Source organism: Triticum dicoccoides, chromosome 7B, assembly GCF_002162155.2.
Source record: "Triticum dicoccoides isolate Atlit2015 ecotype Zavitan chromosome 7B, WEW_v2.0, whole genome shotgun sequence".
Taxonomy (NCBI): Eukaryota; Viridiplantae; Streptophyta; class Magnoliopsida; order Poales; family Poaceae; genus Triticum; species Triticum dicoccoides.
In genome coordinates, this window is record NC_041393.1 from 168,441,325 (window position 1) to 168,513,180 (window position 71,856).

Below are 71,856 nucleotides of genomic sequence, written 5' to 3' on the forward strand. Positions count from 1 at the left end.
CGGCATCGCTCGAAAAGCACAAGGCCACAGGGGAACGCTCCGGACTTGCGAGATATATTGGAGGATAAGGCAAAACAATCAAGATCGATCTATGGATCGCGTGGGCGCCCCACGGTACGTGACGACAACCGTCGTGCCGGACACAGTAAGTCCGCCCGGGCCGAACAAAACAGACAAAGCTCTTTCGAGCTCCGTGGTGATATCACCCAGTACAGAGGCGCCGCACACCCACTATGCTTCACAGATGAAGTAATGGATCATCAAATCCCCGAAGGGTTTAAACCCGTGAATATCGAATCTTACGATGGCACAACAGACCCCGCGGTTTGGATCGAAGACTATCTTCTTCACATCCACATGGCCCGCGGTGACGATCTTCATGCCATCAAATATCTCCGCCTCAAGCTTAAAGGACTAGCCCGACATTGGCTTAACAGCTTGCCAGCAGAGTCAATTGGGAGTTGGAAGACCTGGAAGCCGCATTCCTCGATAACTTCCAAGGCACGTATGTGCGACCACCAGACGCTGATGACCTAAGCCACATAATTCAGCAGCCAGACGAATCGGCCAGACAATTCTGGACATGGTTCTTAACCAAGAAAAAACAAATCGTCGACTGTCCGGATGCGGAGGCCCTCGCAGCCTTCAAGCATAACATCTGCGACGAGTGGCTTGCCCGGCACCTGGGACAGGAAAAGCCGAAATCCATGGCAGCCCTCACATCACTCATGACCCGCTTCTGCGCGGGTGAGGACAGCTGGCTAGCACGCAGTAACAACCTCAGCAAAAATTCTGGCAGTCCGGACTTCAAGGACCGAAATGGCAGGTTGCGTCGTAACAAAAACAAGTGCCGCATCAATGGCGACAATAGTGAGGATACGGCAATCAATGCCGGATTCAGAGGCTCTAAACCCGGTCAGCGGAAAAGCCATTCAAAAGAACTACTCTGGGTCCGTCCAATTTGGACCGAATACTCGACCGCTCGTGCCAGATACACGGCACCCCCGAAAAACCAGCCAACCACACCAACAGGGATTGTTGGGTATTCAAGCAGGCGAGCAAGTTAATTGCCGAAAACAATGACAAGGGGATGCATAGCGATGACGAGGAAGAGACCCGACCGCCGAGCAATAGAGGACAGAAGGGTTTCCCCCCACAGGTGTGGACGGTGAACATGATATACGCAACGCACATACCCAAAAGTGAGCGGAAGCGTGCACTCAGGGACGTATACGCGATGGAGCCAGTTGCCATGAAGTTCAATCCATGGTCCTCCTGCCCGATCACTTTTGACCGAAGGGACCACCCCACCAGCATCCGTCACGGAGGATTTGCCGCATTGGTCCTAGACCCAATCGTCGATGGATTTCACCTCACCAGAGTCTTGATGGACGGCGGCAGCAGCCTGAACCTGCTTTATCAGGATACAGTGCGCAAAATGGGCATAGACCCCTCAAGGATTAAACCTACCAAGACGACCTTTAAAGGCGTCATACCAGGTGTATAAGCCAATTGTACAGGCTCAGTTACACTGGAAGTGATCTTCGGATCCCCGGATAACTTCTGGAGCGAGGAGTTAATCTTCGACATAGTTCCGTTCCACAGCGGCTATCACGCCCTGCTCGGACGTACCGCATTTGCAAAGTTCAACGCGGTGCCGCACTATGCATACCTCAAGCTCAAGATGCCAGGCCCTCGAGGAGTCATCACGGTCAACGGAAACACTGAACGTTCTCTCCAAACGGAGGAACATACAGCAGCTCTCGCGGCAGAAGTACAATGCAGCCTCTTAAGGTAATTCTCGAGTCTGGCCGTTAAGCGGCCGGACACAGCTAAGCGCGCCTGGAGTAACCTACAACAAGACCACCTGGCACGATCCGAGCACGCGTAGCAGTGCGGCCCCAACCCCAGCCCCTGTAAAACATCAAAATAGGTCCTTCACGTACACCATTACACCCTGAAGATACCATGGGCATGGGGAGAGGGGCATGACCACGATAAGCCCAGAATGCGTCTCAACCACACCAGGGGCTCTCAAGTGTGTCGTTCTTTTTTTTCTTTCTTCCTTTTATTTTTTACCCACAGGACTCCATTCGTCAGAGGCCCTGTCCGGTAGCAGACCTGCCGAATCACGATGCAACAGCCAGGGAAGGATAAAGGCTACAACGAATATACAGGTGGTCTCCATTACGAGCATTTTTTATACACCACTCCGCAGCCTACCCCTGGAGGGGGACATGTTTAACAGTCCCGTCCCTTGCTTATCGCACTATTTGTATCGTTCTGCATTCATAGCAGCACTTCTTGAATAAAACAATGCAGCACCTTTTTGCTTATAATTGCATTTCTTTTTTATACATATGTTCATTTACGACATGTTGCATCCGTACACTTTGGTACGGTTAAAACACACCAGGGGCTTATGTTTCCCGCATCATGGTGTGATAAGTCCGAACACTTTCACAAGTGCGGCACCCCGAACTTATAGCATTATATGCATCGGCTCCGAATCATGTCTTGGGTCAATAGTTGGGTCTGCCCGGCTCCCATGTTTTGGTACCTTACATTCCGTTGTATCGACTAAGGTAGCACTGGGAGAACCACTGCGATTGCGCCCCAGTTGAGCTGGGTTAACGCCTCAGTGGAGAAAGCTAAAACTGACCGTCATGATGAGGCGAGAGCCGGTCGCTGTTCGAGAGGTTTTTTGCGAGTCCTTAAAGACTTATGCCGCTTAGAGCGAGGAGCCGGATCTTGTCCGGCCCAGGCGTGGATAGCGCCCCAAATTCGGCCTTCCGAAGACTAGGGGCTTCGCCGAAATTTAAAATTATAGAATTCTATGGCTAAGTGAGAGTGTTCAAGCATTATAAGTCCGGTTGCCTTGTTCGCTGTGTTGAGCGCCTCCCTAGATGGACCCAAAAATGGGAACAAGAGTGCTCAAGTTTATCCCGAACACCCCAGCACTCGTGGCATGGGGGCTGAAGCCGACGACTTGCCATCTCTCAGATTTGATAAACAGCCACACAGAAGGTAATATTTTAAATTAACAAGCGTTGCTTAGCGCATATGAACTAAGTTTTCAGCGCACAGGATAAAAAATGCGAGTCTACTCAAATATTACATCTTTGGAGCACTCACCCGCAATAGTGCGGGCGCCCTTCAGCACACTCTTATAATACATCTCGGGCGTGCGATGCTCCTTGCCCTCTGGTGGCGGGTCCGTCACAAGTTTCTGGGCATCCATCTTGCCCTAGTGCACCTTTGCGTGGGCAAGGGCCCGACGGGCACCTTCAATACAGGCGGAGTGCTTGATGACTTCAACCCACGAGAACGCATCCACCAAACGCCGCACCAGGCCGAAGTAGCTCCCAGGCATGGCCTCCTTAGGCCACATCCGAACTATGAGGCCCTTCATGGCCTGTTCGGCCGCCTTGTGGAGCTCGACCAGCTGCTTCAGCTGGTCGCTAAGGGGCACCGGATGTCCGGCCTCAGCATACTGAGACCAGAAGACCTTCTCCATCGAGCTCCCCTCCTCGGCCCGGTAGAACGCGGCAGCATCGGACACGCTGCAAGGAAGATCTGTGAACGCTCCTGGAGAGCTCCGAATTCGGGTAAGCAACAGGTAATTAACACTCACATGCTTACTTTGCATGAAAAATGCCTTACCCGCTGCTATTTTCTTCACCGCCTCAATCTCCTGGAGGGCCTTGTAGGCTTCGGCCTTAGCGGCTTTGGCACTCTCAAGAGCCGTTGCAAGCTCAAACTCTTGAGTCTTTGAGTCACGCTCCAGGCTCTCATGTTTTTTCACGAGATCATGGAGCTCTTGTTGTACCTCCGCCACCCGCGCCTCCTGCTTCTCTCGCTCGGTGCGCTCCGCGGCCACATTGCGTTCGGCCGCGGCCACCGCCTCTTTCAGGGTCGCCACCTTGTTAGTGGCCCCTGCAATACCCATGTTAGCCTTGTCATTCTTTCTGCAACCAAAATCCTTTTCTGTAAGGTACAATTTTAGTAAGGTATTACTCGCCTTCCTCGTCCTCGAGCTGCTTCTTGGCACGGCCGAGCTTGTTCTCGGACCGCTCGAGGCTTTCCTTCAACGTATTGACCTTCGCAGTCAGTGCGGTAGAGGTCAGCAGCGCAGCCTACAATCCCATATTGACATATTTATTATGACTCCTGCGTATATCTTTTTAGATCCTTAGTCTGGCTTTTCTTTCCGAACACCGAACCGAGCATCAGGGGCTACTGTCTATGCGGTACCATTTTATACATATTGATATTCTTACCTCAAAGCCTGTTAGAAGGCTGCTGCAGGCTTCGGTCAGCCCACTTTTGGCGAGCTGAACCTTTTGAATCACCGCACTCATAACAGTGCGGTGTTCCTCTTCAATGGAGGCGTTGTTGAGCGCCTCCAGCAAATTATCCGGCGCCTCCGGTTGGACGGAGGCAGCCGGCGTCACGGTCTTGCCCTTCTTGCGAAGGGGTCGCCCGCCGGACTCCGGAGCCACTGTGGGTTCCGGGGCCGAGTCCGGTGCAAAGTCCGGGAGGTTGTCCTGTGACACCTCCGGGGCCTCCTCCTCCTGGTGGGTCCCTTCCTGGGATCCCACCTCGGCATCGTCCGTGGCACGGGGGGTGGAGGCAGTCGAAAGAGAATCCATATCCGACACACCTAAGGACCCGCTCGACGAAGCGAGAAGATCATCCTTGGGCGGACTGCAGAGTTGTATGTGGCATTAGAAAGACATTATGTGGCGCAAAGGAAAAACCTTGAAGTTATTCGGGATTCCGGATACTTACGATCTCGCCAGGGGCTTGGCCCTTGGAGGCCAGTCCTCGTCGTCGTCACTGGCGTTGGCAGAGCAGTCCGAGGGAAGAGTTTTTCCCTTCTTGGACCCTTCAGCCTCCCTTGTTGGGGAGGCCTTCCTTTTCTTCCCTCCCCCCGCTGGGGGAGAGGCTTTCTTCTTCTCCTCCTCGCCTTGGTGGGAGGAGTCGGCCTCGGATTCATCATATGATAGCACCTGAAAACGGGAACTCTTCCGAGTCCCCGTGGCCTTCTTCTTGGCCTCCTTCTCCGGCACCACGTGGGGTGCCGGAGCCAGCAGCCTCGTTAAGCGGGCGTCCGCTGGGTCCTCTGGCAATGGGGCCGGACAGATAGTCCGTTCGGCCTTCGCCAGCCAGTCCTGTCAAAGGTAAAGGGAGTTTAGATCCCGCATAGAGTCAAACTATGGAAAACAAGTGGCAAAATCACTTACCTCGTCAGCTGGACGCTGCGAGCGGAATCCGCGATCTTCGGTAGCGGATGTGAGAGCCTCGGCGCCCTTGAACAGCACCTTCCAGACATCTTCGTACGTAGTGTCGAAGAGCCCGCTCAGAGTCTGGTGCTGCGCCGGATCGAACTCCCACATGTTGAAGCCCCGTCGTTGGCACGGGAGAATCCGGCGGATGAGCATGACCTGGACTACGTTGACAAGCTTGAGCTTTTTGTCCACCAGCTTTTGGATGCAGGCTTGGAGTCCAGTCAGCTCCTCCGAATCACCCCAGATCCGGCCACTCTCTTTCCAGGAGGTGAGCCGTGTAGGGATGCCAGATCTGAATTCGGGGACCGCTGCCCAATCAGGGTCACGTGGCTCGGTGATGTAGAACCACCCTGATTGCCACCCCTTAATGGTTTCCACGAAAGTGCCCTCCAGCCAAGTAACATGGGACATCCTGCCCACCATGGCGCCTCTGCACTCTGCTTGGCTGCCCTTCACAACCTTCGGCTTGACACTGAAGGTCTTGAGCCACAAGCCGAAGTGGGGCTGGATGTAGAGGAAGGCCTCGCACACGACGATAAACACCAAGATGTTGAGGATAAAATTCGGGGCCAGATCATGGAAATCTAGGTCGTAGTAGAACATGAGCCCCCGGACAAAGGGATGAAGTGGGAAGCCCAGTCTGCGGAGGAAATGGGGAAGAAATACTACCCTCTCATGGGGCCTGGGGGTGGGAATGAGCTCTCCCTCGTCGGGGAGCCGGTGCGCGATGTCGCTGGACAAATATCCGGTGTCGCGCAGCTTCTGGATCTGCCCCTCCGTGACGGAGGAGGCCATCCACTTGCCTCCCGCTCCGGACATAGTTGGAGAAGCTTGAGGTGAGAAGAGCGGACTTGGGTGCTGGAGCTCGAGTTCGCGGAGATGGATAAGCCAAGGAGGAAGAAGGCGCAGGTAAAAGGGTTGGATCTTTATCCCCTTATATGGGCGGACAAAAACATGTGTCCCCACCGGCCTGGTAAAACTCGCTTATCTCCCAGGCGTCACAATCAATGGCGCGGTTGGGTTACCCACGTCCGTATTGATGGGAATCCCGGAATAAGGGGAACACGATCTCTGCTTCGACAAGACGTGCCAAGGAAACCGCTTCGCTAAATGCGCTGAGGTGATACAATAAAGACGATTTGAGTAAAGGCTTGGTAATGGTGTGCTGTCACGCCACAAAATACGTCAGCAGATTGAACTTGTGTAATATTATTCTCTCTACGGTGGTACGTGGAATTTATTTTTGCAGAGCCGGACACTATCCTGGTGTTCACAATCTTCTATAAATTATTCGGAGGAAGAACCCGCCTTGCAATGCCGAAGACAACATGCGCGCCGGACTCGTCGTCATTGAAGCCTGGTTCAGGGGCTACTGAGGGAGTTCCGGACTAGGGGGTGTCCGGATAGCCGAACTATCGTGATCGGCCGGACTCCAAGACTATGAAGATAAAAGATTGAAGACTTCATCCCGTGTCCGGATGGGACTTTCCTTGGCGTGGAAGGCAAGCTTGGCGATATGGATATGTAGATCTCCTACCATTGTAACCGACTCTGTGTAACCCTAGCCCTCTCCGGTGTCTATATAAACCGGATGGCTTTAGTCCATAGAACGAACAACAATCATACCATAGGCTAGCTTCTAGGGTTTAGCCTCCTTGATCTCGTGGTAGATCCACTCTTGTAACACACATCATCAATATTAATCGAGCAGGACGTAGGGTTTTACCTCCATCAAGAGGGCCCGAACCTGGGTAAAACATCGTGTCCCTTGTCTCCTGTTACCATCCGCCTAGACGCACAGTTCAGGACCCCCTACCCGAGATCCGCCAGTTTTGACACCGACACGCCCTATCCGAGATCCGCCGGTTTTGACACCGACACTCCTCGTCCCCAACCAGCGTCGCCACCTGCTTCCTCTGCAACGAGCAGGAGCTCACCTACTCGTCCTGCTCGAGCACCCTGTTGGCCACCAAGCAGTCGCCTTCCCCCGCGCCCTCCGGCGACCTCGCCGTAGGCGACCATGGCAAGGACCGGCCTCGTCCCACTCCTCTCCTCCCCTGTCACTCCCGTCCTTCCTATGCTTCCCTCTCTCACACATCTCTCTCTCTCGCATACAGGGAACGACCATGACCGCCGCCCATTCATCGCCCCGCTGCTGGATCCGGCTAGCTCTGGCCCGTGCCCGCCGGATCCGCGCCATCGTCTCCATTCAAGCCCTGCCGCACCAAGTTCCTTGCATCACCCTGCTTCCCCTGCATCGAACGAGGAAACGCGTTGTCGCACGTTGACCCCTCCTCTGCCTCAAGCGTTAACCGCGCCCACTCCACCTCCTAGTTCGATCGCGCCAAGGCCCAGCTCCTCTTCGCCAGATCCGCCGGCCTGCCAAGCCTCTCAACAAATGGGCCGAATCCCATGGGTGAGGCGCCCCTCTGATTTTTTTCTCCTCAGGTTGGGCCATCCAGATTCGGCCTGATTCATGTTTTTTTCGCAGAGCGATTGTCTAATTATCCAGAAAATTGCATATTTACAAAAAAAACTCGTTGTTCATGCTTTTAATAACTCATCAACCGTGCGTCGGATTAAAATGGTTTAACCATGGAAAATGCTTAGAATTGCATCTAGTTTCATAATATGCTATTTTCATCCATGTTTGAAATGTTTAAAATGTTGTTTGTTTAAATTTGCTTAAATGCCATGTTAAAATGATTTGTTTCATAACTAAATAATCGTAGCCCCAATTTTAATAAACTTTATATGTAAAAGGGGTGGGAAAAGCATAGTTTAAAATGGTGGCATTACTTTGCATGTTTAACAACTCTAAAATATGGTTTAGGGCAGAACAGTAGCTAATTCAAAATATGGACATGAGGATTTTCTGGAATTGTTGTTTGTTGTTTCCGGCCTCATTTAAACTTGCCTAAATAGTTAGTTTACTTATGTTTCACCTCTTCCCATGTTTAACAACATTTAATATTGAGGTGTACCTAAACGAGAGTGAACTAAATACTTGCATGTGGTGTTTCGTCAATATGCAACCCATTGCATATTGAGTTCGACATAACATGTAGTATTGTTTGTTGCACTTTGCCATGCCATGCCTCTTTAAACCGGACATGCATCATACTTGGTTGTGCATCGTGCCATGTTTATGTGATGGTTGTTTATCATGTTGTTTGCTTCTTTTCGGTTTGCTTCTCACGTTAGCTTTGGTTTCGTTCCGGAGTTGTGAGGATCCATTCGACTACGTTGTTCGACTACTTCATGGACTTGTTCCTCTTCCTTGCGGGATCTCAGGCAAGATGACCATTACCCGATATCACTTCTATCTTTGCTTGCTAGTTGCTTCATTCTATCGCTATGCTGCGCTATCTATCACTTGTTTACCATGCCTCCCATATTGCCATGTCAAGCCTCTAACCCACCTTCCTAGCAAACCATTGTTTGGCTAAGATACCGATTTTGCTCAGTCCCTCTTATAGTGTTGGTAGTTGCAGGTGAAGTTGAAGATTGCTCCATGTTGGAACATGATTATGTTGGGATATCACAATATCTCTTATTTTAATTAATGCATCTATATACTTGGTAAAGGGTGGAAGGCTTGGCCTTATGCCTGGTGTTTTGCTCCACTCTTGCCGCCCTAGTTTCTGTCATACCGGTGTTATGTTCCTTGATTTTGTGTTCCTCACGCGGTTGGGTTTATGGGAACCCCTTGACAGTTCGCTTTGAATAAAACTCCTCCGGAAAGGCCCAACCTTGGTTTTAAGATTTGCCTACCTACCACCTATACCTTTCCCTTGGGTTCTGCAGACCCAAGGGCCATCTTTATTTTTAACCCCCTGGGGCCAGTGCTCCTCTAAGTGTTGGCCCGAACCTGGCAACCTATGGGGCCACCTTGGGGAAACTTGAGGGCTGGTTTTACTCGTAGCTTGACCTATCTAGTGTGCCCTGAAAACGAGATATGTGCAGCTCCTATCGGGATTTGTCGGCACATTCGGGCGGACTTGCTGGTCTTATTTTACCATTGTCGAAATATCTTGTAACCGGGATTCCGACACTGATCGGGTCTTTTCGGGAGAAGGAATATCCTTTGTTGATCGTGAGAGCTTGTGATGGGCTAAGTTGGGACACCTCTGCAGGGTATAAACTTTCGAGAGTCGTGCCCACGGTTATGTGGCAGATGGGAATTTGTTAATATCCGATTGTAGAGAACTTGACACTTGACTTAATTAAAATGCATCAACCGCGTGTGCAGCCGTGATGGTCTCTTCTCGGGGAGTCCGGGAAGTGAACACGGTTTTGGGTTATGTTTGAACATAAGTAGTCTTCAGGATCACTTCTTGATCACTTCTAGATGACGACCGTTGCGTAGTTTCTCTTCTTACTCTTGTACTCGCCTTTTGCCACCATATTTTGCTTATCAATTGCTGCAACTCCACCTTATTACCACATCCTACCCATAAGCTTAAATAGTCTTGATCTCGCCCATTTTGAGATTGTTGAGTCCTCTGACTCACAAGATACTACAAATAATTGCAGGTGCCGATGATACCAGTGCAGGTGATGCTACTGAACTCAAGTGGGAGTTCGACGAGGTCCTTGGCCGTTACTACGTGTATTTTCCTCATGATCAGTAGTGGAGCCCAGTTGGGACGATCAGGGATCTAGCATTTGGGGTTGTGTTCTTTTCATTTGGATTTGTCCGTAGTTGGACTATGTGTGTACTCTGATTGATGTATGAATTATATGATCTTTGTGTGAAGTGGCGATTCTAAGCCAACTCTATTTATCCCTTTCTTGTTCATTACATGGCATTGTGTGAAGATGACCCTTCTAGTGACAAAACCACAATGCGGTTATGCCTCTAAGTCGTGCCCCGACATGTGGGAGATATAGCCGCATCGTGGGTGTTACATGCCCCCCCCCATATATAAAGGAGGGAGGGAGAGGAGGCCGGCCTAGGGCGCGCCCCAAGTGGGAAGGAGTCCCACTTGGACTCCTAGTTGGATTCGCCCCCCCCCCCCTTCCTTCTACTGGAGGGGAAAAGGGGGAAGGAGAGGGAGTAGGAGAAGGAAAGAGGGGTGGCGCCCCCTTCCCTAGTCCAATTCGGCCTCCTCCCTTGTGGGATGGTTAGCCTCCCTCCTATGGCCCATATCTTTCCCCGGTGGGTTCCAGCAACCCCTCCGGTACTCCGGTGTGTACTCGATACACTCCGGAGCCCTTCTGGTGTCTGAATACTACCTTCCAACATATCAATCTTTACCTCTCGCCATTTCGAGACTCATCATCATGTCCATGATCTCATCCGGGACTCCGGACAACCTTCGGTCACCAAAACACATAACTCATATAATACATATCGTCATCGAATGTTAAGCATGCGGACCCTACGGGTTCGAGAACTATGTAGACATGACCGAGACACCTCTTCGGTCAATAAACAATAGCGGAACCTGGATGCTCATATTGGTTCCCACATATTCTACGAAGATCTTTATCGGTCGAACCGCAATGTCAACATACGTTATTCCCTTTGTCATCGGTATGTTACTTGCCCGAGATTCAATCGTCGGTGTCTTTATACCTAGTTCAATCTCGTTACCGGCAAGTCTCTTTACTCGTTCCGTAATGCATCATCCCATAACTAACACATTAGTCACATTTCTTGCAAGGCCTCATATGAAGTTCATTACCGAGAGGGCCCAGAGATACCTCTCCGATACTCGGAGTGACAAATCCTAATCTCGATCTATGCCAACACAACAAACACCTTCGGAGATACCTGTAGAGCATCTTTATAATCACCCAGTTACGTTGTGACGTTTGATAGCACACAAGGCATTCCTCTGGTGTCCGGGAGTTGCATAATGTCATAGTCGGAGGAATATATATTTGACATGAAGAAAGTAGTTGCAATAAAACTGAACGGTCATTATGCTAAGAAAACGGATGGGTCTTGTCCATCACATCATTCCACTAATGATGTGATACTATTCATCAAATGAAAACACATGTCCATGGCTAGGAGACTTAACCATCTTTGATCAACGAGCAAGCCAAGTAGAGGCATACTAGGGACATGGTGTTTTGTCTATGTATTCACACATGTATCAAGTTTCCATTAATAAAATTCTAGTATGAATAATAAACTTTTACCATGATATAAGGAAATATAAAATAACAACTTTATTATTGCCTCTAGGCATATTTCCTTTAGTCTCCCACTTGTACTAGAGTCAATAATCTAGTTTACATCGCCATGTGATTTAACACCAATAGCTCACATCTGTATGTGATTAACATCCATAGTTCACATCGCCATCTGACAACAACCAAATGGTCTACTGGAGTCAATAATCTAGTTCACATCGCTATGTGATTAACACCCAAAGAGTACTATGGTGTGATCATGTTTTGCTTGTGAGAGAAGTTTAGTCAACGGGTCTGCCAGATTCAGAGCCGTATGTATTTTGCAAATTTTCTATTCTACAATGCTCTGCATGGAGCTACTCTAGCTAATTGCTCCCACTTTCAATATGTATCCACATTGAGACACAGAATCATCTGGATTCGTGTAAAGCTTGCATCGATGTACCTCTTTACGACGAACTCTTTATCACCTCCATAACCGAGAAATACTTCCTTAGTCCTCTTAGGTAACTAAGGATAACTTTGACCGCTATCCAGTGATCCACTCCCGGATCACTATCGTACCCTTTTGCCAAACTCATAGCAAGGCACACAACTGGTCTGGTACATAGCATGGCATACTTTATAGAACCTATGACTGAGGCATAGGGAATGACTTTCATTCTCTTTCTATCTTCTGCCGTGGTCAGGTTTTGAGTCTTACTCAACTTTACACCTTGTAATACAGGCAAGAACTCCTTCTTTGACTGATCTATTTTGAACTCTTTCAAAATCTTGTCAAGGTATGTACTCATTGAAAAATCTTATAAAGCGTCTTATCTATCTCTATAGATCTTGATGCCCAATATGTAAGTAGCTTCACCGAGGTCTTTCTTTGAAAAACTCCTTTCAAACTCTCCTTTATGCTTTCCAGAAAATTCTACGTCATTTCCGATCAACAATATGTCATTCACATATCCTTATCAGAAAGGTTGTAGTGATCCCACTCACTTTCTTGTAAATACAGGCTTCACCACAAGTATGTATAAACTATATGCTTTGATCAACTCATCAAAGTGTATATTCCAACTTTGAGATGCTTGCATCAGTCCATAGATGGATCGCTAGAGCTTGCGCACCTTGTTAGCACCTTTAGGATCGACAAATCCTTCTGGTTGCATCATATACAACTCTCCTTAGAGATATCCATTTAAGGAATGCAGTTTTGACATCCATTTGCCAGATTTCATAAAATATGGCAATTGCTAACATGATTCGGACAGACTTAAGCATTGCTACGGTTGATAAAATCTCATTGTAGTCAACACCTTGAACTTGTTGAAAACCTTTTTGCAACTAGTCGAGCTTTGTAGATAGTAACACTACCATTAGCGTTCGTCTTCCTCTTGAAGATCCATTTATTCTCAATGGCTTGCCGATCATCGAGCAAGTCCACCAAAGTCCACACTTTGTTCTCACACATGGATCCTATCTCAGATTTCATGGCCTCAAGCCATCTGTCGGAATCTGGGCTCATCATAGTTTCTTCATAGTTTGTAGGTTCATCATGGTCAAGTAACATGACTTACAGAACAGGATTACCGTACCACTCTGGTGCGGATCGTGCTTTGGTTGACCTACGAGGTTCTGTAGCAACTTGAGCTGAAGTTTAATGATCATTATCATTAGCTTCCTCTCCAGTTGGTGTAGACATCACCGGAACAGATTTCTCGGATGAGCTACTTTCCAAATTGAGAGAAGTTACAATTACCTCATCAAGTTCTACTTTCCTCCCACTCACTTCTTTCGGGAGAAACTCCTTCTCTAGAAAGGTTCCATTCTTGGCAACAAAAATATTGCCTTCGAATCTATGGTAGAAGGTGTACCAAATTGTTTCCTTAGGGTATCCTATAAAGACGCACTTCTCCAATTTGGGTTCGAGCTTATCAGGTTGAAGCCTTTTGACATAAGCATCACATCCCCAAACTTTAAAAACAACAGCTTAGGATTATTGCCAAACCACAGTTCACGGTGTCGTCTCAATGGATTTTGACGGTGCCCTGTTTAACGTGAATGCAGCTGTCTCTAATGCATAACCCCAAAACAACAGTGGTAAATCGATAAGGGACATCATAGATCGCACCATATCTAATAAAGTGCGGTTACGACGTTCGGACACACCATTACGCTGTGGTGTTCCAGGTGGCGTGAGCTGTGAAACTATTCCACATTGTTTTAAATGAAGGCCAAACTCGTAACTCAAATATTCACCTCCACGATCAGATCATAGAAACTTTATTTTTCTTGTTACGATGATTCTCCACTTCACTCTGAAATTCTTGAACTTTTCAAATGTTTCAGACTTGTGTTTCATTAAGTAGATATACCCATATCTGCTCAAATCATCTGTGAATGTCTGAAAATAACAATACCTGCCACGAGCTTCAACACTCATCGGACCGCATACATCGGTATATATTATTTCCAATAAGTCATTGCTCGTTCGATTGTTCCGGAGAACGGAGTTTAAGTCATCTTGCCCATGAGGCACGGTTCGCAAGTATCAAATGATTCATAATCAAGTGATTCCAAAAGTCCATCTGCATGGAGTTTCTTCATGTGCTTTACATCGATATGACCTAAACGGAAGTGCCACAAGTATGTTGCACTATCATTATCAACTTTACATCTTTGGCATCAATATTATGAATATGTGTATCACTACGATCGAGAATCAATAAACCATTAACATTGGGTGTATGACCATAGAAGATTTTATTCATGTAAATAGAATAACAATTATTCTCTATCTTAAATGAATAACTGTATTGCAATAAACATGATCTAATCATATTCATGCTCAATGCAAACACCAAGTAACATTTATTTAGGTTCAACACTAATCCCGAAAGTATAGGGAGTGTGCGATGATGATCATATCAATCTTAGAACCACTTCCAACACACATCGTCACTTCACCCTCAACTAGTCTCTATTTATCCTGCAACTCCTGTTTCGAGTTACTAATCTTAGCAAGCGAACTGGTATAAAATACCCAGGGGTTACTACGAGCAACAGTAAGGTACACATCAATAACATGTATATCAAATATACCTTTGTTCACTTTGCCATCCTTCTTATCCGCCAAATATTTGGGGTAGTTCTGCTTCCAGTGACCATTTTCTTTGCAGTAGAAGCACTCAGTTTCAGGCTTAGGTCCAGCTTTGGGCTTCTTCACGGGAGTGACAACTTGCTTGCCATTCTTCTTGAAGTTCCCTTTCTTTCCCTTTGCCCTTTTCTTGAAACTAGTGGTCTTGTTTAATCATCAAAACTTGATGCTTTTTTCTTGATTTCTACCTTCATCGATTTCAGTATCATGAAGAGCTCGGGAATTACTTTCGTCATCCCATGCATATTATAGTTCATCACGAAGTTCTAGTAACTTGGTGATGGTGACTAGAGAACTCTGTCAATCACCATCTTATCTGGAATATTAACTCCCACTTGATTCAAGCGATTATAGTACCCAGACATTCTGAGCACATGCTCACTAGCTGAGCTATTCTCCTCTATCTTTTCGGCGAAGTACTTGTCAGAGGTCTCATACCTCTCGGCATGGGCATGAGTCTGAAATATCAATTACAGCTCTTGGAACATCTCATATGCTCTATGGTGTTCAAAACGTTTTTAAAGTCCCGGTTCTAAGTCATAAAGCGTTGTGCACTAAACTATCAAGTAGTCATCATATTGAGCTAGCCAAATGTTCATAACGTCTGCATCTGCTCCTGTAGTAGGTCTGTCACCTAGCGGTGCATCAAGGACATAATTCTTCTGTGCAGCAATGAGGATAAACCTCAGATCACGGACCCATTTCGCATCATTTCTACTATCATCTTTCAACTTAGTTTTCTCTAGGAACATATCAAAAAACATAAGGAAGCTACAACGCGAGCTATCGATTTACAACATAATTTGCAAATACTATCAGGACTAAGTTCATGATAAATTAAGTTCAGTTAATCATATTACTTAAGAACTCCCACTTAGATAGACATCCTTCAAGTCATCTAAATGATACGTGATCCAAATCAACTAAACCATGTCCGATCATCACGTGAGATGGAGTAGTCATCAATAGTAAACATCTCTATGTTGATCATATCCACTATATGATTCACATTCGACCTTTTGGTCTCTAGTGTTCCGAGGCCATATCTGTATATGCTAGGCTCGTCAAGTTTAACCCGAGTATTCCGCATGTGCAAAACTGGCTTGCACCCGTTGTATTTGAACGTAGACCTTATCACACCCGATCGACATGTGGTGTCTCAACACGAAGAACTTTCGCAACGGTGCATACTCGGGGAGAACACTTATACCTTGAAATTTTCGTACGGATCATCTTATAATGCTACCACCATACTAAGCAAAATAAGATGCATAAAGATAAACATCACATGCAATCAAAATATGTGACATTATATGGCCATCATCATCTTGTGCTTTTGATCTCCATCATCAAAGCAACATCATGATCTCCATCGTCACCGACTTGACACCTTGATCTCTGTTGTAGCGTCGTGGTCGTCTCGCCAACTATTGCTTCTACGACTATCGCTACCGCTTAGTGATAAAGTAAAGCAATTACATGGCGTTTGTATTTCATACATTAAAGCAAAAACCATAAGACTCCTACCAGTTTTCGATAACTTTTACAAAACATGATCATCTCATACAACAACGTATATCACATCATGTCTTGACCATATCACATCACAACATGCCCTGCACTCTACTTTGTTGTTGCAAGATTTACGTGGCTGCTACGGGCTTCTAGCAAGAACCATACTTACCTACGGCACAAAAACCACAATGTTGATTTATCAAGTTTGTTGTTTTAACCTTCACAAGGACCGGCCGCAGTCAAATTCGATTCAACTAAAGTTGGAGAAACAGACACCCGTCAGCCACCTTTATGCAAAACTAGTTGCATGTATGTCGGTGGAACCGGTCTCATGAACGTGGTCATGTAAGGTTGGTTTGGGCCGCTTCATCCAACAATACCGCGGAATCAAAATAAGATATTGGTGGTAAGCAGTATGATGATCACCGCCCACAACTCTTTGTGTTCTACTCGTGCATATCATCTATGAATAGACCTGGCTCGGATGCAACTGTTGGGAAACGTAGCATGCAATTTTAAAAAAAGTCCTACTCTCACGCAAGATCTATCTAGGAGATGCATAGCAACGAGAGGGGGAGAGTGTGTCCACGTACCCTCGTAGACCGAAAACGGAAGCGTTTGCTCAACACGGTTGACGTAGTCGAACATCTTCCTGTTCCGACCGATCGAGTACCGAATGTATGGCACCTCTGAGTTCTACACACGTTCAATGTGATGACGTCCCTCAAGCTCTTGATCCAGCAGAGGGTTGAAGGAGTAGATGAGTTCCGTCAGCCCGACGGCGTGGTGACGGTGATGGTGATGTGATCCGCGCAGGGCTTCGCCTAAGCACCGCGAGAATATGACCGGAGGCGTAAACTGTGGAGAGGGGCGCCGCACACGGCTAAGAGCAATTATTGTGTCTCATAGCCCCCCTTGTATATAAAGGAGGGAGGGAGAGGAGGCCAGCCTAGGATGCGTCCCAAGTAGGAAGGAGTCCCACTTGGACTCCTAGTTGGATTCGCCCCCTCCTTCTTCCTTCTACCGTAGGGGAAAAGGGGGAAGGAGAGGGAGTAGGAGAAGGAAAGGGGGGTGGCGCCCACTTCCCTAGTCCAATTCGGCCTCCTCCCTTGTGGGGGCGCACCAGCCCCTTGTGGGCTGGTTAGCCTCCCTCCTATGGCCCATATGGCCCATATCTTTCCCCGATGGGTTCCGGTAACCCCTCCGGTATTCCGGTATGTACCCGATACACTCCGGAGCCCTTCTGGTATCCGAATACTACCTTCCAATATATCAATATTTACCTCTCGACCATTTATAGACTCCTCGTCATGTTCGTGATCTCATCCGGGACTCCGAACAACCTTCGGTCACCAAAACACATAACTCATATAATACATATCTTCATTGAACGTTAAGCGGTCAATAACCAATAGTTGAACTTGGATGCTCATATTGGTTCCCACATATTCTACGAAGATCTTTATCGGTCGAACCGCAATGTCAACATATGTTATTCCCTTTGTCATCGGTATGTTACTTGCCCGAGATTCGATCGTCGGTATCTTTATACCTAGTTCAATCTCGTTACCAGCAAGTCTCTTTACTCGTTCTGTAATGCATCTTCCCATAACTAACTCATTAATCACATTGCTTGCAAGGCTTCATATGATGTGCATTACCGAGAGGGCCCAGAGATACCTCTCTGATACTCAGAGTGACAAATCCTAATCTCGATCTATGCCGACCCAACAAACACCTTCAAAGATACCTGTAGAGCATCTTTATAATCATCCAGTTATGTTGTGACTTTTGATAGCAAACAAGGCGTTCCTCAAGTGTCTGGGAGTTGCATAATCTCGTAGTCAGACGAATATATATTTGACATGAAGAAAGCAGTAGCAATAAAACTGAATGATCATTATGCTAAGCTAACGGATGGGTCTTGTCCATCACATCATTCCACTAATGATGTGATCCCGTTCATCAAATGACAACACATGTCCATGGCTAGGAAACTTAACCATCTTTGATCAACGAGCTAGTCAAGTAGAGGCATACTAGGGACACGGTGTTTTGTCTATGTATTCACACATGTATCAAGTTTCCGATTAATACAATTCTAGCATGAATAATAAAAATTTATCATGATATAAGGAAATATAAAATAACAACTTTATTATTGCCTCTAGGGCATATTTCCTTCAGGGCTCACCTCGTGATCATTGGCGGTGGACCGAATCCATGGCAACGACCTTCGGCTCGTCGACGAACTTGTCGATCTCGGTGAAATCTTATGTTTCTCTACACGACATTGTGCCATCTCCTAGCGATTGGCCTCGACCTCCCATTCGTCCTTGATGGACTCGAGGAGAGCGTGGTTCTCATCAGAGAGCTATGGGTCCACCTGAAGTGATGACACGTAGTCCTCACTGGCACGCTCGGCCGCGAGCTGCACACGGGCCATATAGTCCTCTTCGTCCTCATCCGAGGAGTTCAACTCATCCAAAAGTCCAAACTGATGGAGGGAGGTGGGCAATATATTTCAACACTCTCCCTCACGTCTAGGCTAGTTTAGTCCTCAGACGTTGGATCGATGTAGGCCGCAGAATCGTTTTATTTAATACTGCATTGGCAGGGTCTTGAACCCAAGACCTTTTGGCTCGGATACCATATTGAACTGATGCGCCAACCAAGTTACTTAAAAGTACGAACTATGGGAGAGGGCCAGACATCATACTCCAACAGACCCTAAAGAGAGCATAGTCGTCTAATTTTAAAAATTATTGAGATCAGTTTCATTGAACTAATGAAAAGGTTAAAATATGTAGTTATGAAAAAGATGAATTAATTAACTAACTAAATTAGTTCATTAGAGTACCAAAAGAAAAGAGTATAAGCATTTTCACGTTAAAGCTATGGGCGCCACTTTAGTGTGTACGTGTAAGCATATATTTTTATATAAGGACATCTTCAAGGCGACTCTTAAAACAGACATGATATTTGTTTGTGGACGCATCCACGGATAACAAGAGCCGGCTATCCAAACCCTAGACATCAAACGTCCTGACACATTTCAAAAGAAATTGGAACGAATCGGGCAAATTTCATGTAAATCGGACGATTTTCATTTAAACATAATCGAATTCATAACATTTTTGACATATTTCAACTAAACAAAAGTGGGTGACACTTTTTTTGACATAGTCTAAATTTTTGCCGGCCATGGTGGTGGCCGTGTCCCATGTCCTGTCTTTCCCAAGTTCGGCGAGCTCGGCGACCATGAGCCCTGGGAAGTGAAGCTGTGAGAGGGAAAGAATAAGATGTGAGGGCACAACCCACATGCGACACCAAGCGTTCAAACGTCCCATGTCATACTCTTAGTCGGCGGAGTTCGTCGTGTCTTCAACGCCGGTTGTGGACAGACCAAGCTCATGGTCGTTGCGATGGGAAGCGAACCACATGGGTGGCACGTCCCACACGGAGCTTGCGATATCCATGGTCGTCTACGCCTCCTCTTCGTCTACCTCGGCACCGATATCCGAGAATAGGGTATCTCTCTTTTCCCACAGGATACACAACCACCATTGATCACAACGGGCGTCACAAGAGTCACGCATGGACTGGTATAGCGCCCACTGCTCATCAAGGAAGCCCGAATCCTTTGTGACCGTGGCCATGACGACATCGTCATTTGCCTGTTCGCCGACGATTTGCCCCTCCATGAGCCGGTGCTCGTCAAGGAGCAAGAGGTTGTAGCGTTGGTCCTCCTGCACATGTCGGAATGCCGACACAGACGGAGCCGACTGCTTTTCCACCATGATGGTGTTAAAGTGCATCTGCACGGACGACAGCACCGGCTCGTCGTCGGATGCCTCCTCCGTCGTCTCGTCACTGACCTCCGGCGCGCTCACCAGCAAGCCAGCCTCAGTCTGTCACGCACGATGGACCTTCCAGTCGGTCGCAATGCCGGCCAACTCCTACTTCTACTTTGTCGAGAGGCTCTCCCACATCGCTCAAGAGCTCACGATCATGGCGGACGTGTTGTGCGTGGTGCGGGTGGTGCCGGGCGAGGAGGGGGTATCGTCCAGGCCAAGCGGTGGGCTATATAAATGCGGGTGTCAGAGTGGGTTTCTCGGCCACCACACATGTTTAATGTCGGTGGGCGGACGGGTGGGAGCCGGTTTGAATGCTCCGCCGAGAGGCTCTCCCGCATCGCTCCAGTCATGTCCCGTCACGCATCTCTATATCAGAACATGCACGGAGACCGGGCGTCCCTCTTGGCCCGCATGCCGCTACAATGCCGGCTCCAGTGAAAGGTCGTGTCCGCTCCGAGCCGACATTAATGTGAAGCTGGCATTCTGAGTTGTGCTGACCGGCATGAATGTGCAGCAACTGGTTCGTACGGGAGAGTGAGCGGGCGCGGGCTCGGTTTCTAGGCGGGCTTGGGGTGTCAGACGCGTATGTGCCATCGATTTGGACGTCTCCAAAGCCCCTTGGTTTGCATCTGGCTTTTAGAATTTCGAATATCCTGACTGATCTACAGACTAATAGGATACCACGTTTAATGACACACTGCGTCCCGACAGTTACGTCCGGACATATGCGAGTGTTTTAAGAGTCCGCAATGTAGGTGCCTTTACACTGTATGTTAGCATGATGAGTCGAATTAATAACCAGGATATAATCGATCAATGAATCCGATAATAATAATTAATACCCCCTCCATTCCAAAATAGATGAAGTACAAAGTTGGGTCATCTATTTTAAAATGGGGGGAGTAGTGCACAAAAGTGGATAATGTCTACTTTGTTAGCACGAAATTGCGGTAAGGACGACAGTTGCCGGCCGACCTTTGGACGATTGGTGGATCGAACGGCGTTATTCAATTTTGGTCTACCCATGGATGGCTTGATGCGTTGATCGTCTGAAAATCGTCCACAAAGCGTCGGCTGTGTAGCAGTTTACACATCGTTCTTGTTAGCAAGTGGTTCTACACTCTGGGGGTAGCTAATCAAATGTGACAACGAGATATACCAAAGCCCGGTCCCGGTTTGATCATATCCTAGCTAACAGCCAACCATACCGGTGCATGGAGTTATCGAAGGTTGAAACTTTTAAAATTGGAGGTAGGCATAGGCGTGCATGCATACATGTCTTGCCTCTTCTATAAGTACGGTAATTCTAGCAGCGATATCATCTCATCCCAAACTAGCTATTATAACCGGATCAAACTGATCATCGCCAATGGCGGTCAAGTCTCTAGTTCTTCTTGGTGTCGTACTAGCCTCGCTCCTGCTTCTCTCCGAGGATGTAGCGGCTGCCAGAGAGCTTACAGATGTTAAAGGTTTGTAAAACATGTTCTCTCTTATACGTATTTACTAACACAGTAGACTACACAACTCATACTTCATCCTATATATGCACGGCTACCTGTCTACCTCAAGCAATGTTCACCACTTGCCTACCTCAAGCAATGTTCATTAAGGAATTTTGTTCATGCAGAGTCCAAGGAGAAGAATGTGAAACCTGCAGGAGGGTCGGGCCTGCCTAAGGAAGAGAAATGGGGAGGTGGAAACAATCATGATGGAGGATACGGAAACGGTGGAGGGTATGGAAGCGGTGGTGGATACGGTAACGGTGGGGGATATGTAAATAGTGGTGAAGGTTATGGAAACGGTGGATACGGGAACAATGGTGGAGGTTATGGCAATGGAGGTTATGGAAACAATGTTGGTGGGTATGGTGGAGGATACGGCAATTCTGGGCACGTTAGCGGTTATGGGTGTGGTTACAGTGGTGGAGGCTATGGACCTGGATATGGTGGCGGGTATGGCAATGGCGGTGGAAATGGTAGATTTGGCAGCGGCTTTGGTGGGGGATATGGTGGTGGCGGTGGATATGGTGGAGGTGGAGGATACGGTGGTGGTGGCGGGTATGGTGGAGGTTACGGTGGCGGATCTGGTGGCGGTGGCTATCCCTGATATGGATATGTGCATGAGCCAAGAGGTTGCAATGGTTGGGACTATGAAAACAACAACTAGATATGTGTTTGTGTTTTAACTAAGCATCTTTGTTGAAATGTGATGTGGTTAAATAAAAAATGTTCCTTATACTCGCGTTATAGGAGCAAGGTCTGTAAGGTTGAGAAGTCGGGCAAACAAGCCAACCTTGTGTTGTTTCTTATCGTATGTATGAAAGAGAAGATATCTTTTAAATTCTAAGTGGTCTTTGATTAGTGATTTTTTTAGAACACGAGGAGATCTATGTGCCTATATATTATACTCCCTCCATTTTATAATGCAGTGCGCTCATGTTTTTGGAGATTCAACTTTGATCATAAATTAGACCGATAATACATAAATCATTTTATTGAAAAATTATACCTTTAAAAACATTTTTTGAATACAAATTCAAAGGTCACCCATGTTGGTTAAATTTATAGTCAAAGTTAAATCTCAAAAAGCGTGGACGCATTATATTATGGAATGGAGTAATAAAAAGCATCTACGATTTAGATGAGTAGCCCCGTGACGCCAACAAGGGTGGCAGCCCGAGCGGTCTACAACATGGGACTTATGGTACTACTCTTCTTAAACTATTGTTTTCTACCGTCCGCCACTCATGGCAATGATCAATTACTCTATCAACTACCGCCGAAGGGGGCAAGGAGGTGTGCTTGAAGACATGCAGGCTCCTCTCAAGCCAAATGCATCGTAGCAAGGAAATCACCACCGAGTAGACGCCCTTGCGAAACTATGGCGGGATGGACAGTTGCCAAGAGGTCCACCATTGAAGGATAGAATCATTCACCGTTAGGGCAAGATGGCCGAGAGCCCGAGAACGATCCAAGGAAGTACACAATTTGACAAGTAAAAACAATGAAAGCACAATCATCTTCGGTCAAAAGCATCCAAATCGGTCTTCAACCGAGCCATTGTTTCAAACGTGTTGACTTGAAATTTTCTAACATATTTATCATCTTTTAAGAACAACATGATATCCTCAGCATATCTACATATGACAACACCACTAGGATTTAGGAATGATATAGGAGTTGACATAAAGAAAAGGAATGACGAGAGGCGCAACATGAATACATGACACGGTAGTTTGGCAGGCAAAACGATTTTCTGACCTGCGTATCTAATCCATTGAACCGACCTAAACCATAATCTCCCCATCAAACTCAACCAAAACCATAATAATGACTTCTTTTTAATATCAAGGACCAGTGACTACACATCAAGAGTCCTTCGCGCATGCATGCTCATGTTCTGCCGCGGGTGTACAAGCACAGAGGCCTAGGTAGATGAAGAAGGCAAAGAATAGATGCCCAACCATCGTGACTGAATTCTCCAATTGTAAATCACCCACTACAATCGATAACTCGTCCTAAAAATGCGCTCACGCACACCCTATCCCTATGAGCACATCCGATAGACTGGGCCGGCATAGCATCTGGGAACGTCTTCTCCCACTGAATAAACATCGCCGAAAGCCTGAAATAAATTCTGAAATAATACGAGCACTAATGTAAGTCTAGGACTTGAACTCTGATGGACTGAGGATACCACTGTCTTCTTAACCATCCAACCACAGGTTGGTTCGCAATTTGTCAAGCAGATTTTGTTGAAATTCTTGCTTCAATACAAACGTAGTATTTAAATAGATTGAACCACTATTACCCAATGAGACATGAGGTCAGTTTTTTCTTTTGAGTTCTTGAGGCTAGTTGTTACTAGACCATTGGGTTGGCTCAAGTTCCTCAACAGAGCAAAGGGGCTAATGAGGAAGGGGCTTACATGAGACCTTCGGTTGACACCCGTTGGCATCCACTGGGGGAGACTCAAAATCAGCTTGCAAAGGTCACACATCTTCTTTGGTGGTGACAAATGGCACACTGCATGTATGACACATGTCATAATTAGGGAGTTTTCATGAGATTTCTCACATGCAAGATAGGCACGGATTGAATTTTTTTTTCATAGATTCATTTTCTCATCTTTATCTTTACCTTAATAATAATAAAGAAAATTGGGTTTCTGTCGTCCGTCGTCGTTAGGGATTTTGCATAAAGGCCCCTCCGTTTTCGAAAAATCAACCCGCGGTCCTATTTTAACTGGTCAATCGAAAAAATGTTTCATTCTTACAAAAAGGTCCCTGCATTTGTTATTAATTTACACGCGGTGCTACTTTCAGTGCTAAACAAAGAAAAACACACAGGCACGAGCACGGGCTCTCATCCTCGCGTACGAGTACTGCGCCGCCGCCGCCGCCGCTGCCATGCGCGGCAGCGCGGCCGGTCTTCTTCTCCGACCATCCGCCACCTCCCCATCCGCCTCCAATCTTCTCGGGCGCCACCCCAGACTTCCTTCGTTGCTCACCCCGTGCGTCGCGCAGTGTGGGATGATTCGTCGACCCGCCCTCCACAGTTCCATTGCATCCCCTTCTCCAGCGTTATCTCCAGCCAGTGCTGACTCTAGCCAAGGCCTCCCATCCTCCTCTCCTGCAAGATCGAGTTAACCCGGGAAGGGACAGCAAGACGACACTGTTGGGACTCAGATCCAGGAGAGGCAAGATAAGGATGGCAGCGGCACGGGGGCATAGTGCAGCATGTGTACAGATGGGTTGAGCACTCACTGCATTGGTCCATGATCATGCATGCTGTCTTCATAAAACAGTGCTTGCAAGGTAAGATCAAATATGTGTGCATCAATCTACCTTCAAGTGGAGAGGATTGATTTTTTCTGCAATTTTTCAAATTGGAAGTAAAAAATCAACTCTGCATGCTTACTCCCGATCTTACCTTCAACACCTGATTAACAAAATACGAGTCTCCGATGTGGGAAATTTCATCTGAATCTTGACAAAAAACGAACTCAAAATGATTAGGAGGGACTATCTATGCATTACGAGTGTATTAGGAAGGGAATCTGTGCCATACAAGTTAGTGCCAATGGGAAGGTGATCTCTAAGGAAAAAGTAGCTCACTTATCATCGACAGAAGAAACTGAAAATTAGTTCACAAATAAGTGATGGATGGGTCTCAATTATCTTCAGGAGGCCATCATGTTGACAAGAAAGTTGTTGCTCACCCTATTTTTACAACCAGAAAAATGAAATTCTACAAGAAAGTAAATGTAGGAATTTTTAGGGTGCATCTATACAGCAAATATGTGTGTAACAACAGTTTGATTTGGAAGTTAGAAGCAATGAAAGTTGTAAAACCAAAGCAGCATTGGTTAGGGTTCTTAAGAGCCTAGCCTTTTCCTACATAAAAGTATGATCTGAACTAAAGAAATCTGTTTAGTTTGTGGGTTGGAAATACCACATATAAGCTTGGTCCATGTGAATTGGCACACTGTTTCGAACAAAATGAAACTTAGCAGTACAGTTTGGTAGTTAATCTACTCCTTACCTCAACATTCTGATAATTTGTAATAATGATATTGGCATTGGTCATGCAAGATCACTTGGAAATTGGTGGCTTGGTTCTGTTGTACTTCACAATTTGTGCCACTTCTGTTTATTTTATAGTTTTTTATTTACTGAAGATTTGCAAAACGAAAGTAACATAACTGAATTTCTATTTGTGTCGTTTACAGCAGAAACATAGTCTGATATGACAACTTCTGAATCAAAGACCTAGAAGGAAACAATTGACTTAAGGAGTTGGAATGAGTTGATCACATTTGCATGTCTTTGCAACAGGGGTAGTATACATTGTTTGAACCCAATATCCTGTGTTAGATAGCAAAACTCATTTCCTATTACTTACCTTGGAACATAATGGCAGCCCTTACACAAAAGTAAGTTGGGGGCACATACGGTGCACTAGCCACATGAGTTATACTGATGCACCATATGCCCCAAGAACAGGAGTAACACTGTGTCTCAAGCTAACTACTTTTAATACGATTCCCTCTCTTATCATGCATCCATTGATTCGTGCAACATTTTTATCGGATGCATGCAGGAATCGGATTTTGTAGACTATGGTAAAGTGTGTTTTATCGGGTTAGTGTATCTTACACATTAAACACTATTTCCCGACAGTAAGCATTCAAGCTCTCTTTCATATGTTTCTTCACCCTACTGTGGCTGCATAATAGCCTTTTCATACAGGAACACATTGAAAAAGATACTGAACATTGTTCCTAACCAGTGGAAAAAATTATTGTGCCTATTTCATCTCACATGTCTGCCTTACATCTATATGTGTGTATTCTGTGTTCCTTTTCTGTAGTGATCTTAATCCCTTTTGTTTCCATCCAGAATTGTTACATTTTAGTTTATCCTGCCATTTTGCTAGCTAGGGACACAAAAATCTTTGATGGAGCAAGTCATATGGAAAATATATAATTTTGTTGTTGTTGTTAGGTGGCGATCATTCACTGGATTGTTTCTTACTGATAATGACATGCTAATTCATCTTATATTTCTGTTTCAAGTAACTACATCTACATACTAGCATACATGTTATTTAAAAACAAGGGGTTTGCCAAGATACATCAGATATCTGAGTAATTTTATCTACTCTACTTAGTCTTTTGATTAAAACATGAATATTTTCCTCATAAACATATTTTTTCATAGTCACCAGACACAATGAAGAAACTTCAACTCGATGAAAAATGCAAGAAAGAGAAGGATAGGAACTCATCTGTGTAACATATGGTCACATTCATCATGTGGATAAGCCAGTTGAAGCCGCAACTCATGTTCTTGCTTTTCAGCATTTAAAGTTGGGCCTCTTGTGTGTCGTTAAGACCCAGGTTGTGACTAGGGTGTAAAAATGCAGAATTTCTTCTATTGGTTTACTGAAAGCCTCCCGATGCTCCGCCGTACAACACTCAATGTACATGATTACTACTGAATCGGCAGCAATAGCAGCAGCAGATAATAATAATGCTAGGAGTATTGTGCACTACAGCAGATCAATCGTCAACAAAGATCAGAACACAGTTTCAGGGCAATGATAATTGCAGCATGCTAAGCATATACTGTATTAAATTACAATATGAGTGTAATTTGCCCCTTCACCTTGTGGCCTTCAGCAGCCAGGTTCTCCTCTACTGAATGTGCCTCTGGTGAGATAGTAATACTCTCCTGTGCCTGCACACCTTCAGCTCCATAGCTCCCACCAATTGCAGCTGTTGTGTAGTAGTCTGATGCCATTATCCTGTCCAGCTTAACCCTCACCGCACCATCTACAGCCAAAAGCCACATGTGTCAGTCAACAATCATTTCCAATCAAACAAGATAACATATCTACTATATCAATAACACTCACAAGTAAAAGAGGAGCCAGGGTGGATCGGCTCACCGGCACGGGCGAGCCATAAGCGGGCATGCTGGCCGCGGGCATGGAGCGCGTCGCGGTGGGACACGCTCACTGCGGAAGTAGGGAGAGCGGCGCGCATGGAGGTGCTTGAGCTTGCCGATGATGGCGGTGAAGCTGGGCTTGGAGCTGCTGGGCTTGGAGCGCATCACCTCCTTCTGCTCCTGGTTAAGCCTCTGGCCGACGCGGCCGCCTCATCATCTACATGATGTGGTTCTTCTTCTTGTGCACATACCGCAAGAGGTCACGGCCATGGCGACTGTGCGCCGCCAAGGTCGACGACCACAGCCAGGGCAGCATGGGACCAAAGCCAGGATGTGGCGGTCGGGGCAGTGCACGACGCCGGGGAGACCATGCTGAGGCGTGGGTCGGTGGGAGTGTTGAATCCACTTGGTAGAGGAGGTAGTGTGGGCTGGTATGTGCATGAGGGGTGCTGGAAAGCGACGGTTCTCACCGTCGGCGGCTGGAATCGACCGGCGGCCGTGAGGTGGAGAAGGGGGTCGAGGACAGCTTCAGTGAGAGAGTTCGGGAGGGGGGAGAAAACGGGACAGATGGAGGAGAGAACACAGAGACACAGGGGGCCGCCCGACGCGTGGCACCGTGAGCTGGCAGGGCCGGCTGGGCCGACCGGCCCCAATAAGGTAGAAAAAGAGCCTGTTTATTACTCCATGCTACTTTATCTATATTCTTTTACCCCTCAAAAAAATCTATATCTTGTTTTTGCCAAAATACTTGACTTTATCTATATCTATTATATTGTATACTTACTAATAATACAATGTTCACTTAGAGGTGGATAGCAAGGCTGTGGCGATGATGCTCAAAGGTTGGCAGGGTTAGAAAATCCAGAAAATAATGTGGCTAACATAGCACGAGAAGTTCAGGACCCATCGAATTGTATTCTCGAAATTGTATCAGACAAGTTTCCTAATGCTTTTTTTTTTAAGAAATGAAGTGGCTTATTGATCCTAAAAATGAAGTGCATCTCTGAGGAAGCCGCTGATCGATCGGGCTCTACTCCTTAGCATGTCCAATTAGCCGCAGGTCGTGTCCTGAAATGCTGAGGTACATTTAAATACATACTGCTTTCGGCGCTCGACAAAACCATTGTTGTTGAAATTCCAATACAAGGCCTGCTTCCTGCTGCGCAGGGGATTTTGCTATGTCCATGTTGAGTTGTCGGTGAAGCTAAGAATGTCAATGAAAAAAATAAATAGACTTTGTTTTAAACAAGAAATGTGGGGAGCCAAAACACTATTTTAGTACAATATTTTCAATATAAAAAATATTCAAATAGATCACTTTCGTTGAATGTGAATGTTCATCCACATGAAGAAGCCCAAAAATATAATAGTTGCTGCGAAGTTATGCTATCTCTCTCCGAATTTAGTGAGCGGTATTGGCTAAACTTTATCAAGTTCCTAATTTCTTTTAAGAATGAGTTCCTAAAAAAAATCATAGAAAAAAATATGTTGATGTAGGTAAAGAAATATATTCTATAAGATTAGCATGTCCTATTTCAATAATTTGGGATCTTGAAAAAAAATGACTAAAATTTGCATGAACAATGAATGTATTTTTGCACATATTATTTTAAATAAACTTGAAAATAAACTATTTTTCCCCGTTGCAACGCACGGGCATTTGTGCTAGTAATGTTTATAGGGAACAAAAAACCAAAAGAAACCGGAAAACCGATAAAAGAATCAAAAGTGGATGGTGTAGTACCTACGAAATCTACACAAATAGGCCCGCTCTGCCGCTCGCCCTGTGCGAAGCGCCCGCAGTTTGCCGCAATATGTGGCAAATAGGGAATTCCAACCTGCACCTCAATTTACTCTTATATTATTAACCTGGAGCGTAGAAAGGGGTGTCTTGACACATCTGCAATAAAAATTGTCCTTCCTCACAGTACAACAAGCGAATTGTAATTTCTTCCACTTGCTATCATCGTGGACGCATACATTCAGTGTACGATTGCATCAGTAATCAATGATTAAAATGAATGCAATATGGCTGGTGCCATGCAGGGGCTTCAGTGTTTTTCAGGCCTCGTTGAACTTGAAGACACAATCATAAAGCCTTCCACCCAAAAACTGCGCCACTTCAGGATGCTTGACCTGGAACAGAGCAATAGAGCAGTAGTTTGTGAACTTCAGTAACCAGTTTGTGTTAAATGATACAGCCTGCAGCTAATCTGGATAATCTTTGATATAAATAAATTACATAATCATAATGGACAAAAAACAACGCACCATTCCAATCTTGATCGAGTCACATCTCATTTGTGCGTATAGGTTGGTTTCGATTCCTCTTCCCTGTAAATGACACAGGTAGGATGCAATTAGTGATGGCCTTCAAACAAAAAGATGTGCCAACTTGTGAATGCACTTACCATGCCTTCTAGGATGACCAAGTCAGCATCACTTGCCATATAGGCTAGTTCCGGTGCGACGCTAGACAAATCTATTACCTGAGAGGAGGTGGGTTGTCTATTTAAGCATCTGAGACATTCAATAGAACTTACGAAGCCACCATAGTGGATGGCAGAGTCAGGTTCAAAATATTCTTACTGGCAGATCGTTCCCGGAGTTGGCAACAATGAGGTCAGATACATCCACACCAGCAAGCTTTCCATTTTCGTCCTTGAGCTGAAAACAATTGAAGAACATGAGTCACATTGTTGTATCATAAATGATATATGATTTTTTTCTAGTTACCTTGTTTACAATCTCAACTAACTCTAGGTAAGTGATATCGTTGATGGAAGGCATGTCATTGGCGGCAAGTATCACCTGCACCAACCAAAGAAAGATAACTATTGATATTCTTTACTCTTTACTAAAAAAGAAAGAAAAGTAATCATAAATCATAGACAATTAATTCATAGATCACAGTGATTCCAAGTTGTACATGTACAACAACACAAGCGCTCACATAAGCACGAACACACTTTGAGCTTAATTAAGAAGTCATGGATAGACATAGACTTCAATGTGAACCATTTTCCATAGATAATTTCTTGCATTCAGTTACTTAAAAGCTGAATAGGAGTGATACGTTACTACCGGAAACAAACTCATGTCGAAATGACAAAGTAAACCCTTGTCCATGCTCTCCAGTAGTTCCGAACGAATAAGAGCAATATGAAAAGATTAAGACAAACCTTAGTGCCACGTCGGAGCAACTCCCTCGCAAATGGTAATATGCCCAATATGATATCAGCACCAGAATTATCAACAAAAATAACTGCCTACAGCATATGATAGAAGATTGATTCAGCTAGGTACAAACTTAAGGTTGGTTGTACAGTATCAACATTGTAAACATATATTCAGCTGGAAGAAAATGCCACTAAGTAAACATAGTTTATATCCAACTGCCCAGTAATGATTTCACCCGTAATTGATGCATGGATGGTCCAGAACTGTTACTAGGCCAACAGTAACAACCACTGATATATAAGTCAAATCCACCAACAAAGCTACGAGGAGATACAGGAAGGAATACACTAAATATCACTGAGCGAGTTATTGATTTCTAACAATGTATATAATACATATCAAAACAATTTATAAATGGGTTATTAACAAATAAGAACAATAATTATTGGAGATAGACATGGAATCGGAATACTAATGATATTAGCATTTTTTTTCCAAAATGTAAAACCGTAGAACTCCAGATATACACTAAAATTACATATAAAACAGTACATTGCCACATATGCAAACTAAAACAGTCTCTTGCCAAAGGATGGATAGCAGGCTCTGTCTGGCATTTTGTGCAGTTTCAACAAGAATACAGTAAAACAATAAATTTACCTTTTCCCAAGATTTCTTGGTCCATTTGCTTTTAAATGCATCTAGGTCATCAATAACCCAAGGTCGAGATAAAAGATTCTGGCAACTCGCCAAGAAGGACATGCCATCTTTAGCAAAAACTTCTGCAAGCTTCAAATTTTGCAATAAAAAGAATATTTTGTCAACAACAAACAGATATCTCAGAAGGATTCACAAAGAACTAACAAAAATTGATTTCATCACTTTCGTGACTTCAGGTTGAATGGTCTTTCACATTAAGCCGGTGATGTTTCAAAGCAACCTAAGGTAAGCCCTTCGAAGCTCCATGGGAGTAAAAGATCATAAAACATTAATGCAATTGAGACTACATACCTGTGCAGACCCTAAGTCAAATATGTTTCCTGCTAAGATTCCACGGATCAAGTTCTCTGCTCGTTTCTCACCATCTTCTATTTCATCATTCCGCTGAACAACTCCCTCAAACAGTGACATAGCCTTAGCGTTCTCCTCATCCTACTCATAAAGAATCAAAATAATCAAAGGAGCAGAAACAGTTACGACCACAAATTATCACAACAATGAACAACAAAATTATGCCAGGTAGGAAAACCTTGTTACAATTTACCTTGACCTTCTTGAAGATGTCATGAAACCCCAATTCTCTAAGGATTAGCTCACGAAGTCTACAAAGAAGCTTGAGATCCATTGCAAGAGTTAGAAGTAGTTGAAATTTTTCTTTCATGATCCAATGAAAAACTCATTCTTTGTTGTTGTTGTTGTTGTTGTTATCCAATGAAAAACTCATCTTACTATGCAATCAGGAGGTCCTCCATGGCTCTCTGGGTTCTTCTTCAACTCCTCAAGCATATCAGTGTACCTTCACCACACAACAAGATGCATGACAAAATGTAAGAATGCATCTAGAAGGCTTCATATATGAATGGAGTAAAATTGTGATACTACTTGAGTAATTGTTGACGCACATCATGTCAGCGCTTAACCCCAGAGAAGCAACCATGTGCACGCAATGCACTTTTTTTTTAATAAAGCAATGCAAATGTTGACTAGTGTAAATTAAGCCACACATACATGTAATATGTCGCAATGAAAGCATTGAACCTAAGACTAAAGCACCTTAACATATAAAAATAACAACATGGTTTGGTGTGATTTGCAGATCTATTTTCGCAGCCAAAAATCATTTGGCAAATATCTGCTCATGAAACCCATTAATAAACGAGAGAAATCATCATCTGAACCATGAAAGTGAATCCCACGAATCATTTCTGGAATCGTACAGTTTTTGGTGCTTAGTAGCATACACAATACAATTGTTTTTAAGGCATCCCGTCTTGGACACTTTGGTGGCAAGGCGCCCTGGCAGCGCCTTGCAATTGTGCCTGCCTTAGCTGCTTAGTCGTCCCTTAGGCGTCAGGACGGTGGGTGCTCACCTTAGGTCACCTTACCGCCTTAAAAACAATGCACAATACATCAAAAGGATGAAAGAGCATGATACAATTAAAGACATAGATGATCTCACGCTTCATTTCAAATATTTGGTATAGTAATTCCTAGAATTAACTAGGTCTCAGCATTACCTCACATTGCTAGTTACTGAGATCATTCTGCATGGATAACTGCAACATGTTAATGCTAGCACTGCTAATAAGTTGTTTGTGGGGGTAAATCCAGGAATACTAAGTGCAAACCTAGTCTGTCAAATTTATCACTAGTTTAGACTGCCAGTTGGTGAACCAAAGCTGAGTGCCTACACATGCTTGATATCAACTTAGCATTAGCGGATTATCCTTCTCACATCCGTACTCTTTTGACCAAAGCCTTCCAATCAAGTGATTGTCAAAGATATAGGCTCTTGACCCTTTCTTCGTAAAATAGAATATCCCAAAATACTCTGAGGTGAAATGGCATTGGTTTATGTGCACAAGGAGAACTGTGAGGCATACGAATCACCAAGAGGTAACATCCAGCTGTTCAACTTTATGGCTTTCAACTTAAAGATAATTGATCTAATAAATATTACAAACATAAACTAACTTGGCCAGCTACTTCCACATGGCACCCATATCATAATATCAGCGAAGGCGGCCCTTCCAAGCTTTGAAGCTGTACCGCCCAAGAAATTTAGCGAGAGAGTTAACTTTTAGATAAGGTGCTGCGTCTTTGCTTGTTACTGTTCAAAACGCCACACCAAATTTCTTAATATTCACAATAACAGAAATTGTTTTTGGTGCAAGCTAACAATTGGGATTGAAATATCTCTATCAGGATTAGGACACTTGTCTTGCAAACAGTTACCAGTTCATGAACACAACAGAAGTTAGTTTTTTCATTTGATACCTCCTCCCAATGATCAGCCCTCGCAAAGCTCCGCCTGCCTAGTTCAAGTGAGTTGTTTCGATTTTTATTTTATTTTTTGGTTCAACAATTGATAATGAAGTCTGCCAGTGTCAAGTACATCAGGTGAATCTTGTGGTGGCTGACAACAGAACTGGCAGAAACTTTTAACCGTTGCCATCAGTAATTGGTTTGTCAGAGCAGGTGCAAACCAAAATTGCCTGACACAAGAATTACTGTCTGCAAGTACCAACGGAATTTAGCGATTGTGTAGTATGTATCCACCTGCAAATTAATCATAGCCTTTTTTTCAGGAGCAGATATTTGATAGCCCATACTACCTCTGCAAAGAAACCGACCTCTTGCCAAAAGTTGCTAAGAAATTGATATCTAATGAATCTGACACTAACTTGTCTTTACCACCACCACTTGAGTTATAACGAAGCAACATGATCAATCAGATACTGGTCACTGATACATACGTACCTCTGAGCAAACTTCTCGGCCTTGGCGGGGGCATCCGGCACCGTGGGGTCATTCTCCGCCCGCTGCCTGGAAAAGGGTCGGAGGACGAGCTGAAGTGAGAATCAGTGGAGCGCTACGGGAGTTCAAATTCCGGGTCGGCACTGTACCTGAAGGATGGCACGGATTTCAGGAAGAGGTCGATCCACTGGATCTCGACGGGGGTGGCCTTGTGGGGGTTGTCGGAGGGGAAGCGGTAGGGTATGGTGCAGGCACGGTACGTGCTCTCCACTGGCGCCTGCAGCAGCGGGAACGGCACCGAAGGCGACGAGCTCTCCATGCTCCTCCGCCGCCGCTGCTGCGGTGCGTACGGCGGTTGGGGGTTTGTGCGGATCCGGAGGCGGTTAGCTCGGCCGCGCCGTGAGATCTGGTTGCGCCGTACGCACCGCACCGGCCGGGAAGATGAAGGAAGCGAAGTGCCGCTTGGCAACTGGAGAGAGTCGCTACAGATGCTCTCTTTTTTTCGCACATTCGCCACAGATGCTCTTGCCTGCTGATGTAGATAGGCCCGCAATGTGCCGTACTTTGGGCTATGTACGCTTCATATGAGCCAGCCCAACTTCTGCTGGCAGGCTGAGGGACGGTGTCTCATCGCACGAAGGGATAAGAAGAGTTAGGAAGTTGTTTTTCCCTCAAAAAAAAAGTTAGGAAGTTGTTCAGCTAAAAAAAAAGTTAGAGGAAGTCGTCTTTCGAAGCAAGTAGTGAAGGACATCCATGCTGGAACACAAGGGGCGTATGGGAACATCATTAGTGAGATCAAGCATAGAGCTTCAAATGTTAATTGTAATTTCATTTTGAAGGCAGAGCATCTAATGGTGATGACGGCAGATTAGCCAAGTTTTCTCATTCTCTTGATCAGGGACGACACATCTGGTTGATCCAACCCTACGATCCTTTTTGTATCCCATCGCATGTGGATTATGATCAATAAAACTTGATGATACCCTAAAAAAAGTTAGAGGAAGTTGCCTGGGAGCAACTTTTATTTTTCCCCTAAATTTATTTTCATTTTTTAATTAAAAAAGATAATTGCCCAAGACCCGTCAATTAGTGGCACATGTGATAGCGGGCGATGCGATGCCTGCCGGTGAGGGGTAGCGCAAGGTGGTGTGTTGGGCGTCGGCGTGAGCGGCGGGCGGCGATACAGCCGCGAGGCGGTTTGGCAGCAGGCAGCGTGGGCGTTCCGGCGTGACAGTACGGCGACATTCCGGTGAGGTTCCAGCAGGGCAAGCGATGAAGTTTCAGGCAGTTGCTAGCCAGCAAAAAATATACAAAAAGATTATCTTTAAATAAACTTGCGGGAAGAAAATGCCAGTTTTATGAGATCCTCTAAAGTTATGGACACTATATGAGAACTGTTGGAGAGGTTTTTTGCCCCCAACTTCTCGTAAACAGTGGTTACTTCAGATTTAGGGGAGCTGTTGGTGTTCCTCTATGACTATTTCTGCTCAATTCCTATTTGGCACCTTAAGCGCTGGTTAGAGTGCATTCTGCAAACCGGCGTATCTAAATGGGCTGGCCCGTGTACACCTTCCTTTTTAGGGCGTTTTTCTTCTGGTTTTTTCCCAGCACGGGTTTTGCCAGTTTTTATCATTTTTTCATTTTCATTTTTTAGTTTTATTTCTTGTTTATTTCTTTATTAACATTTCCCCCTTTTATCAAATTTTTTAATTTTTTCAAATTATGATTTTTTTAAATTTGTGAACTATTTTAAAAATTTCATGAACCTTTTTCACCTTTTGAGTTTTTTTCATTTTTTATGAACTTTTTCCCTTTTTTGAAAAGTCAACGGTCAACTCTAAGTGGTCAATGATCAAGGTCACTGGTCGGCTGGTCAACAATCAGCCATCACATGTCATCAGTTATCAGATTTAAAACAAAACGCGGCTGGGCCGGCCCATATACTCCCGTGTGTGACTGTCAGGTATCTTAGCTGGCACCTAAGGAGCCAACTAGGAGCAATCTCTATTCGACGCTTATTGGGAGTACTTCATGGGTACCCCCCCTAGGGTGCTTCCCAGTGAATGCGCGCACGGGTGCTCCACCCATCACGTGTCGCGCGATGGAGGCGCTCGGCATGTGCATTGGGCTTTTGGGCTTCTTTGTTTTTATTCGGATTTGGGGTTTTCCAATTTTACCAGGGTTTTCCTATGTTCTTTGATTTTTTCTATTTTTTCTTTGGTTTACTTTGTTTCTTGTGAGTGCTTTTCACGTGAAGCATAAAAATCACAGTTGTGCTCATGGTGAAAAACCGTTGTGCTTTTGTGTGAAGTAGAATTGTTCTTTCGTGTGAAGCACAAACTATGCTTATGTGTTTCCAAAAAAATAAAAAACACAATTGTGCTTTCTCAAAAAGTGAACCACAGTTGTGCTTTGGGTGAAGCATAGTTTTGCTTCCCCCTAAAAGTGAAAAACACAATCGTGCTTCCACGTGATCCATAAGTGTGCTTCCCTAAAAAGTTGAAGCACAATTGTGCTTCTTTTTTTGGTTTTAATTTGTTTATGTTTTTTTGGTTTTTCAATTTCAATTTTTTGTTTTTTATAAGTCCATCCAATTCGATTAACATGATATCTGGTTTTTAATATCTCGACGCGAGAAATACAACAGTAAAAATAATTCGTTATTTGGATGCATGGTTCAAGAGATAAAACATTTTAAAAAAAACTACGAAAAATACCAAACTTCTGGATTGCAACAAGTATTGCACAAGCAGTGCGCCACCTGACACCATCAGAGGAAGTGGGTGTGACCTTTGTAAGGGGTACCCCCTTGACTAGTTATTTCACGCTTATTGCGACAAGTTGTTGCCACTTCACACAAATGAGCACGCTAGTGATTGCTTTGGGGTGGCTGATTTAATGATTTGGAGATTGGACAATTCTTCTGTTTTTTTAAGAAAGTTTTGGAAGGTTCCAGTCCAGATTCTTGTCGGTTTTGTTCACCTTCTATAAGGTTCTTGAACATGTTTTCATTTTTCAATTGTTTTTCCCATTGTTTTTTTGGCTTTCTTCTCGGTTTCTCAACAAGAAGTTTTTCTGTTTCTTGTTCTTTTCATATTTTTGAAAATTATTCATGTTTTCAAAATAGGATATTCCAAAATTGTCTACAACTTTCGAACAATGTTCAAAAAGTTTAAAAATTATTCAATTTTTTAAAATGTTCTAACTTAAATTTTATTTTGCAAAAAAATATTGGGAAATTCAAAAAATGAAAGTATTTTTCAGAAAAATCTACAAAAATTTTGCAATTTTTTTAAAAATAAAAAATAAATCAGTTTTCAAAAATTGTTCGGATTATCAAACATGTGCTACATTGTCAGTTCATCACATGTGGTTTGCTGCAGTAACTTGTCCCATTGCTGAAGTACCTATTCCTCCCTCACTCTGTGCATTTGAAAACCAAATCGGAGAAACATACCAAAAATAAACCGAACCAAACCAATTTTATGGTTTTTATGGTTTATGGTTTCAGTATGGTATGAACTTTTCATACCGATTTGCACTTTGGTTTTTATGGTAAAGAAAAACCGAACGGCTAGCCGAATAAACCAAAGTAAAAAATAAATTTATATTTTTTGAGATGAACAACCATACAAGTTGTCGTTTTTCTTGTACATGAGCCAAATTCACTACAGCACATAAAATTTTCTTGTAACTTAGTCATTTTCTCTTTTCAAAATGCTAAGCACGTCCATAATCATCAACAAATGAATTAATGCATGCATATATACTTATATGTATAGTTGTATACTATTTGTGTAAAACAGTATGTGTTTTGAGTCATAAATTTGAAAATTATTATTATGTCATTTTCAAATTCGCGTCAATTTTGGTTATTATGGTATATACCGAAACCATACCAAAATAATTTGGTATATACCGAAATCAAACCGTATTTTAGTTTCATACCATATTTACCGAAGTATTAGTAACGTACAAACCAAAAAACTGTATAAACCGAACCATGTAAACCGAATAAACCGAACGCACAAGGTGATTCCTCCAGTTCTCTGCACTGTGGTGCTAATGGGTCGACCCTGTCGGGGCACAAGGAGCGACTAGCTGCCGCACCAAGCGGCATATAGGAGGTCCTTATCTCTCGCTCTCAGCGAGGCAGAGTACGCCCTTGCCTACAGGTGCCCATTAATTGTTTGGTTACTTTTCTTTCTGAGTGCTAGAGTAGGAGTAAGCTTCACAATACCGCCATCTACAAGTTGTTGGCCTTATTGATCATCTATTTTTATTGCTTTCATTTATATTGCTGAAACTGAAATACATTTTGCTTAATTTGTTTAAAAAGTGTTCATCGTGCATTGAAAAAAAACACGCAGTGAAACAATGTTCGTGCAACTTGTAAAAAATGTCCATAAAATTTCAAAGAATGTTGGTGACATTTCAAAATTGTTCATTGCTTTCAAAAAAACTGTGACAATCTTAGAAAAAAATATACAATGTAATAAGAAGTTCATATGATTAAAAAAAATTGTTTCATGTCATTTAAAATGTACGTGATATTTTAAAGAAATTTTCAAAAATTTCAACAATATGTTCTTGACATTATTTAAGTGTCAATACAATGAAAAAAATGTTCACATAATATAGAGAACTCCATTAAAAAGGGTTTATTCAATTTTGAAAATATGTTTGTGTGGTTTAAAAAGTTTGTAATATTCAAAAAATGTTCACAACAGTAGAAAAAATTTATTCGTTGTAAAAAAATGTTCCATACCATTAGAAAAATGTTGGTGATATTTTATAAAAATGTTGACACGTTTCAAAAAATATACGTGACATTTAGAAAAAAATTATACAATGTAGAAAAATGTTTATGTTGTTTAAGAAATTGTTTCATCCATTCAAAAAATGTTCAACGTATATTTGAAAATGTGTAGTGGTTATTCAAATAAAATGTTTCAAACATGCCATTGAAAAAGAATCATGAGGGTATTTGAAAAAAAATTATCATGTGTTTGGAAAATATTAAATGTGTATCAAGTAAATGTTATGCGCATATATAGAAAAGTATACAACATGTATTAAAAAAGTCAACATTTAAAAAAATGAAAAAAAGAACCTAAGAGAAAAAAAAGGAAAACAGAAGAGAAAGGGAAAAAAGAATACAAAAAAACTGAAAACCCAAGCAGAAAAAAAACGACTTTTAAATGGATTCATGACACTGAGTTAAGTTCACTTCAGGAGTTGAATTTCCAGTTTGAGCAACACGAAGAAGAAGTAATAGACTGAACCTCTCCAGCTTCTAGCTCCACAAAATCCTCGTGCAAAGTCGGCTCGTATCGTTTGAGCTCCAAGAATCTAAATTCGGGCAATTGCTATTTGGTGCTGCATGCGCCCGTTACATGACAACTTGCAAACGGGCGCCTACAGCAGTCCGACCCATTCTATCTTTTTCCTTCCTGTTTTCGAAAGGTCAAAAATAGTGTTGGGAAGGGATTCGAACTCGCAACCCGTTCGTTGCAGGTGCTCAACTCTAACGGGAAAATTTCTAGTGCTACGGGAGCACCTAATTTTAGGTGCTCTAGGAGTTCCCCAACCATTGATTTCAGATCCAATGGTCATGTATGGATATGTTGGAGCTGGACCTAATAACTGGACTTCTGAGTTTTTTTCCGCAAATATGCGTCAGGTCGCACTGTGGCCTTTATGTTGATGCATACATAGGATCATGGTGATGCATAGCAACGAGAGGGGAGAGTGTTGTCCACGTACACTCGTAGACCGAAAGCGGAAGCGGAAGCACAACGCGGTTGATGTAGTCGTACGTCTTCACGGTCCGACCGATCAAGTACCGAACGCATGGCACCTTCGAGTTCAGCACACGTTCAACTCGATGACGTCCCTCGAACTCCGATCCAGCCGAGCTTTGAGGGAGAGTTCCGTCAGCATGACGCGTGGTCACGATGATGATGTTCTATCGATGCAGGGCTTCGCCTAAGCACCGCTACGATATTATCGAGGTAGACTATGGTGGATGGGGGCACCGCACACGGCTAAGAGATCCAAGGGATCAATTGTTGTGTCTATGGGGTGCCCCTCTCCTCCGTATATAAAGGAGGGGAGGAGGGGGCCGGCCAGGAGGAGGGGGCGCGCCAAAGGGGGGAGTCCTACTCCCACCGGGAGTAGGACTCCTCCTTTTCCTACTTGGAGAGGGAGAGGGAAGGAAGAGGACGGAGGGAGGAAGGAAGGGGGGGGTCGGGCCCCTTCCCAATTCGGATTGGGCTTGGGGGAGGCGTGCCCCCTCCCTTGCTCCTTTCCCCTCCTTTTCACTAAAGCCCATTAAGGCCCATATACCTCCCGGGGGATTCCGATAACCTCCCGGTGCTCCGGTATTATCCCGATCTCACCCAGAATCATTCCGGTGTCCAAAGATAGTCGTCCAATATATCGATATTTACGTCTCGACCATTTCGAGACTCCTTGTCATGTCCGTGATCACATCTGGGACTCCGAACTACCTTCGGTACATCAAAACATATAAACTCATAATATAACCGTCATCGAACTTTAAGCGTGTGGACCCTACGGGTTCGAGAACTATGTAGACATGACCGAGACATGTCTCCGGTCAATAACCAATAGCGGAACCTGGATGCTCATATTGGCTCCTACATATTCTACGAAGATCTTTATCGGTCAAACCGCATAACAACATATGTTGTTCCCTTTGTCATCGGTATGTTACTTGCCCGAGATTCGATCGTCGGTATCTCAATACCTAGTTCAATCTCATTACCGGCAAGTCTCTTTACTTGTTCCGTAATACATCATCCCACAACTAACTCATTAGTTGCAATGCTTGCAAGGCTTATAGTGATGTGCATTACCGAGTGGGCCCAAAGATACCTCTCCGACAATCGGAGTGACAAATCCTAATCTCGAAATACGCCAACCCAACAAGTACCTTTGGAGATACCTGTAGAGCACCTTTATAATCACCCAGTTACATTGTCATGTTTGGTAGCACACAAAGTGTTCCTCCGGTAAATGGGAGTTGCGTAATCTCATAGTCATAGGAACATGTATAAGTCATGAAGAAAGCAATAGCAACATACTAAACGATCAAGTGTTAAGCTAACGGAATGGGTCAAGTCAATCACATTATTCTCCTAATGATGTGATCCCGTTAATCAAATGACAACTCTTTGTCCATGGCTTGGAAACATAACCATCTTTGATTAACGAGCTAGTCAAGTAGAGGCATACTAGTGACACTCAGTTTGTCTATGTATTCACACATGTATCATGTTTCCGGTTAATACAATTCTAGCATGAATAATAAACATTTATCATGATATAAGGAAATAATAACTTTATTATTTCCTCTAGGGCATATTTACTTCAGTCTCCCACTTGCACTAGAGTCAATAATCTAGATTACACAGTAATGATTCTAACACCCATGGAGCCTTGGTGCTGATCATGTTTTGCTCGTGGAAGAGGCTTAGTCAACGGGTCTGCAACATTCAGATCCGTATGTATTTTGCAAATCTCTATGTCTCCCGCCTGGACTTGATCCCAGATGGAGTTGAAGCGTCTCTTGATGTGTTTCGTTCTCTTGTGAAATCTGGATTCCTTTGCCAAAGCAATTGCACCAGTATTGTCACAAAAGATTTTCATTGGACCCGATGCACTAGGTATGACACCTAGATCGGATATGAACTCCTTCATCCAAACTCCTTCATTTGCTGCTTCCGAAGCAGCTATGTACTCCGCTTCACATGTAGATCCCGCTACGACGCTTTGTTTAGAACTGCACCAACTGACAGCTCCACCGTTCAATATAAACATGTATCCGGTTTGCAATTTAGAATCGTCCGGATCAGTGTCAAAGCTTGCATCGACGTAACCATTTACGACGAGCTCTTTGTCACCTCCATAAACGAGAAACATATCCTTAGTCTTTCTCAAGTATTTCAGGATGTTCTTGACTGTTGTCCAGTGATCCACTCCTGGATTACTTTGGTACCTCCCTGCTAAACTAATAGCAAGGCACATATCAGGTCTGGTACACAGCATTGCATACACGATAGAGCCTATGGCTGAAGCATAGGGAACATCTTTCATTTTCTCTCTATCTTCTGAAGTGGTCGGGCATTGAGTCTTACTCAACTTCACACCTTGTAACACAGGCAAGAACCCTTCCTTTGCTTGATCTATTTTGAACTTCTTCAAAACTTTGTCAAGGTATGTGCTTTGTGAAAGCCCAATTAAGCGTCTTGATCTATCTCTATAGATCTTAATGCCCAATATATAAGCAGCTTCACCGAGGTCTTTCATTGAGAAACTCTTATTCAAATATCCCTTTATACTATCCAGAAATTCTATATCATTTCCGATCAACAATATGTCATCCACATATAATATCAGAAATGCTACAGAGCTCCCACTCACTTTCTTGTAAATACAGGCTTCTCCAAAAGTCTGTATAAAACCATATGCTTTGATCACATTATCAAAACATTTATTCCAACTCCGAGAGGCTCGCACCAGTCCATAAATTGATTTTTGGAGCTTGCACACTTTGTTAGCTCTCTTTGGATCAACAAAACCTTCCGGTTGCATCATATACAACTTTTCTTCCAGAAATCCATTCAGGAATGCAGTTTTGACATCCATTTGCCAAATTTCATAATCATGAAATGCAGTAATTGCTAACATGATTCTGACAGACTTAAGCATTGCTACGGGTGAGAAGGTCTCATCGTAGTCAACCCCTTGAACTTGTCAAAAACCTTTTGCAACAAACCGAGCTTTATAGACAGTAACATTACCATCAGCGTCAGTCTTCTTCTTGAATATCCATTTATTTTAGATGGCCTACCGATCATCGGGTAGGTCAACCAAAGTCCACACTTTGTTCTCATACATGGATCCCATCTCAGATTTCATGGCCTCAAGCCATTTTGCGGAATCTGGGTTCACCATCGCTTCTTCATAGTTCGTAGGTTCGTGTCGGTCTAGTAACATAACCTCTAGAACAGGATTACCGTACCACTCTGGTGCGGATCTTACACTGGTTAACCTATGAGGTCCAGTAACAACTTGATCTGAAGTTTCATGATCATCATCATTAACTACCTCACTAATTGGTATAGACGTCACAGGAACCGGTTTCTATGATGAACTACTTTCCAATAAGGGAGCAGGTACAATTACCTTATCAAGTTCTACTTTCCTCCCAGTCACTTCTTTCGAGAGAAACTCCTTCTCTAGAAAGGATCCATTCTTGGCAACAAATGTCTTGCCTTCGGATCTGTGATAGAAGGTGTACCAAACAGTCTCCTTTGGGTATCCTATGAAGACATATTTCTCGGATTTGGGTTCGAGATTATCAGGTTGAAGCCTTTTCATATAAGCATCGCAGCCCCAAACTTTAAGAAACGACAACTTTGGTTTCTTGCCAAACCACAGTTCATAAGGCGTCGTCTCAACGGATTTTGATGATGCCCTATTTAACGTGAATGCGGCCGTCTCTAAAGCATAACCCCAAAACGATAGCGGTAAATTAGTAGGAGACATCATATATCGCACCATATCTAGTAAAGTACGATTACGACATTCGGACACACCATTACGCTGTGGTGTTCCGGGTGGCGTGAGTTGTGAAACTATTCCGCATTGTTTCAAATGTAGATCAAACTCGTAACTCAAATATTCTCCTCCACGATCAGATCGTAGAAACTTTATTTTCTTGTTACGATGATTTTCAACTTCACTCTGAAATTCTTTGAACTTTTCAAATGTTTTAGACTTATGTTTCATTAAGTAGATATACCCATATCTGCTTAAATCATCTGTGAAGGTGAGAAAATAACGATACCCGCCGCGAGCCTCAACATTCATTGGTCCACATACATCAGTATGTATGATCTCCAATAAATCAGTTGCTCGCTCCATAGTTCCGGAGAATGGTGTTTTAGTCATCTTGCCCATGAGGCATGGTTCGCAAGTACCAAATGATCCATAATCAAGTGATTCCAAAAGTCCATCAGTATGGAGTTTCTTCATGCGCTTTACACCAATATGACCCAAACCGCAGTGCCACAAATAAGTTGCACTATCATTATCAACTCTGCATCTTTTGGCTTCAACATTATGAATATGTGTGTCACTACTATCGAGATTCATCAAAAATAGACCACTCTTTAAGGGTGCATGACTATAAAAGATATTACTCATAGAAATAGAACAACCATTATTCTCTGATTTAAATGAATAACCGTCTCGCATTAAATAAGATCCAGATATAATGTTCATGCTCAACGTTGGCACCAAATAATAATTATTTAGGTCTAATACTAATCCCGAAGGTAGATGTAGAGGTAGCGTGCCGACGGTGATCACATCGACTTTGGAACCATTTCCCACACGCATCATCACCTCGTCCTTAGCCAGTGTCCGCTTAATCCGTAGTCCCTGTTTCGAGTTGCAAATATTAGCAACAAAACCAGTATCAAATACCCAGGTGCTACTGCAAGCTCTGGTAAGGTACACATCAATAACATGTATATCGCATATACCTTTGTTCACCTTGCCATCCTTTTTATCCGCCAAATACTTGGGGCAGTTCCGCTTCCATTGACCAGTCTGCTTGCAGTAGAAGCACTCAGTCTCATGCTTAGGTCCAGACTTGGGTTTCTTCTCTTGAGCAGCAACTTGTTTGCTGTTCTTCTTGAAGTTCCCCTTCTTCTTCCCTTTGCCCTTTTTCTTGAAACTGGTGGTCTTTTGACCTTCAACACTTGATGCTCCTTCTTGATCTCTACCTCCGCAGCCTTTAGCATTGCGAAGAGCTCGAGAATCGTCTTATCCATCCCTTGCATGTTATAGTTCGCCACGAAGCTCTTGTAGCTTGGTGGCAGTGATTGAAGAATTCTGTCAATGACGCTATCATCCGGAAGATTAACTCCCAGTTGAATCAAGTGATTGTTATACCCAGACATTCTGAGTATATGCTCACTGACAAAACTATTCTCCTCCATCTTGCAGCTGTAGAACTTATTGGAGACTTCATATCTCTCAATCCGGGCATTTGCTTGAAATATTAACTTTAACTCCTGGAACATCTCATATGCTCCATGACGTTTAAAACGTCGTTGAAGTCCCGGTTCTAAGCCGTAAAGCATGGCACACTGAACTATCGAGTAGTCATCAGCTTTGCTCTGCCAGACGTTCATAACATCTGGTGTTACTCCTGCAGCAGGTTTGGCACCTAGCGGTGCTTCCAGGATGTAATTCTTCTGTGCAGCAATGAGGATAATCCTCAAGTTACGGAGCCAGTCCGTGTAATTGCTACCATCATCTTTCAACTTTGCTTTCTCAAGGAATGCATTAAAATTCAACGGAACAACAGCACGAGCCATCTATCTACAACAAACATAGACATGCAAAATACTATCAAGTACTAAGTTCATGATAAATTTAAGTTCAATTAATCATATTACTTAAGAACTCCCACTTAGATATGACATCCCTATAATCATCTAAGTGACCACGTGATCCAAATCAACTAAACCATAACCGATCATCACGTGAAATGGAATAGCTTTGAATGGTGAACATCACTATGTTGATCATATCTACTATATGATTCACGCTCGACCTTTCAGTCTCAGTGTTCCGAGGCCATATCTGCATATGCTAGGCTCGTCAAGTTTAATCTGAGTATTCTGCGTGTGCAAAACTGGCTTGCACCCGTTGTAGATGTACGTAGAGCTTATCACACCCGATCATCACGTGGTGTCTGGGCACGACGAACTTTGGCAACGGTGCATACTCGGGGAGAACACTTTTATCTTGAAATTTAGTGAGATATTATCTTATAATGCTATCGTCAATCAAAGCAAGATAAGATGCATAAAGGATAAACATCACATGCAATCAATATAAGTGATATGATATGGCCATCACCATCTTGTGCTTGTGATCTCAATCTCCGAAGCACCGTCATGATCACCATCATCACCGGCGCGACACCTTGATCTCCATCGTAGCATCATTGTCGTTTCGCCACCTATTGCTTCTAGGACTATCACTACCGCTTAGTGATAAAGTAAAGCAATTACAGGGCGATTGCATTGCATACAATAAAGCGACAACCATATGGCTCCTGCCAGTTGCCGATAACTCAGTTACAAAACATGATCATCTCATACAATAAAATATAGCATCACACCTAGACCATATCACATCACAACATGCCCTGCAAAAACAAGTTAGACGTCCTCTACTATGTTGTTGCAAGTTTTACGTGGCTGCTACGGGCTAAGCAAGAACCGTTCTTACCCACGTATCAAAACCACAATGATAGTTCGTCAAGTTAGTGTTGTTTTAACCTTCTCAAGGACCGGGCGTAGCCACACTCGGTTCAACTAAAGTTGGAGAAACTGACACCCGCCAACCACCTATGTGCAAAGCACGTCGGTAGAACCAGTCTCGCGTAAGCGTACGCGTAATGTCGGTCCGGGCCGCTTCATCCAACAATACCGCCGAACCAAAGTATGACATGCTGGTAAGCAGTATGACTTGTATCGCCCATAACTCACTTGTGTTCTACTCGTGCATATAACATCTAGGCATAAAACCTGGCTCGGATGCCACTGTTGGGGAACGTAGTAATTTCAAAAAAAATCCTATGCACACAAAGGATCATGGTGATGCATAGCAACGAGAGGGGAGAGTGTTGTCCACGTACCCTCATAGAACGAAAGTGGAAGCGTTAGCACAACGTGGTTTATGTAGTCGTACGTCTTCACGATCCGACCGATCAAGTACCGAACGCACGACACCTCCGAGTTCAGCACACGTTCAACTCGATGACGTCCCTCGAACTCCGATCTAGCCGAGCTTTGAGGGAGAGTTCCGTTAGCACGACGGCGTGATGAAGATGATGATATTCTACCGACGCAGGGCTTCGCCTAAGCACCGCTATGATATTATCGAGGTGGACTATGGTGGAGGGGGGCACCGCACACGGCTAAGAGATCCAAGGGATCAATTGTTGTGTCTATGGGGTGCCCCCCTCCTCCGTATATAAAGGAGGGGAGGAGGGGGCCAGCCACGAGGAGGAGGCGCGCCAAAGGGGGGAGTCCTACTCCCACCAGGAGTAGGACTCCTCCTTTTCCTACTTGGAGAGGGAGAGGGAAGGAAGAGGAAGGAGGGAGGAAGGAAAGGGGGGGCCGGCCCCCTTCCCAATTCGGATTGGGCTTGGGGGAGGCGCACCCCCTCCCTTGCTCCTTTCCCCTCCTTTTCACTAAAGCCCATTAAGGCCCATATACCTCCTGGGGGGGTCCGATAACCTCTCGGTGCTCCGGTATTATCCCGATCTCACCCGCAACCATTCCGGTGTCCAAAGATAGTCATCCAATATATCGATATTTACGTCTCGACCATTTCGAGACTCCTCGTCATGTCCGTGATCATATCCGGGACTCAGAACTACCTTCGGTACATCAAAACATATAAACTCATAATATCTGTCATCGAACTTTAAGCGTGCGGACCCTACGGGTTCGAGAACTATGTAGACATGACCGAGACATGTCTCCAGTCAATAACCAATAGCGAAACCTGGAAGCTCATATTGGCTCCTACATATTCTACGAAGATCTTTATCGGTCAAACCGCATAACAACATACATTGTTCCCTTTGTCATCGGTATGTTACTTGCCCGAGATTCGATCGTCGGTATCTCAATACCTAGTTCAATCTCGTTACCGACAAGTCTCTTTACTCGTTCCATAATACATCACCCCGCAACTAACTCATTAGTTGCAATGCTTGCAAGGCTTATAGTGATGTGCATTACCGAGTGGGCCCAGCGATACCTCTTCGACAATCGGAGTGACAAATCCTAATCTCGAAATACACCAACCCAACAACTACCTTTGGAGATACCTGTAGAGCACCTTTATAATCACCCAGTTACATTGTGACGTTTGGTAGCACACAAAGTGTTCCTCCGGTAAACGGGAGTTGCATAATCTCATAGTCATAGGAACATGTATAAGTCATGAAGAAAGCAATAACAACATACTAAACGATCAAGTGTTAAGCTAACGGAATGGGTCAAGTCAATCACATCATTCTCCTAATGATGTGATCCCGTTAATCAAATGACAATTCTTTGTCCATGGTTAGAAAACATAACCATATTTGATTAACGAGCTAGTCAAGTAGAGGCATACTAGTGACACTCAATTTGTCTATGTATTCACACATGTATCATGTTTCCGGTTAATACAATTCTAGCTTGAATAATATACATTTATCATGATATAAGGAAATAATAACTTTATTATTGCCTTTAGGGCATATTTCCTTCACTTTAGATCTCTGATCGAACGGTTGTAAAGCTCTAGCCACCAGGCCATCCACCCTCGGGTGTAAAGCTAGTTTGTTTTCTTCTATTTATTTCGTTCTACAGTTTGGTTTATTCCTTTTCTTTTTTTCTCATCTTTTTTGTTTTCTTTATTGCGTGTTTTTTTGAATTCGTGAACTTTTCCTTTAAATCCATTAACTTTTTTTGAAAATCGATGAATTTTTTCCTGAATCTTTGAACTATTTTTCAAATTTGATGAACTTTTTGTGAAATTTGATGAACTTTTTTCAAGTTTGGTGAACTATTTTGAAATTTGATGAACATTTTTGTCAAATTGTATAAACTTTTTTTAAAATTTGATGAACCTTTTTTCAAATTCGATGAACTTTTTGTTAATTCACGAACCTTTTCCATTGTTGGCGAACTTGTCCTTTCAATTCATGGTTTATATGAATGCCTTTTCAAACTTATGTTTTCTTTATTCAGAAAATGTGTAGGGGGTATATAATACTAGTATATGTTTAATATTTGAAATGTATGAAATATTAAAGAATTATGTTTTCCGATAGAAATCAGCAAATTGAGCTTGGCCTGGTGGTTAACCCTTGTGGGCATCTACTTGGGCGTGACGAGTTCGACTCCAGCTTCTCCCGATTGAAACGTTGTATTTTTTCTTCGCTTTTTTTTGCTTCTCAGCAGCTTGCTGGGCCGGCCCAGTTCGCGTCCGTTCGGGCGCCAGTCGCGCGAATCGGCGCTTACAGCGCTGTATAGGGGCATTTCCTATTTGGCGCCATAAGCGCCAGTTAACGTGCATTTTTATAACTGGCGCCTGTGGCGTTCATAAATGGGTCGGCCCATCTAGGCGCTGGTTGACGATTCGTTTTTGAAAATTCTATGAACTTTTTTTAATTTCAACAGTTCTTTTTCAGATTGATGAACTTTTTGAAATATCGATAAACTTTTTTTAGATTTATGAACTTTTTCCAGTTCAATGAACTTTTTCTAAAAATACATGAACTTTTTTGAATTTCTATGAATTTTTTCAAATGTAATGAACTTTTTAAAAAATTAATGAACTTTTGCTAAACCGGATGATTTTTTTTTCAATTTTAGTGAACTTTTTTTCAAATTGATGAACCTTTTTTAAAGATATGATTTTTTTCAAATGATTAACCTTTTTTCTTTAAATCTGTAAACCTTTTTTGATTTCACATTTTTATTTTCGTAACAAAAAATAGAAAAAATGGGGCAGTACACTAGTGGGCCGGCCCATGCTCCGGCGGCTCGAGGAGCCTAATCGAGAAGCTTAGCCGACCTCCCATGTAGAAACGCGAAGCAATTTGAGAAACTCAACCGATCTCCAGTGTAAAAATGTGAAGCCCAAAGGCCCAACCCAAAGGTGGCTAGCAATCTTCAGAGTGCATACGACCAGATTGTTCGGCCATTCGGTTTTGTTTAACATGATGCGATAAGCTTGGACAACGACTCAGAAAATCACCTTCAAGACTATGGGTGCAAATCTATTCATCGTTTAGTTCAGTTGCTTGGGGGATTGCAGGGGGTGATGGATGGAGGACCTTGTTTTTTTCGGGATGCAGCCGTAGTGTTGCAAGAGTACGATGGGTTCAGCAATGTGGAGGATTATAAGTTGGACAAAATCCCGGTGTGGGCGAGAATTCAGGGAGTGCCGGATGGCCTTATGAGGAAAAAGGAACTTGTAGGGAAGGTAGCAAAGAAGGTAGGGGAGCCGCCCATAATGGTGATTGTCAATGAGGGTATTATCAATCCCTCGAAATTCTTGAGAGCACGGGTCTACCTTGATGTGAATGTCCCCTTGGTAAGATTTGTTCTGATAACCATCAAGGAGAGCAAGAAGTACCCTGTTTACTATGAGAAATTGCCTGATTTTTGTTTCATGTGTGGTTTGATGGGACATGTGGTGGAGGAGTGTGGGGATGGTATACATGATCCAAAGGAGTATGAGTGGGGTGAGTGGCTGCGTTGGGGTTATGACTTTGGCTCTCGGCAGAATGGAGGATGGGGACGTGGTGGACGAGGAGGTGGGGGTAATGGAGATTTTGGTGGAAGAGGAGGAAGAGGTAACATTAATGGCCAGGGTAGAGGAAGAGCTAGTTATGGAGTGGGCTGAGGTGATCGTACATGCCGATTGGAGAGAGGTAATGGGGGTCGAGGAAAGGGTGTGAACAATGGACTTATAATAGCTATCTTGGTATGGAATTCTCTCGGGATAACCTTGTTGTAGCTTCAAATGGGCACCAAGGAGCACAGAAAAGACTTGTTGATGCAAACGGCAATGTGGTTGTGAGAGGGCAACAAATTCCTAATTTGAATGGTAAGGTAGCCGACACGGTGCTGATGTTGGAGGGGGCTACCAATGACACAAGTGATACAGCCACCGCGCTTGGAACTCCTGGAAAGGTTCCGATTGTTAAACGAAGAAGGCGGGAAATGAGTGGAGAGGAAAGCATCCAAGACATGGACTTAGAGGCGGCCTCCTGAGTGGAGGACCGCTGAGCCCAATGAGGACTTTATTGTGGAACTGCTGCGGGATTGGCGACCCCGCGACGGTCAATGAGCTTTGCGATCTTGCGAGGGCTTGTGCGCTGACGGCTCTTTGCATTGCGGAAACCCAAATTGCGAAGAAGCGCGTGGAAGGATTGGCGGTATCATTGGGGTATGATGCGAGTTATGTCGTGTCTAGTTCTGGAAGAAGTGGAGGTTTGTGTGTTTTTTGGAAAAATGACATTCAACTTGACATAGAAAATGAATCGAATTACCATATCGACTGTGTGATAACTGAACCGAGGGAAGAACAGTGGCGTCTGACCGTTTTTTATGGAGAAGCAAACAGAAGCCTCCGACACTTAACATGGGACATGATGAAGTTTCTCCGGAGTACTAGTGCCTTACCGTGGGCTTGTATTGGTGACTTTAATGAGTGCTTGAGATCGGAATAACAATTGGGGCCCAATGAGAGAGATAGCTCACAGATTGCGGCATTAAGAGAAGCGGTTGACATATGTGCTTTGGCTGATCTTGGGTACAAGGGGGTCGATTGGACGTTCGAGAAGAGAGCATGCGGTGGTAAATTCTGCAGGGTCCATTTAGATCGAGTTCTTGCCACGGTAGAGTGGTCTGAGCGATTCCCTTTTGCTTTTGTAGAGCACCTTCGGGTTGGTCCATCAAAAGAAGAAAAAAGTGTTGAAGTGAAACTGATGATTTATTGTATAGAGAGGAAGTAATGTGGAGACAAAGATCCCGGGTTCAGTGGCTTGCTGAGGGGGATAGCAATACAAAATTCTTTCATAAGAAAGCATCGGCGCGTAGAAGCAAGAACTGCATTAACTCTTTGCAACGGTCAGATGGATCGCTATGTGATGATCAAACTGAACTTGCTTCTATGGCAACTGAATTTTGTTCCAATCTATATGCGACAGAGGAAACAATAGGTATGGAAGAGGTACTGCCACATATCCCAGCGAAGGTAACTTCTAATATGAATGTGATGCTGAATAAAGATTACAGCAAAGATGAGGTGAAGAACGCTCTTTTTCAAATGTTCCCAACAAAGGCTCTAGGGCCCGATGGTTTTCCGACGCATTTTTTCCAACGACACTAGGACCTTTGTGGTGATGAGGTGACGGATATTGTGATGCGGATTCTTAATGGGGATGATTCACTGAAAGATATAAATAGAACGTTCATCGTTTTAATTCCCAAGATCTCTAGTCCAAAAAACTTAGGACAATTTCGGCCGATCAGCCTTTGTAATGTGATTTATAAAATCGCTTCAAAGGTTCTTGCAAATTGGCTGAAACTTATTCTTCCAGAGGTGATTTCCATTGAGCAGTCAGCTTTTGTATCATGGTGTTTGATTACGGATAACATAATCTCAGCATATGAGGGTCTTCACTTCATGAGGAGGAAGAAGAGGATCAATAATTCCCATGCGGCCCTTAAGTTGGACATGGCTGTCTGGCTCTAGCTGATGAAGGGTTAGTGGAGCATCTGATAATGAATCGTGTTGATGATGCACGACTGTGGATCTTTTGGTTATTTGATACATTGACACATCAGGAGTTGGCTGTTGTTCTTGCCACCCTGTGGGCTATCTGGTGGGCGAGGCGGCGAGCTATGCATGACGTGGAGTTTCAGGACCCAATGTCCACTCATGTTTTTATATCTAGGTATCTTGAGGAGATTGAAATTTCAGCAAAACCCACTGGCACAAGGGGGCGCGTTTCAGCAGAAACGACAAGGCAGAAGAGGAACTGGATTGCTCCAGAGGGGGGCTGGCACAAGGTTACCGTTGATGGGGGCCTATCTAGAGATGGAAGCAAGGGAGCAGCTGCTAATGTTTGCCGCATTGAATATGGCCAGTTTTGGGGAGCCTCTGTTATTGTGCTTGATGGGTAGACTGACCCAGCATGCCTTGGAGCCGTTGCAGGAGCCTCTGTTATTGTGCTTGATGGGTAGACTGACCCAGCATGCCTTGGAGCTGTTGCATGCAACGAAGGCCTCACATTAGCTCAAGATCTGAACATTGGTGATGTGTTGTTGGCTTCGGACTGTCTAGAGATGGTCACAAACTACCATAAGAAGGCGTTGCGCCCCTACTCGGCGATCTTGCGGGAGGTGGAGCAGCGAGCCTCACATCTTCATCATTTTGCTGTCGTGCATGAGAAGCGGTAGACCACTGTCGAAGCTCATATTTTAGCTAAGGCAGCGTCATCTATGGACGCGGGCGCTATGTATGGTTGGGTTCTATACCTGATATTTGTTGTATTCTCTACTACCTAAAAGAAACGTAAAGTTCCGTTTTCCCTTTTACGTTCCCCCTCTTTGTCCAACCCCTTCGTACGATCCCCCCTCCCCTCCAGCGATTTTTTTCTCCCGACACCGGTTTTCTCCCCACCGATTTTCTCCCTCTGCCGATTTTCTTTTCTCCCTCCAATCGACTCAATCTTTGGTAAAGAAATAATTCACATAAGGCAAACAAGCAGAATCAATCAACAATCAATCAAAACGCAATCAATTCATGCATGACAATCAATTCATTCATGACGGTGATAAATCTCCTTCCTTCTTTCAATCAAACATTGATCAATCTCCTTCCTTCTTTCAATCACTTCCTTTTTCCTATCACCATGGTTTACTTGGCGCCAATGAAAATGAAAATAGTCAGATCAGTCAATATACGTCCTTGCGTTCTGAACCATGAGTCGTGTTGGAAGAGAAATCGGGTCTTAGCACTCATGGCGATGGGACCCAGGATGGGCCGTCCTGGCTCGAAGAGGGTCATGTTACCACCGCCTGTGAACTTCGTTCCCGCTCCCATATTGGCCCTCCACCGCCGATCGCCTGGAAACATTTTATCCATTCCTGCTTTTAGTTATTTGCATTAGGAAATATACAGAATTGTGCTCTTTGTCAACCAATTGCAGACATGCAAGGTTCAGCGAAATAGAAAACCTACATATATACAGTAGAGGTTGGGACGCAACGGCAAAGGTTTTGTATGCTCGCATCAAACATACCCGGAGTGGAGCAGCCATCTTTCACGCCATCCTCATCGACCAAACTGTAAGTATTCACAGAAGATATGCTATCAAGTGATCTGCTGATAATATATTCAACATGCTGCTAATGTATGCAATAGATTTCCAGGGGGTCAAAATGGATGCAATTGCATTTGATCCATTTCAACCGATCGCATATCGCTTCAGCATATCGCTTCAGCGACAACCTACGTGCCGGCTCAGTACACTTATTCAAAAAAGTTGGTTTTGAACCAGCAGCTATGCATCTGCCAGTTGCACTGCCGGTGCCATGTGACTTTTACATCGTCCTCCACTCGCGCACTGAAATACTTCTTGCCAGGGCCAGCATTAACATCCCTCCGTTGCCGCCACGATTCATTGATTTTATAGATGTCTACAGCCTCAGAAACAGGATGCTTGCAGGTGCATTGTATCATCTCACAATGAATTTTGCTGACATGTAGTTGAGCCAGACTTTCTTAACAAATTCACATCATTTTTTCCCATATGTCATTGGCATAGTGATGCATGTCAGCAAAATAATGTTACACAGGTCAGACGACCGTACCACGCCATACCGACATGTGGTCCTAATGAACACTCGGTAAGAACTCTACTTAATGTTTAGTACATTTTATTGGCAGTGGGCTAACATTTTATTGCTCAACCAGGAGGGAGTTTATCTACCTACATGTCTGGGAGCAGCATGTGTCACGCCACTTGATGCGGTGGGGACTAGCAAAGCAGGGGCTCTGGACTTTAGGTGCCACACTGCTTGAGGTCAACAGAGCACAACGTGAGTGCTTGTGTAATCGAAGAATGTTTAACATGACCATCTTATATAAAAATATGAATTGTATGTTGTTTTATTAAACCTATTTTGTAGGGTTCTTGAAAACGACATACATGAGCCAGCTTGTCTTCCAACCAGACAACCAGTAGTCCTACGAGTTGGCAGCCTGCCGTGCGGCACTAGGAGATGCTCAACCGGGCCAGCTTGATTGTTCAACGAATGAGCCATGTTCACGTTCAACGAATGAGGAGGGTTCAAGTCTGATGCAAAATTCACTTCGATGCTCTATAATGATGTTCAAATGTTATTATGTTCGCACAACCACTTAGTGTTCGTCGCCTCTAAAACAGCTTCACAAGGATCTATTTTTATAGCACGTGTTGTCATCATTATAAATCCAGCTGGATGAAAGAAATCAATGACAGATGAGATTTTGTCCGGGATCAACTGCTATATCTATGTTTTTTCCATTTTTTTTGTTTCCCCACTAATTCCTTGTGTAATAATGCGCATTAACTCTAATTAATTAATACGGGATCACTTTCCTATCCATGATTGCATATAAGTCTGCTTGGCATATGAACCTCACGCACTCTTCGTGGCATTGGTTTCCTGCTGATCTTTCCCCGCCTCCAATTCAATCAGCTCGACTATCAACCCGGGTGCCACGCCGCTAAGATAAACACACGCAGACTCCTATCTAATTTGGTTCGGTAAGACCTATAGTTTATTCATGTTTACCATGTATAATTAGCCCCATGTTTGTGAGCATCGACTCTATGCAAAGCGCATCCTGTTTACTATTTGAGCTTCGAGCATAATAAAATAGTATGCTTCAGACTAATACGTGAGGTTGCAGAAATACACGTACCCACATATAATCGGTGACTGGCTGGGAGAATGGGGCCTCCATCCCTTTGCGATGCGCCGGCTGCAGCTCCTCTCCACGCCGCCGGAGCAAACTCCAGCACACAGAGACCGCTCAGCCTCCGTCTTCCGCGCAGACACCGTCTCCCGGCCCGCCGTCACCGTAGCGCGCAGCCTGCCATCAATGGCGACGGCCCACGCAGCCCCCATCACCATGGCCAGGACGTCCGCCTTCAAGGACGGCGGCACCACATCCTCAACGAGCACAACGGGATAGATCGACGCCGGACGCGACATCGCCGTCGAGCATCGCGAATTGCCGGCGTGGTTACGCCGGCAAGGAATTCGGCGCCGACGCAGCCGCTATCTCCTTCCTTTCCGTGAATGACGGCGAAAATTGGAGGATATTTTGGATAGGGTTTCCACCGGTGCTGATTTTGCGATCGTGTTGTTGATCTGTGCCGTCCAGAGGATCGGACGGTGTGCATAGTGGCACAGCGATGCTGGCAGGCCCAAGTTGGGCCAATTTAGAATGGATGGATGGTGGCACTTGATGTAATAGGCCGTTGACCAGATTAGTCCTCGTGGGTGGGCCAAATGTTATACTACGCTGTGTTTTTCTCTTGTACAACGATGCCTCCATTTCTTATATTTTCTCATGTGGAGAATATCTAATGTATGGTAAACGGTCCTAAAAAAATAGTCTGATGAAATGTTGTGACTCAAGAGAATGCAAGATACTTGTGGTACCACGTGCTATTAATTTTATGGATATAAAATATGTATCATTTTAATTTGCATCAACAAATTATAATTTATGCTCTTGAGGTAATGTCAACTGAATTTCACTATAGACATTGGATAACTAGCATACTTGCATGAATAATTTTTAAATCATCATCATTAGTGATTTTAATTCGTGGTATAATAAACAGGAGTGCATAAGTCGAATATGAATTGGAATGAGGTAGAATAAGCGTGCACTCTACAATCTTACCACGGTGGCCACGTAACAGAAACTTTTATTTGATACTATCTTCCTTGCAGATGAAGTCTCCGACGCGATCGAGTGATCATACTCCCTTCAAAGACACGTCAAACTCTACGAACCAAAGTAATATTTAATGATCTAATGCTGTGAATTTGTACAATCTGATGCACAAGAAATAAGTAAATTATTGTTCTGTTTTTTAGGTGTCATCGATATTAATAATGGACGGGAACCTATAGATGCGAAAGAGCGCAAGTGGCAACGTGCTAGGGAACGATATGCGCAGATGGATGCAGAGAAAAAAGATGAGCTACTTAAAAAGCGTCGTGAAGCCTATCAACAAAAGAAAGCTCGACTATTGGTTCATTCCCAAGAGACACAATCAAGTCAAGATACGTCAGTTGTTAAAGGTGCTTAATAGTAGGCATATTATTACTTGCAAATATAGCAATTTCGTTGTTCCATGTTTCTAAGCAACTATACCTGACGTGCCATGGTTAGAACAAGAAAACACTTCTTGCAACAAGGAAAATATGGTTCCTCTTGAAGATAATGACTGGCTCAGCAGAAATTTGGCAGTTATATTTCCACTCTATTTTTTATTATCTATATGGCTATATTTTTATTTCATGATAAAATTAGATAATGAAATTGTTTTGAAATTATCTGATATTTATTTTGTGCATGTCACCTCCGTCATATGGAGTCATTTGTGTTTAACTTGCAACTTGTTATCATGTGTTACTGAGAGAAACCGGACCAGTGAACCGAAGTGTAAATTCTTGAGTGCATGAATACCAGAACTGAAGTGAAAATTCTGCTTGTCTTTTGATATGTTTTCTCTCAAGTAGAGGAAGATGGTTCATGTCCAAGCAAATCACCTACCTGCAAGCTTCTTGACATCTCACTAATTCGAGATTTTATTCTCTTCACTCTTTTCTGATATGTAAAATCAAAATAATACTTTCAATGTAGTTGATGTGTATACTTTCCAAGGTAGTTTGCTGAAATGGTGATGAATCATTTGTGCATCGTATTTGAGGCCCAGATGCGACTTGTAAATATACTTTACATTACAAGTTATTATGTGCATTAGGTTTTTAGATAATTCGTAAATGTAGGGTGTATCTGGCTTTAACTTTTTTTAGTAAAAAAAATGTGCACTTCTTTCAAACCAAGATAATGTTCTTACAATCAGCTTTATTTTTATTTTTGTAAAGAGAGACGGCCTCTCCGAATTTCATTCATCTTATTATCAGCTTGTAGACTATGCAGAATAAAATGAGGGCTATGGTCCAGCCAACGTGCTTCTGCGCCACTCACGCACAGTCATGAGTATCAACATTTGCTGTCCTTCTAGCAAAACGAATATCAAAAGACTCAAAAAGTGGACTGCTTTGTGATTCCGTCTTATCCGCCATAGACCTGCCAAATTTGTCATTGGATGGGATGTTTCCACTCAGAGTAAAAATATACGATACAATAAAACAGCGCGACATCTCTGGCCATTTTCTTGCTCCTGATATTTTTGCATGCGATAATGGCGCTAGCCAATCGGTAAATAAATCATAGGGAAGCAATCACGTTTATGTAGGGAAGATAATCGCGAAGATTGCCCTATGTAGGGAAGATAATCGCCGAGATGCAGGTCAGTTAAGGCCGCGCGTCACATGCAGCAAGAAAATCCCGAGTTCAGCGGAAGGGAAGGAAATAATAAAGCTAGGCTGCTCGCACTACCCCATTTTCATCTATCATATTGCTAAAAACATTTACTCCTATCCAGCAATCTGTTTGGGTTTATAGTTTTAAACTTTATGCACGTGTGGCATGATCATGAACATGGATTACCAGTTGTGCCGGTGAGTACTCTACATTCACCATTCATGTGTCCTTTTAGATGTGAGCCTTGCATGACAGCATAATGCACGTGCAGGACGATTATGACCTACAGAATCAGGTGTTGGTACACTTGCTGTCGTACAAGGACAATGAATGCGTAGAAAATATTCCACAAGTCGTGCATGATTTGGTGAAGAGAATTGGGATAAACTTTTTTTAGTCGGAGAAGCATATGTGTAATTTTATTACAACATTGTGAAATAGCTTTGTTTACTCTGTATCAATACGTTACTACAGTTCTTATTCTTTTAATCTAAATATGAACAATGCTATTTTTTGCAAGCTTACTTCAAATATTTCATATGAAGTGGATAGTTATATGCTAAATGAAAAGAAATGTGTGTGCTCTTCTTAAATTCAACTCAGTACTACTTCATCTCAACATTGAGTTAGATAATCCTCAACTAAACTTTGTCATTCAATTAGATGGACACGTTTAAATTTTGTACATGTATTATTGCCCGTGGCAACGGGCATTTTACTAGTCCCTTAAACGTTTTCAGTTGAATAACGAACCCTCCCCCCATATTTTACAGAAGAATGCCACCGCGAAGGAGAACGGTTCAGCACAAATCCAAATCTCCCATCGATAGAATCGGTACCCACCACTCTCTCGACCGAACCCTCCCGCCGCCCCCGCCCCCACCCCCCACCCCCCCCGCCGGCCGGCGCTCTCCTCCACCGCGAGATCCAGCACTTCCAGGGCCATCCCCTCTGGTTCCCGTCCAGGACGTCACCCCGACGCAGCATCCCCACCCCGACGGCCCGACGGCCAGGTCCACCCCGCCGCCGGCCGGTGCTCACCTCGACGGATCCCGCCTCAACCTCTGAGCCCCCTCTCCGACGCCATAAACCCTAGGACGAACTGGGCTGCTTCCAGCCGGCCATACTAGCGCCCAGCCGGCTAGCAGCCTCCACCGAACGTTTCTGAAATCGCCACTTGGAGTTAGAAGCTGCGTTTGGAAGCTGAATTTGAGGAGTTTTAGAAGCTTGGAGGGGTTCAGAACAAGCCCTGAAACTTGTGCTGGAACAAGCGGCCGAGAGGATGCACCGAAACCAAGACCAAGAGGCCGTCGTGAAGCATGACATGGGAGGTGATCCAACAAGGGGTAATTCATTATAAGCGATGTGGTTCTGTTAGTTTCCCTGTTGCTCTGTAAATTTAACCAGCCTTGTTTCATACCCTGGTTCTATTCTGCGAACTCAGTTAACTGTCTTGTAAAACAAGCAGCTTGCAAGTCGGTTATCATATCAAACGCATCGTCTACTTGTATGGAAATCCAGAGGATAACGAGTTTTATCAAAGTAGGAACATCAGGGCAAATTATTCAGTACAGTACAAAGTTGTTGTTCCAAGTGACAGAAACTGAAATCCGCTCCTTTCCTGAAAACCAATATAGTTGAGATTGTCAGTAATTTTGTAAAAACTCAGGCAGCTGTAGGAGTTCAGAAAAAACCATTTTCTACAATTTATTGCCCATTTAATCTAGCAGTACCGCAGTTTCCTCAAAAAAATAAAGAAACCCTCAGTAGAAGATTGAAGAGAGGAATATAAGACATAGCATGCAAAGTTTACATGTCATAGTAGCAAACATATAATAGAAATTAAATCATGTTAAACACTATCTCTTTGCAAAATTGATAACACACTCTTCCATGTGACTGTGATTACCTCCAAACTATCTCTACGTGTTAGCCATAATTTTAGCTATGTATGCCATAACAAAATAAAAGAAAATCATAGCTAGAAGAGCAATAACGATTCCATGGTGACTGATGAGGTAGAGGTGCATTTCATGGTAATTTCTACTCCCTCCGTTCCTAAATGTAAGTCTTTTTAGAGATTCCACTACAAACTACATACGGATGTATATAGACATATTTTAAAGTGGGATTCATTCATTTTGCTCCGTATGTAGTCCATAGTGTAATCTCTAAAAAGACTTATATTTAGGAACGGAGGGAGTATGAAACAAACAAAAATGCGAGAGAGAGATATATATTAAGACGGGGAGAATGAAGGTGCGGATTTGTACATACGAGATGTTACGGCTGCTGAGCCAAAGGAGAAATTACTCTGGAAAAAAATTCAAATTGCGACGGAAGAATCTGATTGTAACACGAGGATGGCTTGGATGCCTGTTGATAGCACTCCTCAAGGCAGACTCTGTGCTTCTCTTCGTGGGTTCCGTAGCACCTTCACAGCCGATTGCTGCAGATAACTCTTCAAGCGCTAACAAGTGCTCGATGCCGGCTGGTGCAGCCCCATTCTGATCCGATCCACTCATATTATGCATTACCTCGATCCTCTGGAGTTTGGGCATTACACCAGCCTGAAAGTCCAGGTATGCCATGCTGCTTATTTGGAGACAAAAACGCTTTAGAGCAGGGAATGTTCCTCTCCCCGCACATATGACAATCATTTTATTTACGGCTCTTCGGATATCTATATCGAGGTGAGCGAGGACAGGCAGCTCTGAAAGGATAACAACACCATCATTTAGCAGCTCGCAGACTTGCAATTGTAGTTCACCGAGGTTACGGAGTTCGCCTATCCAGCTAGGGATCCTGGAAAACCAGCAATTCCGGGACATGACGAATCTCTCGAGTCCGTAAGGAGTTGGGGGAGGAGACAATGGCATCAAGCCATCTATGCAGCCCCTCATACTGACAAGCAGGTCCGCAAGGTTGTGAAGTTTCCCCAAAGAAGAGCGTAATACATCCATGCGTCTCTCCGTATCGTCCGGATGAGGGCCACATGAGATAAATAGATATCTCAGATTGGTCAGCTCACCAATGTTTTTGATATTATCTATGTTGTTCACTGCCAAATCAAATGCACATAGATGTCGTAGGGACTTCATATTGCCAATCCCATCAAAAACCTCTGATCCAACATTTAGATTCATCAAGTGTGGTAGATGAACTATATCTGAGGGAATATTGGAACACCTTCCTAGATCAAGTGTTTGCAAGTGTTGTAGCGCTCTAATCTGTGTTGGTAGTTGGTACAAGCAAAGGCGACTAATCCGTAAATACCTCAGCTGATACAATTTAGGCAGTCCACTCAGATCAACTGTAGCACGGCGGAGGTTAATAAACAGAACCCGGAGGAACTTGAACTCTAATAGATCAGGTGTACTCTCGGAGCTCCCAAAGAACAGAACTGAGCGGACATGTGACATACTAGTGTTCCTCGGTAATATTGCTTGACCGTTGCTTACACTATCAAAGTGAATAGACAGTCGACGGATCTTGTAATCCAGTCCTGTAATGGCTCGTGGGTCATCCACTATAGTGAAAAAATTCTCTTCTGCAGACTTGAGCAAGATAAGATCGAGCATCATATCATGTATCTTGCATTTTGTCACTGACCCTCTACTGTCAAATTTTACAGGTTGAATAAGACTCCTATTGACAAGCTCATTGAAATAATTACTTGCGGCCTTCACACAATCTTGTCCATTTTCTTTGCCGACAAATCCTTCTGCCATCCATTGGCGTTCTAGATCATACCTTGATATTATGTAGTCCTCTGGATACATACCAAGATACAACAAGCACGTCTTAAGATGAAGTGGAAGATCTCTGTAGCTAAGGTTTAAGATTTGCCTAACTCCTTCCAACGTGAGATTTGTTAATGAGCCTAAACAACTCCTTACATGTTCCCACCTTTCCTTTTGGATGGAATCTTCGCTGGCTAGCATGCTGGATATAGTAACAATTGCAAGAGGCAAACCACCACATTTTTTAAGAATTTCAACCGAAACATCTCTAAGATGGCGAGGGCAAGCTTCCTCGGAACCAAATATCCTGCCAAAAAATAGTCTTATCGAGTCTTTGTCGTTGAGGGGCTTCATTTCTAAAATGTGATCATGTCCATGGAAACAACATGCCTTAGCCACCACCTGAATTCTAGTAGTAGTTATTACTCTGCTCCCAAGATTATTTTCTGGAAAAGCACATTTGATAATATCCCAGGCTGATACATCCCATATATCATCAATTACAATCAAGTACCTGCCAAACATTCATCACTGTGTCAACCAACTGAAATTTATCAAGTGATTAAGACATCGAACCAAAAAACATAACTTTGTTTAATCAAACATTCGTTATGATTGAATAAAAAAGACTCATTAATTAGCTTGTGATTGTTAATAAACCAAATTTTTGGGGAAAAATAATATATGATCTGAAATAAATTAACACATGTTGTTTAAGATCAATGTTGTCACCGATAATAAAATCAGCATACAAATTAGATTAATACGGTTTACTCGTATAAGTTTATTAAATGAAATCAGTAGGCGCACAAAATTCGAAGAAATTCAGTAGAATGTAGATGTATCTACTAAATTACTAAACTAGTTGTGTGTCTGTTATGCTCATCTAATGATTTTCTGCCAATACTTCACTGTGCAGCATATTTTCTTTTTCTGAACTGAGTTGGGAAAATATACTATATATGTATGTATGAGAAATCTTACAAATCAAAAACCAGAACAAACAATGATACATGAAGTAAGAATATGCACCTCTCATCTTTTAGATGTTCCCTGAGCATGTCGATAAGATGTGACTCGCATGCGTGAATAGATGGTTCTACCCCAAGTTGTGATAGTAAACCACGAAGAAGTTTTGGGATGTCTGGCTTTTGAGACACTAGCACAAAAGCAGTACAGCTGCTAAATTCACCCTTGAGCTTACCATATACCACATTGGCAAGTGTTGTTTTGCCTAGACCTCCGAATCCCACAATAGATACCACTTTCAACTTCTTCTCCCCTTCACTTAGCAAGTTAATAAGCTCATTCGTTGGCTCTTCAACACCAACAAGGTTAGCTGCGTTTTCATAGAGCGTGGCAACACGTGGGTCAATGGCCACATTGCTTGATGAGGAGGTATCAATCTTATACCTTTGACGCCGTGCACTTGTCTCGAGAACAAGTTTCTTTACGTCCTCGATTTGTCGAGCAATTCGATGTCGAGCCGTCAAAGTTTTGAGGCGTCGAATCGTGCTGCTGACGAACCCATCACTTTTGTCGGTGCCTCCAATGTTTTGCATAAAGTCATCAATGATTTCCTCGATGTCGTACGACATCTCCCTGACGATGTCTCTCCATCTCTTGGTTTGTGGATCTAGCTCATCCAGATAAGAAAGCCCCTCAAGTGCATCCTTCATGCCGGCAAGTTCATCGCTGACGAACTTGACCTCTTTCCGGAGGTTTTTGAGCTTGGCGAACTCCTCCCCCATGAGATTGGCCAGCTTACCCAAGACGGAGTTCATCGCGCCTGTGGAAGCACTCACCAATATCCTGTCCATCGCAACCGTTTATCTTGGCTCCTGGTTATGCTCCTGCAGTGTAGATCAGGATTTCCGAGTTGGTTCTATTTTTTTGCCTAGATAATAGAAAGGGAAAGAACTTCTAATATGTAGCATGTTAATTGAAACAAAAACTAAGCATGTTAAAAAACTAATCATGCCTACAAATACTATATCGTACTCCCTTCAATCCATATTAATTGTCGCAACTTTAGTGCAACTTTGTAGCTGTTTACCCAATCGAAGGCGTTGAGTTCCTACTAATTCACAGCAAACTGAAGCTCAGGCAACAAAAAGCAAAGCGGAGTTCGGAGAGAGTTAATAACCTCTGAAAGTTGCAACGCGTGCTCGGAGTAGATGCCCCTGGCTGCTCGCTGGTGGTGGCCGTACGGCCGGCGGCGAGCAGAGCTCGCAGTACGATTTTCGGAGTCGGAGGAGAGGAAATGCCTCTGCACGTGCGAAATAAGGAGAGGAACGAACAGAGTAGTACGCGATGATATGCATCTGGTGGGAGTGGTTGGGGAAAGGAAAAAGTCATGTCCACGTAGTACATATACAATTGAGGTTGTGTCATTGTGTGTTCGTACTTCGCACGCATTCACTATATATTATCTGGTCAATAAGACCAAGAGGCAGTCGTAAAGCATGACATGGGAGGTGATCAAACAAGGGGTATAAACATTACAGGAGATTTGGTCGACAATGTGCAGGTAAACCATGATGATTAGTCGCCCTCTGGATGTAACTGTCAGTCTGAATGTTATTACCAAAATTTTCTCTGTTGTGTTTTCCCATCGTATATGCCTCTTCAGTTCAGTATTAGTATTGCCTGCCAATTTTGAGCTGCATGGATCTTAATGGGCTGACCTCGATCATCATCTCAGACTCACAGCGTGACAATGAACTTGCATTGAAATTGACAGTATTACAGTACTTTTAACAAATTTGTCAGGAATCTGCAGACAAGAAACATTCAGTTAGCCTGAATTTTAGTAGCGAACTCAATCATCATGTTAGACTCATAGCGAACTTGCAATGGAGTTGAGGGTATTACATTATGTTAACAAATTTATCATGAATCTGCAGAAAGGAAACATTCAGTTCGGTACAATGTAGGAAACCAACATATCGGTTGCTTGATCTTCAGCAGTCCATCATTAGTCGTCTGTCCGTTGGTGTTCTGACCGTGTTGTCACAAACGATAAAGTCTAAAACCCACTTGTTTTCTGAAAAGCCAAGAGTTGTACAAATTAATACGTACTCCTTCTATAAAGAAATATAAAAGCGTTTAGATCATTACTTTATTTTTTTTACAGAAACGTTTAGATCATTACTTCAATGATCTGATCTAAACGCTCTTATATTTCTTTAGGTAGGGAGTAAGAAATAGGTAGGCTTAGGAGTTGAGGAGAGCCATTTGCTACAGCTGCAGTTTACTAGTACAAATCAACGTCTCAAGCTTGAAAATGTGCATGCGTAACGCTGCAGAAAGCCTATTAGCTAGGTAGCAAATGGTAGTTTGGACAGTTAGAGGAACTTCAAATGGTAACCAGGTGGATAAATTAGTGAGGGAGAGAGGATAACTTTCATTTTTTTTCCAGTCAGTTTCCTATTAGAATACTTTCTAAACTTTATGTAAAATTTCCATAATTAAAAATGACTGTGAATTAAAAAAAACCACAATAGTAAAAAGATGTGCACAAATTTTAAAAATATTCATGAATTCTGAAAAATGTTCTCAAATTAAAAAATGTTCCTGAATTCGAAAACATTCTCAGTTTTTAATTTTTTCGCAAATTTCAAAAAATATTCACGAATTTGAAACTAAACCCGGATTCCAAAAACACACTGAATCTTAAAAAATGAATTCATTTTTTCCAGATCCCCAAAAATGTTCCAAAATTTATAAACAAATTACGAATTTGAAAAGTTACAAGAATGGTAAAAAAGAAATAGGAGAAACCCTTAGAAGCCAGAAATAAAGTAGAAAGAGGGAGGGGGGGGGGGGCGAGGGGTGTGGGTTTGCTGGGAAGAATACGAAAATTTCTTCTCATTCTCGCAAACTCAAGAGCGACTTGGTGGTGCAGAATGGCTTGGGCGAGTCTTTGTCTCGCCTAGTGCGAGAACGAGCATCCCCGCTCTCCTTAGGAGCGTGCGAAGTGGGATGACCCATTAGCGTTAGTTCGTTAATTTCGTTCGTTTTCCATTTTGTACTTTTATTTATCTGTAAAATGGAAAATATTATATTTAATTTTATTAAAAAGTTTATTGTGCATTCAAAAGAAATATTCACACAACTTTTAGAAAATATTGATAGCACTGAAAAAAATGTTTGTGACATTTTAAAATGTTCATGCGTTTCAAAAAAATGTTTGTTCATTTTTTATAAAATGTTTATACAATGTAGAAATAAATTGCGTAATTCAAAAAATGTATTTTGTACCACTAAAAAATGTTTATACAATGAAAAAAAATATGTGTGTAGTTCAAAAAAAGCATATAATAAAAAAACCTCCACTTCTATTTGAAAAATGTTCAACACATTCTCGAATTAATGTTCAAAACATGCATTTGACAAAAAATATTTTTCAGCCTGGAGTGTAGTTCGAGCTAGGCTCCGACTTATTTTTTCTAGTATTTCGGGCTAGGCTTTTGGGCTTCAAATAGGGCTTAAACGTGTAAACATTGAAATTCAGCATTCGGGTCGGGCTTCCTTGCTCCCGGCTTGATTTCAGGCCGGGCTCGAGCTTGACAAAAGAGAGTATTCAGGCTTTCGACCGGGCTCGGGCTTGAGAAAAGAAGGTCGAGCTTTTACAAGCCTAGCCTGAAACCCGGCTTGGGCCGACATTTGCACATGTTTAGATGAGAAGCAAATGAGTCGCTCTTCTCTAACTCTCTTCTAATGCAGTGGGCCAATCAAAATGAAAAAACAATGCCTAATACTCGAGGAGTGTTTCTCCACCTGGTCTACCGCTACGTGCATCATGCGAGCGTTTGCCATGCCTTTCACTCTTATTGGGTTTATGTATGTGTAGCACCAGCATGTGTTCCTTTTCTCCTCGCCAAACCCTAAGATTCACCCCTCCTCTGTATGAATCTGTGTATATGGATATAGGTTACCATCTGGTGTATTGCTAGAGATTAACGTTTTAAGTGGGATAAGCTTGATCTCAAATTAGGTTTTCGCCCCACTTTATGGCTAAAGCAACCACCATGCCCATACAACAAGGTCAATTTCACGTAAAGTGAAAATTAAGTCCGTTGGGGCAACAACACAAACATACCCAAATAAAGTAACAAAGAAAGAGGAAAAACAACAACCAAGTGACCGAAAGATCAGCGGCTATGTGGCTGGGCAAGGGGACAAGCTGCCACAGTCATCAAGTCCATCACACTTCCAAGCCGTTCACGATCTCGACTCCTAGAGACTGGGTGTCAGTCTTGCAAAAACGCCAGGAATTTGAATAACAAGTCAATGGCCCGTCGTAAGAACCTGCTCAATGACCATCTTGTTACGCATCGTCTAGAGGGTCCAGGTCATCACCGCGGACACTAACAATAAGAGGCTTCTCCTTTGTTGTCTGGTTTGCCTGAGCTTTGAAAACCTCAACCAGGTCCAGGGCCTCCCACTCACGCCCAAGAGCCTTTTGTCCAAAGCACCAAACAAAATGAGCCGCGGGGAAACAAAGAAGATGTGGTACCAATCTCCATAACACCACAAAGAGGACATAATCCATCGCCAGACCCGTCTGCTTGATCACCTCCGCCTTTGATGGGAGGCGACCCCACAGAAGCTGCCGCACAAAGATCTTTATCTTCACAGGACAAGGTATTTTCCACATAGGTGTGGTCTGTGTGAGAGACGACCTTCGGTGAGGACGTGATATGCCGAGCCAATAGAAAAGAACCCCGAAGGGGTCAAGTGCCAAGACATGGCATCCGGATAATTCGGGCGCAACGTCAGAACAGCCGCCCGATGGCTGGCCCGGGCAACAGTTTCCTTGGACCCAACTGTACGACGAAATGAGACGCTCCAACCTCCATTTTGGGCGGATGAGGAAACCAACAATAAGGGGTCCGCGCAGATAGCAAATAAGTCTGGGAAGTCAATGCATAGCGTAGATCCACTCATGTGTCAAGCCAGAAGAGCGTCTCACCTCCATTGCCCATGGAGACAGAGAGCCCTAGACGAATCTCATTCTTGATTGACAGAATCAATTTCCAGAACCGAGATTCCTCCCTACAATCACACATAAGAAGAAGGCAACCATGCAAATACTTTGCTTTAATAAGCCGCAGCAGCAGGACGCCATCCTCTCTGAGGATCCACCAAACCCATCTTAATGTAAGGGTCACATTAATGCGATGGGACGCAAGAATACCTTTTTTTAGTCTGGACGCAACGCAAGAATCTACTATAGCTAGCCCCACTACTAGGAATTCTCTAACTTCTCCTTGAGCCACATTACCCAAATTATTTTAGCCGTTGGATATACTAGATTAGTCTGCGATAGCCATCGGATCTACACTTGAGAGCAGCTGTACCAAGCTCATGCATGCATACATGCAATGCCTATGGTAACTGATGTCTAAACATGCATGCATCACCATTTATGACGTTGTTTATTTGATTTGTGGTTCTGGACAACGTATTGTACACTCCATCAGTCAAGCAATGAAATAATTGTTTTGTCACTGCCGTTGGTGACTGTAGCTAGGTAGGTAGCTCTTTTGATATTTTGCTTTTTGTTTCAGTATTACTTTCCTCTTTATCGATGAACTGGATTGTTGATCTCCCTTGAAGTGGTTTCTGTATTGTAGCTTCTACAATCTCAAGTCTTAACCCGTCAAGGTGATAAAGTAAGTCCCCTCTTATCTGTCAAACATGTTATAGAATCTCCATCTTGCCCATATATCTTGCATGCCGTATTTATTGATGATTAAATTATTTCCCCATGTTTATAAAATAATTTGAGGTGGTCATTGGATCCAAAACCTTACTGTTTTCCTTATGTATCAAGCATTTGATGCTTTATTAAGTTAACTATTACAACCATCAGACCTATTTGCCCATTCAATTATTTTCATGCATATTGTGCATGCATTTGCCAACAATTGCAATGTGCATTTTAATTCTTCCTTTCTCATACCAGCCTAACACAAGAAATCCATTTTAAAGTGAGATGGGCTTGAGTCATAGACAGTTGAGTCCTGGAGTCCTAGACCCCGAAGTCCTTGGGCAACCAAATATCAGCCCACTTACCCATATTACCCATATGGTATTTTAAAGTGAGATAGGCTTGATGTTGTGCACTAATGCTCGTATCGACCGGACTAACATACTTTCCCCTAGGGTTTCCTAGGGTTCCACCCGATCCTCCGGCGATCTCGTTGGAGTCCACGTCAAACCTTCTCGCGCTCAATGCTCTAGCCGGTGGTGAGGAGTTCTACTGGTACCAGAGAGAGAGGCAACCTTGCATGGCGGAACCACCGCGGGATCAGATCATGGACGGAGAGAAGGGGGGCCAAAGGAAGTGATAGATGGATTAGGGACTGATGTGGCGAGGGGTGGGGGAGGTAGTAAGCAGATGGAGACGAGAGATTTCAGCTGCAAGCAGAGGCAAGGTTGGCGTCGACAGCGTCGACGGCTGATGCGGTGGCTGCCGAAACAAGTTAGGGTGACGAGCTTGAAGATCAGGAGGAGGAGGATGAAGAGGATTGGGGAGGATATGGACCTGAACGGGATCTTGAAGATCAATTTGCAGGGATGCAACTTCATGGAGAGGAAGAAGACGATCTAGTTTTTTCAGAAGTAGTAGATGACCTGATCCGAGGTGTGAGATGGCTAGGTTTGTTCCGGGTTCATACAACTCGGCCTCTTAGCCATGGGGCTCTACTTACTCAGATGGGCAATGCATGAGCAGCAGCTAAAGGAGTCACGTTCAATGTGAAAGGACCGAGTCTTTTTCTTGTAAAGTGCCACTGTCTTGGGGACTGGAAGAGAATCATGGACAGTGGTCTGTGGCTATTCCTTAAAGCCCTGGTTGTGATTCAGGAATACGATGGATTCTCGGATGTTGCTGAGTACAAGCTGAACAAAGTGCCGGTTTGGGCACGAATCAGGGGGCTCCCAGACGGATTGACAACAAAGAAAGAGCTAGCTGAAAAGGTCACAGGCAAGGTGGGTGAGCCTCCATTCACGGTGGTGGTTAACGAAGGAGTAATAAACCTAGGCAATACATTGAGGGTGAGAGTTTTCTTGGACGTACAGAAGCCTCTGCTTCAGTTTGTGCCTATAACCTTAAAGGAACACTAGAAATACAATGTTTTTTATGAGAAGCTTCCAGATTTTTGCTCCTTCTGTGGACTTATGGGTCATCTTATGGAAGAGTGTGGTGATGGTATACATGAACCTGAAAGTTGTGAATGGGGGGGAGTGGTTGTTGTGGAACTCGGATGTACTACCAAGCCGTCCGTTTTAAGGTAGAGGTGCAGGAAGTGGAGGGAGTCAGAGAGGTAGAGCTAGAGGTAGAGGAAGTAGAGGCAGGAGGCAAGGGAGAGGAGGGATGATGGGCACGCGTACTGGAAACACTGAGGAGCGAGATCACAATGATATGGAATATACATATACTGTTTAGAAGGACGTCGACAAAAGAAGTGCCCGGAAGCACCTAGTATCTCGAGATGGCACCATCAGTGTAAGGGGACAGGCGGTTCCCAATTTGGTAGCGAAGGTGGCCGAAACAATACTACTCTTAGAGGGAAGTGGGGCTAGCACCAACAATGACACTTTGAATGGGACGCCGGGAAAAGTGCCGATCGTCAAAAGGAGGAGGCAGGGGAGAGAAGGAGAGGAACTCAAAGATGATCTGATAATTGTGGCAGCCTCCCGCGTGGAGGACTGCCGGTCCCAATGAGTCTATTTTATTGGAACTATCGCGATTTGGGCAACCCCATGATAGTTCGAGAAGTCCATGATTTCACGACTAAATTTGCCCCAGCCATACTATGTCTCGCTGAAACACAAATAACTAGTGTAGGTGCTGAGATTCTAGCTCAACCTTTTGGTTATGATAGATCTTTTGTTGTTGGTAGCTCCGGGAGGAGTGGTGGTCTTGTAATGTTTTGGAACGATGCAATAAAGCTAGAGATTACCGGTTATTTGAGGTACCATATTGATGCTACTATGGATGAGCTTGGGCCTACACCATAGGATGACATGCGTTTATGGAGAAGCATAGGTCGCAGAACACTACAAAACTTGGGATACCTTATGCTCGATTGCAGGGGCGTCAAATCTCCCCTGGGTGGCACTAGGGGATTTCAATGAAGTTCTTACACAATCCAAACATGAAGGAGTTAATCTTAGGGGACAGGGACAAATGGATGGATTCCGCGATGCCCTTGATATTTGTGGTCTTGCTGACTTGGGATATAAAGGAAGAAGATGGACGTTTGATAAGAAGGTCTCGGGAGGAACATTCACTAGGGTGCGCTTGGATCGGGCTGTGGCGGACTCGGCATGGAGTTCTTTATTTCCCTTTGCAGAATAGGAAAATGTAACAACTGTGTGCCCTGGTCATGGTCCAATAGTGTTAAATTTTATGCACAATGCTAACGAATGGTGGCAAAAAAGCTTTAGGTATGAACTAATGTGGGAATGACACCCTGAGTTGAATGCTTTTGTGGAAAGCAAATGGAGCAGTAGGCTAAAAGGTGCATCAGCAGTAGAGTTGCAGGAGAAGCTGAAAGATTTAGCGGAGCATCTCCATAGCTGGGACAGATACACTTTTGGGAGTGTTAGAATAGAAATCAAACAACTCGTTCGGCAACTCAAAGCTCTAAAAAAGGTTCCAGGAAGGACTGGCCCTAGTCACTTAGAAATTAAAGTCATAGACCAGCTAGTAGAGATGTATGAAAGAGAAGAGACTCTGTACCGGCAAAGATCAAGAGAGGACTGGCTCACATACGAGGATGGA

General features: G+C 43.7%; 4 protein-coding genes and 1 pseudogene across 6 annotated transcripts; 1 reads left to right on the plus strand and 4 right to left on the minus strand.

Annotated features, from left to right (window-relative positions):
• The first annotated feature begins 21,262 nt into the window (after nt 1-21,262).
• LOC119341006 (glycine-rich cell wall structural protein 2-like) lies at nt 21,263-22,333 on the plus strand. The gene is made up of 2 exons (XM_037612907.1): nt 21,263-21,427; nt 21,586-22,333. The coding sequence occupies exons 1-2, from the start codon at nt 21,328-21,330 to the stop codon at nt 22,062-22,064; spliced, it is 579 nt and encodes a 192-aa protein (XP_037468804.1). The 5' UTR covers nt 21,263-21,327; the 3' UTR covers nt 22,065-22,333.
• Nucleotides 22,334-26,498: 4,165 nt separating this feature from the next.
• On the minus strand, nt 26,499-27,534 carry LOC119336099. The gene is made up of 2 exons (XM_037608125.1): nt 27,377-27,534; nt 26,499-27,293 (listed from the first exon to the last, which is right to left on the minus strand). Exons 1-2 carry the CDS (start codon nt 27,504-27,506, stop codon nt 27,097-27,099), a joined length of 327 nt encoding a protein of 108 aa, XP_037464022.1. The 5' UTR covers nt 27,507-27,534; the 3' UTR covers nt 26,499-27,096.
• A 1,713-nt stretch (nt 27,535-29,247) lies between these two features.
• On the minus strand, nt 29,248-34,577 carry LOC119336794 (damage-control phosphatase At2g17340-like). Its single transcript, XM_037608870.1, has 12 exons — nt 34,215-34,577; nt 34,069-34,134; nt 32,038-32,104; nt 31,853-31,921; nt 31,600-31,740; nt 31,249-31,377; nt 30,591-30,677; nt 30,145-30,219; nt 29,998-30,075; nt 29,820-29,897; nt 29,680-29,742; nt 29,248-29,544 (listed from the first exon to the last, which is right to left on the minus strand). Exons 1-12 carry the CDS (start codon nt 34,382-34,384, stop codon nt 29,470-29,472), a joined length of 1,098 nt encoding a protein of 365 aa, XP_037464767.1. The 5' UTR covers nt 34,385-34,577; the 3' UTR covers nt 29,248-29,469.
• An 18,898-nt stretch (nt 34,578-53,475) lies between these two features.
• LOC119341071 lies at nt 53,476-56,092 on the minus strand. Of its 3 annotated transcripts, none has more exons than XM_037612970.1 (3): nt 55,666-56,092; nt 53,938-54,042; nt 53,476-53,843 (listed from the first exon to the last, which is right to left on the minus strand). In XM_037612970.1, the coding sequence occupies exons 1-3, from the start codon at nt 55,956-55,958 to the stop codon at nt 53,834-53,836; spliced, it is 408 nt and encodes a 135-aa protein (XP_037468867.1). In that variant the 5' UTR covers nt 55,959-56,092; the 3' UTR covers nt 53,476-53,833. The 3 variants fall into 3 exon arrangements, with proteins under 3 accessions (XP_037468867.1, XP_037468865.1, XP_037468866.1); XM_037612968.1 differs by having other exon boundaries at nt 53,476-53,822; nt 53,999-54,042; nt 55,666-56,087; XM_037612969.1 differs by having other exon boundaries at nt 53,476-53,822; nt 55,666-56,087.
• A 6,051-nt stretch (nt 56,093-62,143) lies between these two features.
• Nucleotides 62,144-64,405, minus strand: LOC119342127 (annotated as a pseudogene).
• Nucleotides 64,406-71,856: the final 7,451 nt, after the last annotated feature.

Coding starts and splice junctions, on each gene's coding strand:
- LOC119336794 (XM_037608870.1), bottom strand. CDS start 34,384: ATGGAGAGCTCGTCGCCTTCGGTGCCGTTCCCGCTGCTGCAGGCGCCA. Junction 30,220..30,590: donor TGCTCCGACGTGGCACTAAG/GTTTGTCTTAAT, acceptor TGGTTGGTGCAG/GTGATACTTGCCGCCAATGA. Junction 29,743..29,819: donor TGGTCATCCTAGAAGGCATG/GTAAGTGCATTC, acceptor TGTCATTTACAG/GGAAGAGGAATCGAAACCAA.
- LOC119341071 (XM_037612968.1), bottom strand. CDS start 55,958: ATGTCGCGTCCGGCGTCGATCTATCCCGTTGTGCTCGTTGAGGATGTG. Junction 54,043..55,665: donor CAGTCACCGATTATATGTGG/GTACGTGTATTT, acceptor GAATACTTACAG/TTTGGTCGATGAGGATGGCG. Junction 53,823..53,998: donor AGATGGCTGCTCCACTCCGG/GTATGTTTGATG, acceptor AAATGTTTCCAG/GCGATCGGCGGTGGAGGGCC.
- LOC119336099 (XM_037608125.1), bottom strand. CDS start 27,506: ATGCGCGCCGCTCTCCCTACTTCCGCAGTGAGCGTGTCCCACCGCGAC. Junction 27,294..27,376: donor CCCTGGCTCCTCTTTTACTT/GTGAGTGTTATT, acceptor TTTTGGCTGTAG/ATGGTGCGGTGAGGGTTAAG.
- LOC119341006 (XM_037612907.1), top strand. CDS start 21,328: ATGGCGGTCAAGTCTCTAGTTCTTCTTGGTGTCGTACTAGCCTCGCTC. Junction 21,428..21,585: donor AGAGCTTACAGATGTTAAAG/GTTTGTAAAACA, acceptor TTGTTCATGCAG/AGTCCAAGGAGAAGAATGTG.